This window comes from Oreochromis aureus, linkage group 13, assembly GCF_013358895.1.
Source record: "Oreochromis aureus strain Israel breed Guangdong linkage group 13, ZZ_aureus, whole genome shotgun sequence".
NCBI classification, from domain to species: domain Eukaryota; kingdom Metazoa; phylum Chordata; class Actinopteri; order Cichliformes; family Cichlidae; genus Oreochromis; species Oreochromis aureus.
The window spans coordinates 25,756,509-25,807,062 of record NC_052954.1 but is presented as its reverse complement, the minus strand read 5'-3'; the positions used below and the strand labels follow the sequence as shown (position 1 = coordinate 25,807,062).

At 41.9% G+C, this 50,554-nt stretch overlaps 4 pseudogenes; all 4 read right to left on the bottom strand.

The window, feature by feature from the left end:
- Positions 1–251: 251 nt before the first annotated feature.
- Positions 252–9,337, bottom strand: LOC120443287 (annotated as a pseudogene).
- An 815-nt stretch (positions 9,338–10,152) lies between these two features.
- Positions 10,153–25,454, bottom strand: LOC120443453 (annotated as a pseudogene).
- A 1,204-nt stretch (positions 25,455–26,658) lies between these two features.
- On the bottom strand, positions 26,659–31,944 carry LOC120443286 (annotated as a pseudogene).
- A 4,616-nt stretch (positions 31,945–36,560) lies between these two features.
- LOC116325753 overlaps positions 36,561–50,554 on the bottom strand; it is a 19,393-nt pseudogene continuing 5,399 nt past the window's right edge.

The window sequence follows — 50,554 nt, the reverse complement described above, 5'->3', positions numbered from 1 at the left end:
ATTCATACAGTAAACCATTAGTAAAGTTAGCTTTTTGAAAAAATTCAACACAATTTTAAAAAAAAGTAATTAAAATACATTTGATTTATTAATATTGCAAGACAATTCAAATATTTACACTGCACTGATTTAACATTGTACAGTTAAGCAGCAGAAAAAATTGCATACTGAATGCCCTTATGGCAGCACTTGCCCCACATCAAAAGAAAATCATACAATAAAATGTTTGATAGGATTTGGAGAGGTTCCTCTCAGACTACTTATTTCTGGGAACAAACTTGAGTTTTACAGGCTGAACTGGTTGAAACTTCCAGTCATACCGAAGTGGAATCTAGAAAAAGAAAAGAAATGGATGTAACATCAGGGACAGGACAGCAGAGTACCATGACACTTTGAATGTGGAGGAGTGTTGCTCTTACCATGGTCTCTTTGCATGTTTCCAAAGTGTACTTCTGCAAGAGACAGACAATAACCATCTTCATGACGAGGAGGGCGTAGCGCATCCCAATGCAGTTACGAGGGCCGAGTCCAAATGGCATGAACGCGTATGGGTTCACCTCTTCCATGCTGTCTTTACTGAACCTGCAGATACAGATCAAACAAACTTTAAAAATGTAGATATGTAAAATCAAATAATTCTCATTGTATTGAGCCATGATTTTTAGGCAGTCTGTAAACCTACAACATAAAGAGTAGGGGGCATAGGTCAGGGCAAAATATATCATTACTTCTAAAGCTTTGAGGGGTCTTCCTGCTAAACCATCTAATCAGGGATTAGGGACCCATTGGCCAGTCAGATCTTACAGCAGGGAAAAACCTATGATCAAAGCAGTACTTAGGTGGAAGCTATAAAGGATAAAACATCCAAAAGATCTACCAAAGATAAAGCAAAGCATAATGTCCCAGGTTTCACTAATTACTCTTTCTTGCAAAGGATAACAGAGTTCTTCATAACCTTGTGATGACACACCTACACGCACATTTACCTCTCTGGTCTAAAAAGCTCAGGTGAGTCCCAGTAGCGTGGATCTTTGTGCAACACCCACACGGAATTCTAATTGTGGTTCCTTCAGGGATGGTGAGTCCATTCACTTGCACAGTTTTTTTGCACACCCTGTTGAGGCGAGGGGCAGTGGGAATCAGTCGCATGGATTCAAGTATAACTTGCTCCAGGTACTGTAGACCGGTCAGCTCTTCATATGAAATGGGTGCCTAGGCAAAATATAAAGAAGAAGGCAAACATAAAAACAAAATATGCAAATGGCATCCACCACTGACTCAAGGATGGCAACAAATTATGTGATGAATTACTGTACATCTTTCTTCAGGTTAGCATCAATTTCTTTGTGTAAGGTCTGCAACGCATCAGGGTTGGTGGCCAGATTATAAAGGATGTTAGTTAGAGTGGTACTGGTGGTCTCGTAGCCTCCAAAGATGAAGACCAAGGCCTGGGAAAGGATCTCATGTTCAGTCAAACCTATGAAAAAAAAAAATTAATGATCTTATTTAAGCGTAATCAGTAGCTAGTACTTTCTTGCCCCTGTGGGCAGCTAGAGTTAGGGTTAGGGTTAAAGCTGGTGCTACTAATTCCTACAGGCGTTCTGACTTTTCTGGAGTCTTGGAACACACTGTGGTACCATATCCTCATGAGCATCAGTTGAATATGGTTGTACTGCAGAAAGTAGTGTGTTACTACAAAAATGGCAAGAAAAAGGCAATTAAGATGGAGGAGAGACAGACTAACATAACACTTACAGATGTAGGTCTTTCTTACAGAGAAATTGTAAACAAAGTCAGACCCAAAGAAACAACTGAATTCGAGGACAAGTTTCTGTGAGTTAACAGCTTGCATGATAGGCAGCTCACAGGACAACAGCTTAATAGTGGTCGTAGTTATTAGGAGTTGGGATGGTGTGTGTTGCTGTCCTGTCATTTCCCTTTTTCGGCGCAGGCAGGCAGGACTGTGATCCTCTGAATTCCCTGGCACACCTGTAGGGCATCAGGCATCATCAGCTGGGGCTATTTGAGGAGCAGCACAGCTGCTCTCTGGTGTCGGAGTATTGCCTCATGCACAAGTGGTAACGTGTTGGTTTCTTTCTGAATATTCGTCACCCTCGTCAGCCTGCGCCGTCACTAGCCCGCACTCTATTTGCCTCATCCACCAGCTCCTCACACCCCCTGGCCCAGCCTGTCACCAAACTTGTGGCAAGTAAGCTCTCCAACTCACTCACCTCACATAGTCCTCGTCTTCCTCTCACAGTGTCTATTCTCTAATCTCTGCTCCCTTGCCTTCCCATAGACTGTTTGAGTCCTCCACCACTTATAACGGCAATCCCAGAACTGTGTTATTGTTACTCTGTCACTGTAAATAAATCATTTACGCTGTAGCTTAAAGTGTCTGTGTGATCTGCTACCTGGGTCCACACGGGTTGACCCTAACAGCAGTAAGCAAGTCTCAGCTTCAAATGTACAGAGAAGACTTTGAGCTGCAGGCATGACAGGACGAGTTGAAGCAAGAAAGCCATCGGTAAGATGTTAGAATAAGCCATAAAACACTGCCATTGGACTATTGAAGACTGGAAGAAGGTATCGACTCATGAATCAAAATTTGAAAATTTGAAATCTTCATTTCATCATGCAGGACATTTGTACGCCATCAAGAAGGCAAATTTTTGGTTCCACAGTGTGTGGCATCAACTGTCAAACATGGAGGAGGAAGTGCACTGGTCTGGGGCTGTTTTGCTGGATCCAGGTTCGGTGACTTGTACAGAGGAGAGGCACCCTGAACCAAAACGACTACCACAACATTCTGCAGCGGCATGCAACACCCTCTGGTATGAACCTAGTTGGTCAGGGGTTCATCCTACAGCAACATAATGACCCAAAACATAATTCCAAGCTTTGCCAGACTACCTCAGGAAAAAAGAACAAGATGGTAACCTTGAAATCAGGGAGTGGCCAGCACAGTCTCCAGACTCAAACCTTTGGTTTGGGTTGGACTTAACAGAAGAGTGAAACCAAAGCAACATACAAGTGCCACTCATTTATGGGAACCTCTGCATCAGGTATGAGAAGAACTTTCTAAAAGAATATTTGATATTTTTGTTTTATTGTAGAATGAATCCCACGGGTGTCTTCAGCTGTTATATCTGTCAAAGGTGGCTGCTTTGATGGGTCAAAAGTTTAGAATACATTTTGGTTCATAAATTGATTCCATGATTTTTTTTTTAAACTCCAACTGCATATTTGTAATATTCATTCGTTTCATTTCAGAGTGCAATGAGACATTAAACTGCATCATTTTTAATAAAAAGATACAAGAACTGATTTCCCTGTTCTTGTATTATTTTTCTATGCTTTTAAGATTAATACTAAAACTTTCTGTGATGGAGTGTGGTTTGTGGCTCAGCTGCAGGGGGAAGGTGTAGCAGCAGGTTCAGGGTGTGGCGTCAGAGGCTGTACACACCTGAGCTCCATCATCCAGTCATGGCTCCCCGATAAAGGATGTGCTGGGACCTGAGGTTGGAAGTGTGTGTGCTACAGGGCAGCTGAAAAGTTGCTCAGTGAAACTGTACATTTAGTTAAGGGTATGCATTGGCACCAATGCATACCCTTAACCTCGATTCTTGTCTTCTGTAGTTTACATTCTGGCTGAAACTCTACATGTTGACCTGAGATCCAACTTGGTTAATGTAATTTTTATAGCCACATTATCAAAAATGTTACCATAGCTAGGGTGGCTCTATAAATATTTACAGGGATGTCATAGTGATGTGTAGAGCCCTTCAGCTGATTATCATCCAGCTCCTGGCTTATAATATATGATACTGACTGACTGGTCTTTTGAGACATTTGATCTCATGAGAAAAAAGTGTGTGTTAAACCCCTGATCCTGAGTTGTCTAAAGTAAATGTGACATAGGTGACTGGGTTATTCTGGATTACTTCTGTGGTAAACACATACCTTTACTTGGTTGTTCTTCATCATTCTTATACGTCTTTTCTGGGATCTCACTCTCAATCAACACCTGCAGGAAGTCTGCTCGAGCCTACATCAGAAAAGACAATATTCAAATGTGCTCACATGTGGATGATTGAGAGTCAATAGCAGAAGAAAAAAATATCAATAATGTTTGCGGTGTGCATAGACTGTATATAAAAGGTGGCAAATGATTCCAGGTATTGCCCTAAATTATTTTTTCCGTAGCTTACAGGGAGCGAGTGCTGTGGTTTCAAAGCTAGATGTATATGGAAAACAACCTTCTCTTGTCTCTCATGTCTATAAACATTTCTGATGAGCTGATGGCCTCTGTGACTAGTTTCATGTCCTTGTCGATTTAAAGCTTACAGATTTGTCTTCATGATGCTGGTTTTTAAATTTCTTGAGGAGGTTGTAGAAAAAGTCAACACTGTCCCTGGGTGTGATTTCCATGTTCAGGAACTTTGCCAGACGTCCACCAAAGGGAACTGCCACTGAAAGGAGACCAGACCGAACAAGCAAAATTTGACACCTGCAGATACCATTGAGTTTGCTTTCTGAAAACAACTCAATTAAATGAGTTTTTTAAAAGTCAAAAGAAGGACATACTTATGAATAAGAAAAGCCACATTTTGAATTTAAGGAACTTTTGGACTTGAACATTAACAGGATCATTTTGATTGTTTATGGAGTCTATCTCCACACTGAAAGAAGCACTGGTCACAGTGTCTAAACTGTAAGGAGCCACAAACCTATGAGAGTTGGAAAAGACAAGTGGTCAGTGCATTATTTATTTTAGGATGAACAATTTAATATGTTTGCATATTTCTGATTAACAACATACTGTTTGACAGTGATGGGTTCATCCAAATTCATTTCCTCAAGTTTTGCAACAAGTCGTTCTGCATAGCGAGCAACGAGGGGGAAAACCTTTTTTATATAATGGAGACAAAATAAGAAAATTATGTTATTAATATTCTGTATATGTTAAATGTCTGTCAGATATGTAGAAAGAAAACAGATCAAAACACACTGATGATGTTGGTACAATTTTTTTGTAAACTCGTTTTCTCTAGTTTAAGAACTTTAACAATGTTTGTACAGTAGCTGTGAAAAAAATAAGAACATATAATGGGAATTGCTGGCTTTTGTTTTTGTACTTCATTTTGTATATAGTTTAATCACATTAGTGGTTATGTCTTGATGCATGCTCAATCATCCAGGTATTGAAATCCAGAAAAGTTGATTCTGTTCTTCTGGACGTAGCGTTTTCAGTGGGGAAGTGTTTCACCACCTTTCACCCACTGAAACAAACTTTGGGATATAAGTGGTTAATGAACTTTAGATATGATATCAACCTGTTTCAGTCTTCCACTGGTGAAGCATGGAGACACGCTGTTGCTGGTCGTTTCCACCTTTCATCTTTGACTACTACAACAGCGTCTTCCATAGGTCCGGTGAAAAACCAGCATCCTGTGAAAAGGAAATAATAACTCTCAATGTTTGCTTACATCTCCAACATCAGTTTCCACGTATAATGTAATGTAGTTGGTATCTTCTCTTTGTTGGCTCTATGTTGATTATTCATATGGAACAATCTTTGGCTAGATCAACACACATGGCTACATGCAACAGTGGAAAGTAAACAAACAACAAATACCAACATCACCATACATAAGCACTACAGTGTAAAGAGGTTTGAGTAAAATGTAATCATTAACCCGTCCTCTTTCTCCAGGTTTGTTTGATAATATAGATGTGGGGAAATATCTGATATTTGTTAAAAATATCTTAACTACTACCACTGCTTAATGATGATTGATTAAATAAGCATATGTCAGAAAACTGTTTCAAAGTACACCACTCACTAGTACAATGCTGATAATTTATATTGATTATATATTATATAATATATTTATATATTGTTTCTGGGACAGAAACAATAATGTGATGATTTCAATTGGTTTAAATTAGGGCTGTCAAAATTAACACGTTAACATAAATTAATCTGCCATCGCGGTCAACGCGATTAAATTTTTTAATGCAATTAACGCATCTGGAGTGCAGAATGACTCAAAATCCCTGAAATATTTCTGTTAACACATTTTGGGCAGTTTGTCCAAGTAGAGTTACCTTCACACATGCACAAATGGGCAGTTGATCTGTTAATGACGGGCAGCTGAACCAATCAACTCAGTATGGAAGATGATAAACGCACATTGGCCCTCTCGATGGGAAATTTGAGTAGTAAAAGAATAAGACGGAACAGTCGACCGACAAAGTATTATGCACGCTGTGCAAGAATGAATTTTCTTTTCATCGAAGCACTTCCAGCTGAAAATATCACATTGACCCGAACCATACGTTAGCCAGGGGTGCTGCTAGCACTTTGGCCCAACTTGCGAGAAACCACTCACGGAGCATCGGGGACTCAGTAAGTCTGACTCGGAAATATTGACTGACACAGTTGCCAAGTGGATTGCAACAAACTGCAGACCTATTACTATCGTTTAGAAGACGCGCTTTACATAGCTTTGGTTCCTCATTTCAAGGACTTGAAGTGACTCCCAAGAGTGACAGAGAGAGTTGATAAAAGTTTACTGAGTTTTTTGTTAACATGAATGTTCAAGATGTTCAATAAACATGTTAGGTGCGTATAGTTTCCCTTTTTTCGCGAGTCTGTTTACTCATGCAAAATGAAATGGGATTAATATAGAATAAGAATGAATGATATTTAATCGTGATGAATCAAAATTAATCCACAGTAACCCTGTGTTGGATCAGATTAAACATTTTAATTGTTTGACAACACTAATATATATTATGTATTAGTGTATACTTAACTATTAGTATATAGGTTTTTTTTATAGTTGTATTTCACAGGAGAGAACCTGTGTTCAGAGACTGAAGGAAACTATTCAAATTCTCTTTGAATTTAAGCACACATTCTTTGTGTTTATTCTGCATTTACTTCATTATATTGCATAAATTTCAGTTACAAGCTTAACTAAAAGTTTTAAAGTAATTGACCAGGCTATTGATCAAGTCACTGTGATTAATGGTGATTAATTACAGAAAGTTGTGAGATTAATTAGTTAATTTTTAATCTATTGACAGCACTAGTTTAAATACATATACCCTTCCTACAATTAGCTTTGATTCTGTCATACAGAGTGAGATAGATGTTAAACATCTGTCTTTGTTCTGTAGTTTTTTTGTGAAACAGTGAAGTGTGTTTCCTGGTTTGCTTCATGTTCTTCAGCTGCTGTGTTGGCTGATGTAACCCTTGAGTAATATTACTTCTTTTACATTTCATGTGGTAACAGTCTTTCCCTGTAGTGCTGCTGACACTATAAACTGGAGAATTTCCTAAGTTGCTTTCAAAATCACTGCTAGCAATTTTGTTAATGTAAAAAAGTGAGAAAGTATTTGTATCCATGTTTTGCTAATATTTTACGTTCTATGGAGAGTGGCAGGACGTCCAGAGGTTTCATGAAATCTAATAAATGATGCAACTTAACAGATATCTGAGAGCAGATGTCAGCATTGTACTACATCTGATTTGCTGAATTTTCACTCTGGTATATGATGGAAAGAGGAGCTTCTTACCCTGCGGTTGGTGAACACAGAGTAGCACTCCTTCACCATCACAGTTTTAACAATCTCAGGGTCGGCCACCATTAACAACGGCGTTCGTCCATCGTACAACCTGCAAAAAAGAAAACAGCAGTTTACAATAACACAATTCATGGCTAATTGTTTAAGGCATTTTTTGTTTTAAACACCTTTTTTTTTTTTTTTGCTTTAGACCGCAGCATTATTGACAATGAATTCAGAATTGTTCTATTTTATTTTTTATTTTATTTATTCTTTTTTGGGGGGTGGGAGCTCACAAACATATTTTAACATGAGTGGACTTCCTGGTTGATGAAGTAAATACTCACCCCCAGACGTCCCCATACTTGGCATGGCACTCTAGGTCAAAACCAAGAATTCCCTGCAAAAAGTTATAGGAAAATGTGTTTTAGTGTCAATATGCCACTGAATAGGACATGTGCATTCAAAATACAGAGAAGTCAGGCAGGTCATTGATAGTGACGATTGATAAGGATATTAAATATTTCCTCCTCACTTCTCAAAGATCAAATCAGTCAGCTCCTCATATCTCAGTCTCTAAGGTGAGTTTGGTTTCTGTGCGTACCTTTCTTATGCCCAGCATCGTTCCAATATAAGGCAGGGGCCTCGGTCCAGGTATCCCCAGCTTTCTGAAGAACCGATATGGCCATAATCCGTACCTGTGTCACAAAACAGAGAAAATCTGAAATCGTCAGTTGGACATTAAAACAAAAGAAATACAGGAGAAACAAAATTCCACGACGAGTGGTTTGACCGCGACATAACATAAGGGCCCGATTGTCTTGCAAAACAGTAGTCGAGGAATACTCACAGTAAAATCAGCGTGAAAAGCAGGACCAGCAAAGTCCAGGTGGTTGCTGAAAACAGCGTGTGAAAAACATTGCGACTTCTTTCTGACAAAGCGCTACAGGTGATTCTATTTTTATGATGTTTGTGTGAAACTGTTACAGCTGCGCATGCTCAGCACTTTTGTGTAACCTTTCCCACAATAACACAGGAAGAGGAAGGAGATAAAAACGCTGGTGTAAAGTTAGTGATATTGGTCACATGTATCAGTGTGCCAAGGGCAACTGCTTAGTAAATGCACGACCTATTTGACACTGGATTTACTAGTACTTTTACACACCTGTGGTGTTTATTCACTGACAAAAATGCACAGAATTTAATGAAGTCGTTTATCTTAAAACTGTGGAATTGTAATTAGAATTTAAAATACAATTACACAAACATTCATCATTTGAGTATAAATGTTTCAATTTCTTGTCAGTTTTATGAAAACCAGATTTCAGGCAAATTCTTCTCTGTGATATTATTTGTGAGGTTTATTTTCACAAATCTTTGTAGGAAAATTTCCATCTTTACAAAAAGATAATTAATTTTATTTCCTCTCCTCACACCTTTATGGAAATGTGCTCACATTAATCCCTTCAGTACAGGTAGCTGCAGAGTTAGCTGGATCAATATGCCAACATTCACAATTCTAGGAAGCAGCACTGTTCTTCCTGTTACAGTCTATTCTTTTTGTTTTACTGGCGGATGCATATATTTAACAGTTTCAAATAATCAAGTCAATATATGTGAATCCCTACAACGCCTAATAGAGTTATTTCAGAAACAGCAGCTCCACCCACCTGCTGCTCAACTCTCGGCTTTGAGGGACAGCCAAGTAGAAGAAAGTTTGATAGGTGGAAGGTTTAGTATTATTGTTAGGATTTTCTTGCATTTAAGAATTCAATGAAAAGATCTCAAAGACAGCATTCAAATTTATCTTGTGATGCTTTGGTGTGTCTCTCTTTGGAGACTAAAGAATTGACTAGAAAACACCTGTACCTGTATAAATATTAGGTTATGTTAGACACTCCACACTGAGGGCATTTTTTAATAGCATCAGTAAACTTTGTGAGTACTGTTTCTTTATTTTTCTGCCTGAGAGCCAGAAAGGCTATCGGTCTACAAGACTCAAGACTGGATGCATGGGGAAATGGAGTATCCGCTCTGACTAGCCCACAAGACCCTATGCCTTTGGAAACCTGACTACCTGTGAGGTAAAACCAATAATAAGACTACAGCCATCAATGAGACGTGTATAGCTGCCAGCAGCTTATTTCATGGACTTAACTGTCCCAAGAGATATTCTGATAAGTCTCTAGATTTCAAATTGTAATTTTATTTATTCATTTGTATAAAGCTCATGCATGACGGAAAACAAGACAAAAATAACAAAGGCAAACCTAAAGATAAAGTGTCACAGAATAATATGTTTGCACAAATCAAAGATGGTTATCAGGAAATTCATACAGTAAACCATTAGTAAAGTTAGCTTTTTGAAAAAATTCAACACAATTTAAAAAAAAAAGTAATTAAAATACATTTGATTTATTAATATTGCAAGACAATTCAAATATTTACACTGCACTGATTTAACATTTTACAGTTAAGCAGCAGAAAAAATTGCATACTGAATGCCCTTATGGCAGCACTTGCCCCACATCAAAAGAAAATCATACAATAAAATGTTTGATAGGATTTGGAGAGGTTCCTCTCAGACTACTTATTTCTGGGAACAAACTTGAGTTTTACAGGCTGAACTGGTTGAAACTTCCAGTCATACCGAAGTGGAATCTAGAAAAAGAAAAGAAATGGATGTAACATCAGGGACAGGACAGCAGAGTACCATGACACTTTGAATGTGGAGGAGTGTTGCTCTTACCATGGTCTCTTTGCATGTTTCCAAAGTGTACTTCTGCAAGAGACAGACAATAACCATCTTCATGACGAGGAGGCGAGCGCATCCCAATGCAGTTACGAGGGCCGAGTCCAAATGGCATGAACGCGTATGGGTTCACCTCTTCCATGCTGTCTTTACTGAACCTGCAGATACAGATCAAACAAACTTTAAAAATGTAGATATGTAAAATCAAATAATTCTCATTGTATTGAGCCATGATTTTTAGGCAGTCTGTAAACCTACAACATAAAGAGTAGGGGGGCATAGGTCAGGGCAAAAATATATCATTACTTCTAAAGCTTTGAGGGGTCTTCCTGCTAAACCATCTAATCAGGGATTAGGGACCCATTGGCCAGTCAGATCTTACAGCAGGGAAAAACCTATGATCAAAGCAGTACTTAGGTGGAAGCTATAAAGGATAAAACATCCAAAAGATCTACCAAAGATAAAGCAAAGCATAATGTCCCAGGTTTCACTAATTACTCTTTCTTGCAAAGGATAACAGAGTTCTTCATAACCTTGTGATGACACACCTACACGCACATTTACCTCTCTGGTCTAAAAAGCTCAGGTGAGTCCCAGTAGCGTGGATCTTTGTGCAACACCCACACCGGAATTCTAATTGTGGTTCCTTCAGGGATGGTGAGTCCATTCACTTGCACAGTTTTTTTGCACACCCTGTTGAGGCGAGGGGCAGTGGGAATCAGTCGCATGGATTCAAGTATAACTTGCTCCAGGTACTGTAGACCGGTCAGCTCTTCATATGAAATGGGTGCCTAGGCAAAATATAAAGAAGAAGGCAAACATAAAAACAAAATATGCAAATGGCATCCACCACTGACTCAAGGATGGCAACAAATTATGTGATGAATTACTGTACATCTTTCTTCAGGTTAGCATCAATTTCTTTGTGTAAGGTCTGCAACGCATCAGGGTTGGTGGCCAGATTATAAAGGATGTTAGTTAGAGTGGTACTGGTGGTCTCGTAGCCTCCAAAGATGAAGACCAAGGCCTGGGAAAGGATCTCATGTTCAGTCAAACCTATGAAAAAAAAAAATTAATGATCTTATTTAAGCGTAATCAGTAGCTAGTACTTTCTTGCCCCTGTGGGCAGCTAGAGTTAGGGTTAGGATTAAAGCTGGTGCTACTAATTCCTACAGGCGTTCTGACTTTTCTGGAGTCTTGGAACACACTGTGGTACCATATCCTCATGAGCATCAGTTGAATATGGTTGTACTGCAGAAAGTAGTGTGTTACTACAAAAATGGCAAGAAAAAGGCAATTAAGATGGAGGAGAGACAGGCTAACATAACACTTACAGATGTAGGTCTTTCTTACAGAGAAATTGTAAACAAAGTCAGACCCAAAGAAACAACTGAATTCGAGGACAAGTTTCTGTGAGTTAACAGCTTGCATGATAGGCAGCTCACAGGACAACAGCTTAATAGTGGTCGTAGTTATTAGGAGTTGGGATGGTGTGTGTTGCTGTCCTGTCATTTCTCTTTTTCGGCGCAGGCAGGCAGGACTGTGATCCTCTGAATTCCCTGGCACACCTGTAGGGCATCAGGCATCATCAGCTGGGGCCATTTGAGGAGCAGCACAGCTGCTCTCTGGTGTCGGAGTATTGCCTCATGCACAAGTGGTAACGTGTTGGTTTCTTTCTGAATATTGGTCACCCTCGTCAGCCTGCGCCGTCACTAGCCCGCACTCTATTTGCCTCATCCACGAGCTCCTCACACCCCCTGGCCCAGCCTGTCACCAAACTTGTGGCAAGTAAGCTCTCCAACTCACTCACCTCACATAGTGCTCGTCTTCCTCTCACCGTGTCTATTCTCTAATCTCTGCTCCCTTGCCTTCCCATAGACTGTTTGAGTCCTCCACCACTTATAACGGCAATCCCAGAACTGTGTTATTGTTACTCTGTCACTGTAAATAAATCATTTACGCTGTAGCTTAAAGTGTCTGCGTGATCTGCTACCTGGGTCCACACGGGTTGACCCTAACAGCAGTAAGCAAGTCTCAGCTTCAAATGTACAGAGAAGACTTCGAGCTGCAGGCATGACAGGACGAGTTGAAGCAAGAAAGCCATCGGTAAGATGTTAGAATAAGCCATAAAACACTGCCATTGGACTATTGAAGACTGGAAGAAGGTATCGACTCATGAATCAAAATTTGAAAATTTGAAATCTTCATTTCATCATGCAGGACATTTGTACGCCATCAAGAAGGCAAATTTTTGGTTCCACAGTGTGTGGCATCAACTGTCAAACATGGAGGAGGAAGTGCACTGGTCTGGGGCTGTTTTGCTGGATCCAGGTTCGGTGACTTGTACAGAGGGAGAGGCACCCTGAACCAAAACGACTACCACAACATTCTGCAGCGGCATGCAACACCCTCTGGTATGAACCTAGTTGGTCAGGGGTTCATCCTACAGCAAGATAATGACCCAAAACATAATTCCAAGCTTTGCCAGACTACCTCAGGAAAAAAAGAACAAGATGGTAAGCTTGAAATCAGGGAGTGGCCAGCACAGTCTCCAGACTCAAACCTTTGGTTTGGGTTGGACTTGGCAGAAGAGTGAAACCAAAGCAACATACAAGTGCCACTCATTTATGGGAACCTCTGCATCAGGTATGAGAAGAACTTTCTAAAAGAATATTCGATATTTTTGTTTTATTGTAGAATGAATCCACGGGTGTCTTCAGCTGTTATATCTGTCAAAGGTGGCTGCTTTGATGGGTCAAAAGTTTAGAATACATTTTGGTTCATAAATTGATTCCATGATTTCTTTTTTTAAACTCCAACTGCATATTTGTAATATTCATTCGTTTCATTTCAGAGTGCAATGAGACATTAAACTGCATCATTTTTAATAAAAGATACAAGAACTGATTTCCCTGTTCTTGTATTATTTTTCTATGCTTTTAAGATTAATACTAAAACTTTCTGTGATGGAGTGTGGTTTGTGGCTCAGCTGCAGGGGAAGGGTGTAGCAGCAGGTTCAGGGTGTGGCGTCAGAGGCTGTACACACCTGAGCTCCATCATCCAGTCATGGCTCCCCGATAAAGGATGTGCTGGGACCTGAGGTTGGAAGTGTGTGTGCTACAGGGCAGCTGAAAAGTTGCTCAGTGAAACTGTACATTTAGTTAAGGGTATGCATTGGCACCAATGCATACCCTTAACCTCGATTCTTGTCTTCTGTAGTTTACATTCTGGCTGAAACTCTACATGTTGACCTGAGATCCAACTTGGTTAATGTAATTTTATAGCCACATTATCAAAAATGTTACCATAGCTAGGGTGGCTCTATAAATATTTACAGGGATGTCATAGTGATGTGTAGAGCCCTTCAGCTGATTATCATCCAGCTCCTGGCTTATAATATATGATACTGACTGACTGGTCTTTTGAGACATTTGATCTCATGAGAAAAGTGTGTGTGTTAAACCCCTGATCCTGAGTTGTCTAAAGTAAATGTGACATAGGTGACTGGGTTATTCTGGATTACTTCTGTGGTAAACACATACCTTTACTTGGTTGTTCTTCATCATTCTTATACGTCTTTTCTGGGATCTCACTCTCAATCAACACCTGCAGGAAGTCTGCTCGAGCCTACATCAGAAAAGACAATATTCAAATGTGCTCACATGTGGATGATTGAGAGTCAATAGCAGAAGAAAAATATCAATAATGTTTGCGGTGTGCATAGACTGTATATAAAAGGTGGCAAATGATTCCAGGTATTGCCCTAAATTATTTTCCCGTAGCTTACAGGGAGCGAGTGCTGTGGTTTCAAAGCTAGATGTATATGGAAAACAACCTTCTCTTGTCTCTCATGTCTATAAACATTTCTGATGAGCTGATGGCCTCTGTGACTAGTTTCATGTCCTTGTCGATTTAAAGCTTACAGATTTGTCTTCATGATGCTGGTTTTAAATTTCTTGAGGAGGTTGTAGAAAAAGTCAACACTGTCCCTGGGTGTGATTTCCATGTTCAGGAACTTTGCCAGACGTCCACCAAAGGGAACTGCCACTGAAAGGAGACCAGACCGAACAAGCAAAATTTGACACCTGCAGATACCATTGAGTTTGCTTTCTGAAAACAACTCAATTAAATGAGTTTTTAAAAGTCAAAAGAAGGACATACTTATGAATAAGAAAAGCCACATTTTGAATTTAAGGAACTTTTGGACTTGAACATTAACAGGATCATTTTGATTGTTTATGGAGTCTATCTCCACGCTGAAAGAAGCACTGGTCACAGTGTCTAAACTGTAAGGAGCCACAAACCTATGAGAGTTGGAAAAGACAAGTGGTCAGTGCATTATTTATTTTAGGATGAACAATTTAATATGTTTGCATATTTCTGAATAACAACATACTGTTTGACAGTGATGGGTTCATCCAAATTCATTTCCTCAAGTTTTGCAACAAGTCGTTCTGCATAGCGAGCAACGAGGGGGAAAACCTTTTTTATATAATGGAGACAAAATAAGAAAATTATGTTATTAATATTCTGTATATGTTAAATGTCTGTCAGATATGTAGAAAGAAAACAGATCAAAACACACTGATGATGTTGGTACATTTTTTTTGTAAACTCGTTTTCTCTATTTTAAGAACTTTAACAATGTTTGTACAGTAGCTGTGAAAAAAATAAGAACATATAATGGGAATTGCTGGCTTTTGTTTTTGTACTTCATTTTGTATATAGTTTAATCACATAAGTGGTTATGTCTTGATGCATGCTCAATCATCCAGGTATTGAAATCCAGAAAAGTTGATTCTGTTCTTCTGGACGTAGCGTTTTCAGTGGGGGAAATGTTTCACCACCTTTCACCCACTGAAACAAACTTTTGGGATATAAGTGGTTAATGAACTTTAGATATGATATCAACCTGTTTCAGTCTTCCACTGGTGAAGCATGGAGACACGCTGTTGTAATTCGTTTCCACCTTTCATCTTTGACTACTACAACAGCGTCTTCCATAGGTCCGGTGAAAAAACCAGCATCCTGTGAAAAGGAAATAATAACTCTCAATGTTTGCTTACATCTCCAACATCAGTTTCCACGTATAATGTAATGTAGTTGGTATCTTCTCTTTGTTGGCTCTATGTTGATTATTCATATGGAACAATCTTTGGCTAGATCAACACACATGGCTACATGCAACAGTGGAAAGTAAACAAACAACAAATACCAACATCACCATACATAAGCACTACAGTGCAAAGAGGTTTGAGTAAAATGTAATCATTAACCCGTCCTCTTTCTCCAGGTTTGTTTGATAATATAGATGTGGGGAAATATCTGATATTTGTTAAAAATATCTTAACTACTACCACTGCTTAATGATGATTGATTAAATAAGCATATGTCAGAAAACTGTTTCAAAGTACACCACTCACTAGTACAATGCTGATAATTTATATTGATTATATATTATATAATATATTTATATATTGTTTCTGGGACAGAAACAATAATGTGATGATTTCAATTGGTTTAAATTAGGGCTGTCAAAATTAACACGTTAAGCATAATTAATCTGCCATCGCGGTCAACGCGATTAAATTTTTAATGCAATTAACGCATCTGGAGTGGAGAATGACTCAAAATCCCTGAAATATTTCTGTTAATGCATTTTGGGCAGTTTGTCCAAGTAGAGTTACCTTCACACATGCACAAATGGGCAGTTGACCTGTTAATGACGGGCAGCTGAACCAATCAACTCAGTATGGAAGATGATAAGCGCACATTGGCCCTCTCGATGGGAAATTTGAGTAGTAAAAGAATAACAAGACGGAACAGTCGACCGACAAAGTATTATGCACGCTGTGCAAGAATGAATTTTCTTTTCATCGAAGCACTTCCAGCTGAAAATATCACATTGACCCGAACCCACGTTAGCCAGGGGTGCTGCTAGCACTTTGGCCCAACTTGCGACAAACCACTCACGGAGCATCGGGGACTCAGTAAGTCCACCTCTGAAATATTGACTGACACAGTTGCCAAGAGGATTGCAACAAACTGCAGACCTATTACTATCGTTTAGAAGACGCGCATAGCTTTGGTTCCTCATTTCAAGGACTTGAAGTGACTCTCAAGAGTGACAGAGAGAGTGGATAAAAGTTTACTGAGTTTTTGTTAACATGAATTTCAAGATGTTCAATAAACATGTTAGGTGTGTATATTTTCCTTTTTCATGCGAGTCTGTTTGCTCATGCCAAATGAAATGGGATTAATATAGAATAAGAATGAATGATATTTAGTCGTGATTAATCAAAATTAATCCACAGTAACCCTGTGTTGGATCAGATTAAACATTTTAATTGTTGACAGAACTAATATATATTATATATTAGTGTATACTTAACTATTAGTATATAGGTTTTTTTATAGTTGTATTTCACAGGAGAGAACCTGTGTTCAGAGACTGAAGGAAACTGTACAAAAGGGTTAGGTTTGTGTATGGGATTCCCTATGCCCCTGAATGCACCATGGGTGCGCATGTCCGCAGCTTTAGTTCAGAGACAAACGGCAGCCGAACAACGGGCAGTGTGTGCGTTCATAAGACCGTAAGTTAATGTTTTACTTCACTTTCGGTTACGTTGGGGTTCAGCCATGAGCGTATTTGATGACTTACCAGCAGTTTCTGCTTCTGTTTAAGTGATGTTATGTATCAGTGGCAGTTCGCTAGCATAACAGATTTGTTCGCTAATTAGCTGCTAGCAGGGAGATTCGTTGTTATCATGTTGTTGATTCTGTGCTCTGTGTAACAGATGATGAACCAATGTAAAGTTGCCTTCAGTGCATAGTTAAACCACACACACACACACAATACAAAGACTGAGAACTTTATTCCTGGACTCTGCCTGTTTGTTCTTCCCACATCTGAACATTTGCAAGTGTTCTGACCCGACACTCTGAAGTGATTGCTGCCAGCTCAGATTTCTTTCACCCTTCTAAACATTTGGTCCCTCGAGCCGGATGAGAGCAACTGCTTCAGCCTTATATGTTCAGGATGGAAGACCGATATCCATACAGAGAGTCTGACCGCCCATGCAGACATAGCAAGCTGCCATCATACCTCCAGAATTATGAAGTGGACGACTTCGCTAAGAACCGACTCTCTTATGATGATCAGGGCAAGCATTCTACTCATCCTGAAATTCTCCAATATATTCATCATATGAAAGAGGAACACAATCAGCTCCGACTAGATGTGCAACGCCTGACAGAACTGATCTCTAGCTCTCCTGTACTAGCTCCACAGCATGCCACGACACGGTCTGGACATTGTGAGGATGTGACATCAACCACACCTGCCCACACTAGTAAGCTGGTGCCAATCAGAGGGCAGAAGAGCCCACATCAGCCTGAAAGTGCTCCACAGGTGCCATTTGGGGATGAGCCTCAACATCCAAAGGACAGCCAGCAGGGCCTGATCGAGGAGCTCACGCACAGTCTAAATGAAGCAGATCTTGACAGGGAGTGCAGCGCACAGTCACCATCACCTTCGGTCGACTCATGCCCTGAATCTCAAGATTTTCTTCCACCAATGACACCAGGTGAGAGGCCCCCTTCACTTCAAGCTTCAGCAGCAAGGGGACGGTCACCGTATTATGCAGGACAAAGAAGGGTTGATGAGGTGTATGCTCGTCGCCACAGGAACTACAGTCAGCCTGCCACTTCTCCTAGATTGCCAAGGCTAGGGGCCGGCTATGAAGATGACCCATACTACAGACAAGATGACAGGTATCCTACCCTGGTCACCTAAGCTGCCCTGACAGTCACTATCGTTCTCCTTATGGATATGGGTATCAGGATTCGAGTCATCCGTACAGGCGCTGCGGTAACTACCCAGATGACCGCCGACAGTGTCCACCCGATCGTCTGCAACCAGGTGGGTGCCCTCAGACACCACTCTCTCTCAGCAGAGCCCAACCAATAGAGACTTATCGTGGACCTCAACCAACGATCCCTGACTTTGTGCACGAGGACCCACGTGAGTTTGCAAGATTAAAGTTAGCTCTAGATAACATACTTCCACTTGATGCTCCTGAACACTTCAAGTTCCAGATCTTGACAGATCACCTTAAGTGTGAAGATGCACTACTTGTAGCTGACTCATACAGTAACAGTCCATTCCCATTTGCTGACACCATGAGAGCACTTACAGAAATGTATGGGCAACCTCAACATCTGGCCTTAAAAGGATTACCAAACTGATGGATGGACCCAACATTAGGAGTGGTGACATCAGAGCCTTCAAGTCTTTTGCCCTCCAAGTCCGTGCGCTAGTGGGGATGCTACACCAGTTGGGAGAACAAGGTCGGACAGAGTTGAGGTGTGGCTCACATGTATCTCGCTTCTTAGCTAAGTTACCTTATGACCTAAGAGCAAATTTCCAGAGATTTGTTAATCCCCTCAACACTCCTATACCAACACTGCTTGATCTGGCTGAATGGCTCGAGTATGAGGTGCGTGTCCAGGTAATTGGAGACCAATACTGTGACCACTCCGATAGGGAGAGGCAAGTTTCACGGAAGGAGAGACGTCCTGAGCATAAGTTTCAGAAGGCTACCACCATTCTCCATGGTAGTGAGCCCAGGAGAAAGATGGAAGGTGACATGGCAGCGACACAAGAAAGGCCCAAGAAGTACTGCCCATTCTGTAATACGGTGCAGCATTACCTGAATCAGTGCAGTAACTTCAAACTCTTGTCGAAGGAGCAGAAGACAGAGTGGATTAAGGTGAATAAGAGGTGCTGGCGATGCGCCCGTGATCATCAAGCAGCTAAGTGTAACCTCAAAGCCAAGTGTAAACCATGTGGGCGGCGACATCTGGAAGTTCTTCATGATGTCAATACCAGCCCAGATGCTACAGCCTCTGATTCAACCAGTGCACCAGAGGAAAGCACGTGCTTAGTAAGCTCCACTTCTGAGACACGGCACGTGAGACCGGCAAACCAATAGCAGTCAGGTGCTACTCAAGCTAAGTCGTATCATCATTAGGAGCAGTACCAAGATGGTTGAAACCTATGCTATACTGGATGATGGTTCAGAGCGTACCATACTTCTGCATGAAGCAGCTGATCGCTTGGGGCTGCATGGGGAAGCTGAAGACCTAGCACTCCGCACTGTCCGTCAAGATAGCTGTACCATCCATGGTGCCGCTGTGTCATTCTCCATTTCTCCTGCCTCACAGCCTAACAAGTCCTTCCAGATCCACCGAGCCTTCACAGCAAAGGAACTTGGCCTAGCACGCCATAGTTACCCAATAAGAGCATTACAGGAGCGGTACCGTCACCTTAAGCACCTGCCACTGCCAGACATAAAGGAAGTACAGCCCTTCTGCTTATTGGGTCGGATAATCCACATCTTCTCACTCCTGTGGAGCCAGTACGTCTAGGCCCTCCAGGTGGACCAGCAGCTGTGCACACCCGACTTGGATGGACTTTGCAGGGTCCATCGAGATTCCTACGTCAGCGGCTAACCCCACAGCAGTGTCTCTTCACCTCTGGGGCCTCACCAGAAGCTGAGCTCTTCAGCCATGTTGAGAGACTCTGGAAGATGGATATCTTGCCATACCGGAGTGAACGACTCATTACCAGGTCCCGACAAGACGCTGAGGCCATTCAGAGACTTGAAGAACGGACAATTCGAGTAACAATTGATGGAGTAAACCGCTACGCCACCCCACTACTGTGGAAGAAGAATCTTCCCCCACTTTGTGCTACACCAGAGGCAGTTTTGGCCCAGCTTCGTGGTACAGAGAAACGACTTGCCAGAGAACCACAGAAGGCAGCTGCCTACTCTCTGGAAATCCAAAAACTGCTGCAGGCTGGCTTCGTCACAGCTGTTGCACCGGAAGAGGCCGCAGTGTGTAACTGTTCGTGGTTTATCCCCATCACATGGTGCACCACAACGGGAAGGACAGGATAGTGTTCAACTGTTCCTTCACCTACAAGGGTCAGAGCCTGAACGACTGCCTTCTTCCAGGGCCTACACTGGGAGCTAGCCTGTTGGGAGTCCTTCTCAGGTTCAGGGAACACCCAGTCGCCTTCAGCAGTGACATAAAGGGGATGTTCCATCAGGTCCGTCTGCTAGATGAGGACAAACGCTTTCTCTGTTTCCTGTGGCGAGACATGGAGGTGAGCGAAAACCCCACCATCTACCAGTGGCAGGTGCTTCCCTTTGGGACTACATGCAGTCCATGCTGCGCTACCTTTGCACTTCAACACCATGTCCACAAACACACTGAGCCAGGGGAGGATGCTCGTCTGTCCATAGAACGTAATTTCTATGTTGACAACTGTTTGCAGAGCCTCCCATCAGAAGGCCAAGCCAAGAAGTTGGTGGATCGCCTGCAGTCTCTCCTCTTGGAGGGTGGATTTGAACTACGACAATGGGCTAGCAATGTCCACACGGTCATCAGCCACCTACCAGTTGAGTCCCAGTCAGAGGGTAGCGTTCTCTGGCTCTCCCAGGAGTCAGCCGATCCTCAAGAGCGCACTCTAGGGCTCGTATGGCACTGTAAGACTGATGCACTCCGGTACAAGCATCAGCAGGCGTCAGTTCAGAGCCAACAATGCGCAACATTTATCGGCTGCTCGCCCAGCAGTATGATCCTCTCGGGTTTCTTATTCCATATACAACCAGAGCAAAGGTCATCGTGCAACACCTCTGGGACAAGAAAAGAGGATGGGATGATCCTCACTTACCTGAGAATCTGCTCCATGCCTGGCGTTTGTGGGAAAGTGAACTTGGCCAGCTCTCACAGATAACACTGCCGAGATGCTACACTGACCCACACTCGGATTGTAGTAAGAGCCATCGAAGCCTTCATGTGTTCTGTGATGCCTCTGAGCGTGCCTATGGGTCTGTGGCATATCTACGCACCGACCAAGGGAAGGAAAGGTCCAGGTGGCTTTTTGGCTGCAAGGTCGAGAGTTGCACCCAAGAAGCAACTCTCAATTCCAAGGCTAGAGTTGTGTGGAGCCCTTACAGGAGCACAGCTGGCTTCTGTTCTGAAGAAAGAACTGACCCTTGACATCCAAGATGTGGTGTTCTGGACAGACTCGACTACAGTGCTTAACTGGCTCCATTCAGATTCATGCAGATATAAAGTCTTTGTGGGAACCAGAGTTGCAGAGGTACAAGAACTCTCTGCTGGAGCCTCTTGGCGATGCGTGGACTCAGGAACCAATCCAGCAGGCGATATCACGAGAGGGAAAACTGTGGCTCAGCTTGCTGGTGAGAATCGATGGAGCCGGGGGCCACCATTTCTTCAGCTGCCACCCAGCCTTTGGCCACAAGCACTGGTGGGAGAAGCTAAGGAGGAAGTGGATGAGCTGAAGAAGCCAGTGTTCTGTGGTCTGCTTACTGGATCCGCTAGTCCAGCGATACCTGACGTCAAACAGTTCAGCACGTATGAGGAACTTCTGAAAGCCACTGCTCAATTGATGCACGGGGCGGCTACGGACACCAGTCACCCTGATGCTGATGATTTTCGAAGGGCAGAGCTGGCCCTACTTAGACATTCTCAGATGGAGAGCTTCCGAAAGAATTTCACATTGCTTAAATCAGAGAAGCTGATTCCATCCAGTAGCAGGCTAATTACCCTCGCTCCTGAGTATGACAAGGCTTCTGACTTGATTAGAGTTGGAGGTCGACTCCGCAGATGTGAAGGCCTGAGCCCTGAGGTACTACACCCTGTACTTCTAGAGCCCGCTCACCCAGTTACGAAGCTTCTAATCCAGCGATGTGACAATAAGCTCAACCACCCGGGAGCTGAACGTGTTTTCGCTGAGTTGCGCCGGAAATACTGGATCTTAAGGGGGAGAGAGGCAGTCAGAAGACATCAGCATTACTGTCCCGAATGCAAGAAGTGGAGAGGTCAACCAGAAGTCCCGAAAATGGCAGATTTGCCGCCCTCAAGTTTGAGGCTCTTCCGACCTGCTTTCTATTCAACTGGAATGGACTGTTTCGGCCCTATGCTCATTAAAGTGGGTCGGCGCACAGAAAAAAGGTGGGGCATCCTTTTCAAGTGTCTTACTACTCGAGCAGTTCACCTGGATCTGCTGGTAAACATGGATGTTGACTCCTTCTTGATGTCACTCAGACGGTTCATAGCCCGTAGAGGGAAGCCGTTTGAACTCCTTTCAGACCAGGGTACCAACTTTCGAGGTGCAAGTAAGGAACTACAAGAAGCATTCACTGCCCTCACACCAGATCTTAGACAGCAACTGGCGGCAGAACAGATCCGATTCTCTTTCAATCCCCCTAGTGCTCCACACTTTGGTGGGTCTTGGGAGAGAGAGGTGCGATCTGTGAAAACCGCCCTGCGCACCACGTTGGGAGCGCAGATAGTGTCAGAGGAAGTGCTGAGGACTGTCCTGCTTGAGGTGGAGAGTATACTCAACTCCAGGCCTTTGGGTTATGTTTCTTCAGACATCGCAGACCCAGATCCCATCACGCCCTACTCTTTGTTGATGGGGCGGCCAGATTGCTCTCTACCCCAAGTGTTCTATCCAGAATCCGAGCTGCTCAGTCGTAAGAGGTGGAGACACACTCAAGTCCTGGCTGACCAATTCTGGAAGCACTTCATACGGCATTTTATGCCCACCTTGCAACCACGGCAGAAATGGCACAAGGAAACAGACAACATTGCAGTTGGATCTGTGGTTCTCATTGTTGATCAGCAGACCCCACGAGCGCTCTGGCAAATAGGAACCGTGAAAACTATCTTACCAGGGGCTGATGATCGTGTCAGAGCTGCAGTCGTTCAAGTAAAGGACCGAACTTACACTCGCCCAGTGGCACGGCTCATCAGGTTGCCTGTTCTACCCCAGGATTCTGCTTAGGTGCAGAGGACATTCCACCAAGGTCAAATTTGTACACCAAATTTGGGCGGCTGTACAAAAGGGTTAGGTTTGTGTATGGGATTCCCTATGCCCCCTGAATGCACCATGGGTGCGCATGTCCGCAGCTTTAGTTCAGAGACAAACGGCAGCCGAACAACGGGCAGTGTGTGCGTTCATAAGACCGTAAGTTAATGTTTTACTTCACTCGGTTACGTTGGGGTTCAGCCATGAGCGTATTTGATGACTTACCAGCAGTTTCTGCTTCTGTTTAAGTGATGTTATGTATCAGTGGCAGTTCGCTAGCATAACAGATTTGTTCGCTAATTAGCTGCTAGCAGGGAGATTCGTTGTTATCATGTTGTTGATTCTGTGCTCTGTGTAACAGATGATGAACCAATGTAAAGTTGCCTTCAGTGCATAGTTAAACCACACACACACACACAATACAAAGACTGAGAACTTTATTCCTGGACTCTGCCTGTTTGTTCTTCCCACATCTGAACATTTGCAAGTGTTCTGACCCGACACTCTGAAGTGATTGCTGCCAGCTCAGATTTCTTTCACCCTTCTAAACAGAAACTATTCAAATTCTCTTTGAATTTAAGCACACATTCTTTGTGTTTATTCTGCATTTACTTCATTATATTGCATAAATTTCAGTTACAAGCTTAACTAAAAGTTTTAAAGTAATTGACCAGGCTATTGATCAAGTCACTGTGATTAATGGTGATTAATTACAGAAAGTTGTGAGATTAATTAGTTAATTTTTAATCTATTGACAGCACTAGTTTAAATACATAAACCCTTCCTACAATTAGCTTTGATTCTGTCATACAGAGTGAGATAGATGTTAAACATCTGTCTTTGTTCTGTAGTTTTTTTGTGAAACAGTGAAGTGTGTTTCCTGGTTTGCTTCATGTTCTTCAGCTGCTGTGTTGGCTGATGTAACCCTTGAGTAATATTACTTCATTTACATTTCATCTGGTAACAGTCTTTCCCTGTAGTGCTGCTGACACTATAAACTGGAGAATTTCCTAAGTTGCTTTCAAAATCACTGCTAGCAATTTTGTTAATGTAAAAAAGTGAGAAAGTATTTGTATCCATGTTTTGCTAATATTTTACGTTCTATGGAGAGTGGCAGGACGTCCAGAGGTTTCATGAAATCTAATAAATGATGCAACTTAACAGAAATCTGAGAGCAGATGTCAGCATTGTACTACATCTGATTTGCTGAATTTTCACTCTGGTATATGATGGAAAGAGGAGCTTCTTACCCTGCGGTTGGTGAACACAGAGTAGCACTCCTTCACCATCACAGTTTTAACAATCTCAGGGTCGGCCACCATTAACAACGGCATTAGTCCATCGTACAACCTGCAAAAAGAAAACAGCTGTTTACAATAACACAATTCATGGCTAATTGTTTAAGGCATTTTTTGTTTTAAACACCTTTTTTTTTTTTTTTGCTTTAGACCGCAGCATTATTGACAATGAATTCAGAATTGTTCTATTTTATTTTTTATTTTATTTATTCTTTTTTTGGGGGGTTGGGGGCTCACAAACATATTTTAACATGAGTGGACTTCCTGGTTGATGAAGTAAATACTCACCCCCAGACGTCCCCATACTTGGCATGGCACTCTAGGTCAAAACCAAGAATTCCCTGCAAAAAGTTATAGGAAAATGTGTTTTAGTGTCAATATGCCACTGAATAGGACATGTGCATTCAAAATACAGAGAAGTCAGGCAGGTCATTGATAGTGACGATTGATAAGGATATTAAATATTTCCTCCTCACTTCTCAAAGATCAAATCAGTCAGCTCCTCATATCTCAGTCTCTAAGGTGAGTTTGGTTTCTGTGCGTACCTTTCTTATGCCCAGCATCGTTCCAATATAAGGCAGGGGCCTCGGTCCAGGTATCCCCAGCTTTCTGAAGAACCGATATGGCCATAATCCGTACCTGTGTCACAAAACAGAGAAAATCTGAAATCGTCAGTTGGACATTAAAACAAAAGGAATACAGGAGAAACAAAATTCCACGACGGGTGGTTTGACCGCGACATAACATAAGGGCCCGATTGTCTTGCAAAACAGTAGTCGAGGAATACTCACAGTAAAATCAGCGTGAAAAGCAGGACCAGCAAAGTCCAGGTGGTTGCTGAAAACAGCGTGAAAAACATTGCGACTTCTTTCTGACAAAGCGCTACAGGTGATTCTATTTTTTATGATGTTTGTGTGAAACTGTTACAGCTGCGCATGCTCAGCACTTTTGTGTAACCTTTCCCACAATAACAGGAAGAGCAAGGAGATAAAAACGCTGGTGTAAAGTTAGTGATATTGGTCACATGTATCAGTGTGCCAAGGGCAACTGCTTAGTAAATGCACGACCTATTTGACACTGGATTTACTAGTACTTTTACACACCTGTGGTGTTTATTCACTGACAAAAATGCACAGAATTTAATGAAGTCGTTTATCTTAAAACTGTGGAATTGTAATTAGAATTTAAAATACAATTACACAAACATTCATCATTTGAGTATAAATGTTTCAATTTCTTGTCAGTTTTATGAAAACCAGATTTCAGGCAAATTCTTCTCTGTGATATTATTTGTGAGGTTTATTTTCACAAATCTTTGTAGGAAAATTTCCATCTTTACAAAAAAGATAATTAATTTTATTTCCTCTCCTCACACCTTTATGGAAATGTGCTCACATTAATCCCTTCAGTACAGGTAGCTGCAGAGTTAGCTGGATCAATATGCCAACATTCACAATTCTAGGAAGCAGCACTGTTCTTCCTGTTACAGTCTATTCTTAATGTTTTACTGATGGATGGATATATTTAACAGTTGCAAATAATCAAGTCAATATATGTGAATCCCTACAACGCCTAATAGAGTTATTTCAGAATCAGCAGCTCCACCCACCTGCTGTTCAACTCTCGGCTTTGAGGGACAGCCAAGTAGAAGAAAGTTTGATAGGTGGAAGGTTTAGTATTATTGTTAGGATTTTCTTGCATTTAAGAATTCAATCAAAAGATCTCAAAGACAGCATTCACATTTATCTTGTGATGCTTTGGTGTGTCTCTATTTGGAGACTAAAGAATTGACTAGAAAACACCTGTACCTGTATAAATATTAGGTTATGTTAGACACTCCACACTGAGGGCATTTTTTAATAGCATCAGTAAACTTTGTGAGTACTGTTTCTTTATTTTTCTGCCTGAGAGCCAGAAAGGCTATCGGTCTACAAGACTCAAGACTGGATGCATGGGGGAAATGGAGTATCCGCTCTGACTAGCCCACAAGACCCTATGCCTTTGGAAACCTGACTACCTGTGAGGTAAAACCAATAATAAGACTACAGCCATCAATGAGACGTGTATAGCTGCCAGCAGCTTATTTCATGGACTTAACTGTCCCAAGAGATATTCTGATAAGTCTCTAGATTTCAAATTGTAATTTTATTTATTCATTTGTATAAAGCTCATGCATGACGGAAAACAAGACAAAAATAACAAAGGCAAACCTAAAGATAAAGTGTCACAGAATAATATGTTTGCACAAATCAAAGATGGTTATCAGGAAATTCATACAGTAAACCATTAGTAAAGTTAGCTTTTTGAAAAATTCAACACAATTTTAAAAAAAAAAGTAATTAAAATACATTTGATTTATTAATATTGCAAGACAATTCAAATATTTACACTGCACTGATTTAACATTGTACAGTTAAGCAGCAGAAAAAAATTGCATACTGAATGCCCTTACGGCAGCACTTGCCCCACATCAAAAGAAAATCATACAATAAAATGTTTGATAGGATTTGGAGAGGTTCCCTCTCAGACTACTTATTTCTGGGAACAAACTTGAGTTTTACAGGCTGAACTGGTTGAAACTTCCAGTCATACCGAAGTGGAATCTAGAAAAAGAAAAGAAATGGATGTAACATCAGGGACAGGACAGCAGAGTACCATGACACTTTGAATGTGGAGGAGTGTTGCTCTTACCATGGTCTCTTTGCATGTTTCCAAAGTGTACTTCTGCAAGAGACAGACAATAACCATCTTCATGACGAGGAGGGCGAGCGCATCCCAATGCAGTTACGAGGGCCGAGTCCAAATGGCATGAACGCGTATGGGTTCACCTCTTCCATGCTGTCTTTACTGAACCTGCAGATACAGATCAAACAAACTTTAAAAATGTAGATATGTAAAATCAAATAATTCTCATTGTATTGAGCCATGATTTTTAGGCAGTCTGTAAACCTACAACATAAAGAGTAGGGGGGCATAGGTCAGGGCAAAATATATCATTACTTCTAAAGCTTTGAGGGTCTTCCTGCTAAACCATCTAATCAGGGATTAGGGACCCATTGGCCAGTCAGATCTTACAGCAGGGAAAAACCTATGATCAAAGCAGTACTTAGGTGGAAGCTATAAAGGATAAAACATCCAAAAGATCTACCAAAGATAAAGCAAAGCATAATGTCCCAGGTTTCACTAATTACTCTTTCTTGCAAAGGATAACAGAGTTCTTCATAACCTTGTGATGACACACCCACACGCACATTTACCTCTCTGGTCTAAAAAGCTCAGGTGAGTCCCAGTAGCGTGGATCTTTGTGCAACACCCACACCGGAATTCTAATTGTGGTTCCTTCAGGGATGGTGAGTCCATTCACTTGCACAGTTTTTTTTTGCACACCCTGTTGAGGCGAGGGCAGTGGGAATCAGTCGCATGGATTCAAGTATAACTTGCTCCAGGTACTGTAGACCGGTCAGCTCTTCATATGAAATGGGTGCCTAGGCAAAATATAAAGAAGAAGGCAAACATAAAAACAAAATATGCAAATGGCATCCACCACTGACTCAAGGATGGCAACAAATTATGTGATGAATTACTGTACATCTTTCTTCAGGTTAGCATCAATCTCTTTGTGTAAGGTCTGCAACGCATCAGGGTTGGTGGCCAGATTATAAAGGATGTTAGTTAGAGTGGTACTGGTGGTCTCGTAGCCTCCAAAGATGAAGACCAAGGCCTGGGAAAGGATCTCATGTTCAGTCAAACCTATGAAAAAAAAAAAAAATTAATGATCTTATTTAAGCGTAATCAGTAGCTAGTACTTTCTGCCCCTGTGGGCAGCTAGAGTTAGGGTTAGGGTTAAAGCTGGTGCTACTAATTCCTACAGGCGTTCTGACTTTTCTGGAGTCTTGGAACACACTGTGGTACCATATCCTCATGAGCATCAGTTGAATATGGTTGTACTGCAGAAAGTAGTGTGTTACTACAAAATGGCAGAAAAAGGCAATTAAGATGGAGGAGAGACAGGCTATCATAACACTTACAGATGTAGGTCTTTCTTACAGAGAAATTGTAAACAAAGTCAGACCCAAAGAAACAACTGAATTCGAGGACAAGTTTCTGTGAGTTAACAGCTTGCATGATAGGCAGCTCACAGGACAACAGCTTAATAGTGGTCGTAGTTATTAGGAGTTGGGATGGTGTGTGTTGCTGTCCTGTCATTTCCCTTTTTCGGCGCAGGCAGGCAGGACTGTGATCCTCTGAATTCCCTGGCACACCTGTAGGGCATCAGGCATCATCAGCTGGGGCCATTTGAGGAGCAGCACAGCTGCTCTCTGGTGTCGGAGTATTGCCTCATGCACAAGTGGTAACGTGTTGGTTTCTTTCTGAATATTGGTCACCCTCGTCAGCCTGCGCCCGTCACTAGCCCGCACTCTATTTGCCTCATCCACCAGCTCCTCACACCCCTGGCCCAGCCTGTCACCAAACTTGTGGCAAGTAAGCTCTCCAACTCACTCACCTCACATAGTCCTCGTCTTCCTCTCACCGTGTCTATTCTCTAATCTCTGCTCCCTTGCCTTCCCATAGACTGTTTGAGTCCTCCACCACTTATAACGGCAATCCCAGAACTGTGTTATTGTTACTCTGTCACTGTAAATAAATCATTTACGCTGTAGCTTAAAGTGTCTGTGTGATCTGCTACCTGGGTCCACACGGGTTGACCCTAACAGCAGTAAGCAAGTCTCAGCTTCAAATGTACAGAGAAGACTTGAGCTGCAGGCATGACAGGACGAGTTGAAGCAAGAAAGCCATCGGTAAGATGTTAGAATAAGCCATAAAACACTGCCATTGGACTATTGAAGACTGGAAGAAGGTATCAACTCATGAATCAAAATTTGAAAATTTGAAATCTTCATTTCATCATGCAGGACATTTGTACGCCATCAAGAAGGCAAATTTTTGGTTCCACAGTGTGTGGCATCAACTGTCAAACATGGAGGAGGAAGTGCACTGGTCTGGGGCTGTTTTGCTGGATCCAGGTTCGGTGACTTGTACAGAGGAGAGGCACCCTGAACCAAAACGACTACCACAACATTCTGCAGCGGCATGCAACACCCTCTGGTATGAACCTAGTTGGTCAGGGGTTCATCCTACAGCAACATAATGACCCAAAACATAATTCCAAGCTTTGCCAGACTACCTCAGCCAGACAAAAAAGAACAAGATGGTAACCTTGAAATCAGGGAGTGGCCAGCACAGTCTCCAGACTCAAACCTTTGGTTTGGGTTGGACTTGGCAGAAGAGTGAAACCAAAGCAACATACAAGTGCCACTCATTTATGGGAACCTCTGCATCAGGTATGAGAAGAACTTTCTAAAAGAATATTTGATATTTTTGTTTTATTGTAGAATGAATCCCACGGGTGTCTTCAGCTGTTATATCTGTCAAAGGTGGCTGCTTTGATGGGTCAAAAGTTTAGAATACATTTTGGTTCATAAATTGATTCCATGATTTCTTTTTTTTAAACTCCAACTGCATATTTGTAATATTCATTCGTTTCATTTCAGAGTGCAATGAGACATTAAACTGCATCATTTTTAATAAAAAGATACAAGAACTGATTTCCCTGTTCTTGTATTATTTTTCTATGCTTTTAAGATTAATACTAAAACTTTCTGTGATGGAGTGTGGTTTGTGGCTCAGCTGCAGGGGAAGGTGTAGCAGCAGGTTCAGGGTGTGGCGTCAGAGGCTGTACACACCTGAGCTCCATCATCCAGTCATGGCTCCCCGATAAAGGATGTGCTGGGACCTGAGGTTGGAAGTGTGTGTGCTACAGGGCAGCTGAAAAGTTGCTCAGTGAAACTGTACATTTAGTTAAGGGTATGCATTGGCACCAATGCATACCCTTAACCTCGATTCTTGTCTTCTGTAGTTTACATTCTGGCTGAAACTCTACATGTTGACCTGAGATCCAACTTGGTTAATGTAATTTTTATAGCCACATTATCAAAAATGTTACCATAGCTAGGGTGGCTCTATAAATATTTACAGGGATGTCATAGTGATGTGTAGAGCCCTTCAGCTGATTATCATCCAGCTCCTGGCTTATAATATATGATACTGACTGACTGGTCTTTTGAGACATTTGATCTCATGAGAAAAGTGTGTGTGTTAAACCCCTGATCCTGAGTTGTCTAAAGTAAATGTGACATAGGTGACTGGGTTATTCTGGATTACTTCTGTGGTAAACACATACCTTTACTTGGTTGTTCTTCATCATTCTTATACGTCTTTTCTGGGATCTCACTCTCAATCAACACCTGCAGGAAGTCTGCTCGAGCCTACATCAGAAAAGACAATATTCAAATGTGCTCACATGTGGATGATTGAGAGTCAATAGCAGAAGAAAAATATCAATAATGTTTGCAGTGTGCATAGACTGTATATAAAAGGTGGCAAATGATTCCAGGTATTGCCCTAAATTATTTTCCCGTAGCTTACAGGGAGCGAGTGCTGTGGTTTCAAAGCTAGATGTATATGGAAAACAACCTTCTCTTGTCTCTCATGTCTATAAACATTTCTGATGAGCTGATGGCCTCTGTGACTAGTTTCATGTCCTTGTCGATTTAAAGCTTACAGATTTGTCTTCATGATGCTGGTTTTAAATTTCTTGAGGAGGTTGTAGAAAAAGTCAACACTGTCCCTGGGTGTGATTTCCATGTTCAGGAACTTTGCCAGACGTCCACCAAAGGGAACTGCCACTGAAAGGAGACCAGACCGAACAAGCAAAATTTGACACCTGCAGATACCATTGAGTTTGCTTTCTGAAAACAACTCAATTAAATGAGTTTTTAAAAGTCAAAAGAAGGACATACTTATGAATAAGAAAAGCCACATTTTGAATTTAAGGAACTTTTGGACTTGAACATTAACAGGATCATTTTGATTGTTTATGGAGTCTATCTCCACACTGAAAGAAGCACTGGTCACAGTGTCTAAACTGTAAGGAGCCACAAACCTATGAGAGTTGGAAAAGACAAGTGGTCAGTGCATTATTTATTTTAGGATGAACAATTTAATATGTTTGCATATTTCTGAATAACAACATACTGTTTGACAGTGATGGGTTCATCCAAATTCATTTCCTCAAGTTTTGCAACAAGTCGTTCTGCATAGCGAGCAACGAGGGGAAAACCTTTTTATATAATGGAGACAAAATAAGAAAATTATGTTATTAATATTCTGTATATGTTAAATGTCTGTCAGATATGTAGAAAGAAAACAGATCAAAACACACTGATGATGTTGGTACATTTTTTTGTAAACTCGTTTTCTCTAGTTTAAGAACTTTAACAATGTTTGTACAGTAGCTGTGAAAAAATAAGAACATATAATGGGAATTGCTGGCTTTTGTTTTTGTACTTCATTTTGTATATAGTTTAATCACATTAGTGGTTATGTCTTGATGCATGCTCAATCATCCAGGTATTGAAATCCAGAAAAGTTGATTCTGTTCTTCTGGACGAAGCGTTTTCAGTGGGGAAATGTTTCACCACCTTTCCCCACTGAAACAAACTTTTTGGGATATAAGTGGTTAATGAACTTTAGATATGATATCAACCTGTTTCAGTCTTCCACTGGTGAAGCATGGAGACACGCTGTTGCTAATTCGTTTCCACCTTTCATCTTTGACTACTACAACAGCGTCTTCCATAGGTCCAGTGAAAAAACCAGCATCCTGTGAAAAGGAAATAATAACTCTCAATGTTTGCTTACATCTCCAACATCAGTTTCCACGTATAATGTAATGTAGTTGGTATCTTCTCTTTGTTGGCTCTATGTTGATTATTCATATGGAACAATCTTTGGCTAGATCAACACACATGGCTACATGCAACAGTGGAAAGTAAACAAACAACAAATACCAACATCACCATACATAAGCACTACAGTGTAAAGAGGTTTGAGTAAAATGTAATCATTAACCCGTCCTCTTTCTCCAGGTTTGTTTGATAATATAGATGTGGGGAAATATCTGATATTTGTTAAAAATATCTTAACTACTACCACTGCTTAATGATGATTGATTAAATAAGCATATGTCAGAAAACTGTTTCAAAGTACACCACTCACTAGTACAATGCTGATAATTTATATTGATTATATATTATATAATATATTTATATATTGTTTCTGGGACAGAAACAATAATGTGATGATTTCAATTGGTTTAAATTAGGGCTGTCAAAATTAACACGTTAACATAAATTAATCTGCCATCGCGCGGTCAACGCGATTAAATTTTTTAACGCAATTAACGCATCTGGAGTGGAGAATGACTCAAAATCCCTGAAATATTTCTGTTAACACATTTTGGGCAGTTTGTCCAAGTAGAGTTACCTTCACACATGCACAAATGGGCAGTTGATCTGTTAATGACGGGCAGCTGAACCAATCAACTCAGTATGGAAGATGATAAACGCACATTGGCCCTCTCGATGGGAAATTTGAGTAGTAAAAGAATAACAAGACGGAACAGTCGACCGACAAAGTATTATGCACGCTGTGCAAGAATGAATTTTCTTTTCATCGAAGCACTTCCAGCTGAAAATATCACATTGACCCGAACCATACGTTAGCCAGGGGTGCTGCTAGCACTTTGGCCCAACTTGCGACAAACCACTCACGGAGCATCGGGGACTCAGTAAGTCCACCTCTGAAATATTGACTGACACAGTTGCCAAGAGGATTGCAACAAACTGCAGACCTATTACTATCGTTTAGAAGACGCGCATAGCTTTGGTTCCTCATTTCAAGGACTTGAAGTGACTCTCAAGAGTGACAGAGAGTGGATAAAAGTTTACTGAGTTTTTGTTAACATGAATTTCAAGATGTTCAATAAACATGTTAGGTGTGTATATTTTCCTTTTTTCGCGAGTCTGTTTGCTCATGCAAAATGAAATGGGATTAATATAGAATAAGAATGAATGATATTTAGTCGTGATTAATCAAAATTAATCCACAGTAACCCTGTGTTGGATCAGATTAAACATTTTAATTGTTGACAGAACTAATATATATTATATATTAGTGTATACTTAACTATTAGTATATAGGTTTTTTTTTATAGTTGTATTTCACAGGAGAGAACCTGTGTTCAGAGACTGAAGGAAACTATTCAAATTCTCTTTGAATTTAAGCACACATTCTTTGTGTTTATTCTGCATTTACTTCATTATATTGCATAAATTTCAGTTACAAGCTTAACTAAAAGTTTTAAAGTAATTGACCAGGCTATTGATCAAGTCACTGTGATTAATGGTGATTAATTACAGAAAGTTGTGAGATTAATTAGTTAATTTTTAATCTATTGACAGCACTAGTTTAAATACATAAACCCTTCCTACAATTAGCTTTGATTCTGTCATACAGAGTGAGATAGATGTTAAACATCTGTCTTTGTTCTGTATTTTTTTGTGAAACAGTGAAGTGTGTTTCCTGGTTTGCTTCATGTTCTTCAGCTGCTGTGTTGGCTGATGTAACCCTTGAGTAATATTACTTACTTTTTACATTTCATGTGGTAACAGTCTTTCCTGTAGTGCTGCTGACACTATAAACTGGAGAATTTCCTAAGTTGCTTTCAAAATCACTGCTAGCAATTTTGTTAATGTAAAAAGTGAGAAAGTATTTGTATCCATGTTTTGCTAATATTTTACTGCGTTCTATGGAGAGTGGCAGGACGTCCAGAGGTTTCATGAAATCTAATAAATGATGCAACTTAACAGATATCTGAGAGCAGATGTCAGCATTGTACTACATCTGATTTGCTGAATTTTCACTCTGGTATATGATGGAAGAGAGCTTCTTACCCTGCGGTTGGTGAACACAGAGTAGCACTCCTTCACCATCACAGTTTTAACAATCTCAGGGTCGGCCACCATTAACAACGGCGCGTCAGTCCATCGTACAACCTGCAAAAAGAAAACAGCAGTTTACAATAACACAATTCATGGCTAATTGTTTAAGGCATTTTTGTTTTAAACCTTTTTTTTTTTTTTTTTTTTTTTTAGACCGCAGCATTATTGACAATGAATTCAGAATTGTTCTATTTTATTTTTATTTTATTTATTCTTTTTGGGGGTGGGGGCTCACAAACATATTTTAACATGAGTGGACTTCCTGGTTGATGAAGTAAATACTCACCCCAGACGTCCCCCATACTTGGCATGGCACTCTAGGTCAAAACCAAGAATTCCCTGCAAAAAGTTATAGGAAAATGTGTTTTAGTGTCAATATGCCACTGAATAGGACATGTGCATTCAAAATACAGAGAAGTCAGGCAGGTCATTGATAGTGACGATTGATAAGGATATTAAATATTTCCTCCTCACTTCTCAAAGATCAAATTAGTCAGCTCCTCATATCTCAGTCTCTAAGGTGAGTTTGGTTTCTGTGCGTACCTTTCTTATGCCCAGCATCGTTCCAATATAAGGCAGGGGCCTCGGTCCAGGTATCCCCAGCTTTTGAAGAACCGATATGGCCATAATCCGTACCTGTGTCACAAAACAGAGAAAATCTGAAATCGTCAGTTGGACATTAAAACAAAAGAAATACAGGAGAAACAAAATTCCACGACGAGTGGTTTGACCGCGACATAACATAAGGGCCCGATTGTCTTGCAAAACAGTAGTCGAGGAATACTCACAGTAAAATCAGCGTGAAAAGCAGGACCAGCAAAGTCCAGGTGGTTGCTGAAAACAGCGTGAAAAACATTGCGACTTCTTTCTGACAAAGCGCTACAGGTGATTCTATTTTTTATGATGTTTGTGTGAAACTGTTACAGCTGCGCATGCTCAGCACTTTTGTGTAACCTTTCCCACAATAACACAGGAAGAGGAAGGAGATAAAAACGCTGGTGTAAAGTTAGTGATATTGGTCACATGTATCAGTGTGCCAAGGGCAACTGCTTAGTAAATGCACGACCTATTTGACACTGGATTTACTAGTACTTTTACACACCTGTGGTGTTTATTCACTGACAAAAATGCACAGAATTTAATGAAGTCGTTTATCTTAAAACTGTGGAATTGTAATTAGAATTTAAAATACAATTACACAAACATTCATCATTTGAGTATAAATGTTTCAATTTCTTGTCAGTTTTATGAAAACCAGATTTCAGGCAAATTCTTCTCTGTGATATTATTTGTGAGGTTTATTTTCACAAATCTTTGTAGGAAAATTTCCATCTTTACAAAAAGATAATTAATTTTATTTCCTCTCCTCACACCTTTATGGAAATGTGCTCACATTAATCCCTTCAGTACAGGTAGCTGCAGAGTTAGCTGGATCAATATGCCAACATTCACAATTCTAGGAAGCAGCACTGTTCTTCCTGTTACAGTCTATTCTTTTTGTTTTACTGGCGGATGCATATATTTAACAGTTTCAAATAATCAAGTCAATATATGTGAATCCCTACAACGCCTAATAGAGTTATTTCAGAAACAGCAGCTCCACCCACCTGCTGTTCAACTCTCGGCTTTGAGGGACAGCCAAGTAGAAGAAAGTTTGATAGGTGGAAGGTTTAGTATTATTGTTAGGATTTTCTTGCATTTAAGAATTCAATGAAAAGATCTCAAAGACAGCATTCAAATTTATCTTGTGATGCTTTGGTGTGTCTCTCTTTGGAGACTAAAGAATTGACTAGAAAACACCTGTACCTGTATAAATATTAGGTTATGTTAGACACTCCACACTGAGGGCATTTTTTTAATAGCATCAGTAAACTTTGTGAGTACTGTTTCTTTATTTTTCTGCCTGAGAGCCAGAAAGGCTATCGGTCTACAAGACTCAAGACTGGATGCATGGGGGGAAATGGAGTATCCGCTCTGACTAGCCCACAAGACCCTATGCCTTTGGAAACCTGACTACCTGTGAGGTAAAACCAATAATAAGACTACAGCCATCAATGAGACGTGTATAGCTGCCAGCAGCTTATTTCATGGACTTAACTGTCCCAAGAGATATTCTGATAAGTCTCTAGATTTCAAATTGTAATTTTATTTATTCATTTGTATAAAGCTCATGCATGACGGAAAACAAGACAAAAATAACAAAGGCAAACCTAAAGATAAAGTGTCACAGAATAATATGTTTGCACAAATCAAAGATGGTTATCAGGAAATTCATACAGTAAACCATTAGTAAAGTTAGCTTTTTGAAAAAATTCAACACAATTTTAAAAAAAAAGTAATTAAAATACATTTGATTTATTAATATTGCAAGACAATTCAAATATTTACACTGCACTGATTTAACATTTTACAGTTAAGCAGCAGAAAAAAATTGCATACTGAATGCCCTTATGGCAGCACTTGCCCCACATCAAAAGAAAATCATACAATAAAATGTTTGATAGGATTTGGAGAGGTTCCCTCTCAGACTACTTATTTCTGGGAACAAACTTGAGTTTTACAGGCTGAACTGGTTGAAACTTCCAGTCATACCGAAGTGGAATCTAGAAAAAAGAAAAGAAATGGATGTAACATCAGGGACAGGACAGCAGAGTACCATGACACTTTGAATGTGGAGGAGTGTTGCTCTTACCATGGTCTCTTTGCATGTTTCCAAAGTGTACTTCTGCAAGAGACAGACAATAACCATCTTCATGACGAGGAGGGCGTAGCGCATCCCAATGCAGTTACGAGGGCCGAGTCCAAATGGCATGAACGCGTATGGGTTCACCTCTTCCATGCTGTCTTTACTGAACCTGCAGATACAGATCAAACAAACTTTAAAAATGTAGATATGTAAAATCAAATAATTCTCATTGTATTGAGCCATGATTTTTAGGCAGTCTGTAAACCTACAACATAAAGAGTAGGGGGGCATAGGTCAGGGCAAAAATATATCATTACTTCTAAAGCTTTGAGGGGTCTTCCTGCTAAACCATCTAATCAGGGATTAGGGACCCATTGGCCAGTCAGATCTTACAGCAGGGAAAAACCTATGATCAAAGCAGTACTTAGGTGGAAGCTATAAAGGATAAAACATCCAAAAGATCTACCAAAGATAAAGCAAAGCATAATGTCCCAGGTTTCACTAATTACTCTTTCTTGCAAAGGATAACAGAGTTCTTCATAACCTTGTGATGACACACCTACACGCACATTTACCTCTCTGGTCTAAAAAGCTCAGGTGAGTCCCAGTAGCGTGGATCTTTGTGCAACACCCACACCGAATTCTAATTGTGGTTCCTTCAGGGATGGTGAGTCCATTCACTTGCACAGTTTTTTTTGCACACCCTGTTGAGGCGAGGGGCAGTGGGAATCAGTCGCATGGATTCAAGTATAACTTGCTCCAGGTACTGTAGACCGGTCAGCTCTTCATATGAAATGGGTGCCTAGGCAAAATATAAAGAAGGCAAACATAAAAACAAAATATGCAAATGGCATCCACCACTGACTCAAGGATGGCAACAAATTATGTGATGAATTACTGTACATCTTTCTTCAGGTTAGCATCAATCTCTTTGTGTAAGGTCTGCAACGCATCAGGGTTGGTGGCCAGATTATAAAGGATGTTAGTTAGAGTGGTACTGGTGGTCTCGTAGCCTCCAAAGATGAAGACCAAGGCCTGGGAAAGGATCTCATGTTCAGTCAAACCTATGAAAAAAAAAAAAAAAAATTAATGATCTTATTTAAGCGTAATCAGTAGCTAGTACTTTCTTGCCCCTGTGGGCAGCTAGAGTTAGGGTTAGGGTTAAAGCTGGTGCTACTAATTCCTACAGGCGTTCTGACTTTTCTGGAGTCTTGAACACACTGTGGTACCATATCCTCATGAGCATCAGTTGAATATGGTTGTACTGCAGAAAGTAGTGTGTTACTACAAAAATGGCAAGAAAAAGGCAATTAAGATGGAGGAGAGACAGGCTATCATAACACTTACAGATGTAGGTCTTTCTTACAGAGAAATTGTAAACAAAGTCAGACCCAAAGAAACAACTGAATTCGAGGACAAGTTTCTGTGAGTTAACAGCTTGCATGATAGGCAGCTCACAGGACAACAGCTTAATAGTGGTCGTAGTTATTAGGAGTTGGGATGGTGTGTGTTGCTGTCCTGTCATTTCCCTCTTTCGGCGCAGGCAGGCAGGACTGTGATCCTCTGAATTCCCTGGCACACCTGTAGGGCATCAGGCATCATCAGCTGGGGCCATTTGAGGAGCAGCACAGCTGCTCTCTGGTGTCGGAGTATTGCCTCATGCACAAGTGGTAACGTGTTGGTTTCTTTCTGAATATTGGTCACCCTCGTCAGCCTGCGCCCGTCACTAGCCCGCACTCTATTTGCCTCATCCACCAGCTCCTCACACCCCCTGGCCCAGCCTGTCACCAAACTTGTGGCAAGTAAGCTCTCCAACTCACTCACCTCACATAGTCCTCGTCTTCCTCTCACCGTGTCTATTCTCTAATCTCTGCTCCCTTGCCTTCCCATAGACTGTTTGAGTCCTCCACCACTTATAACGGCAATCCCAGAACTGTGTTATTGTTACTCTGTCACTGTAAATAAATCATTTACGCTGTAGCTTAAAGTGTCTGTGTGATCTGCTACCTGGGTCCACACGGGTTGACCCTAACAGCAGTAAGCAAGTCTCAGCTTCAAATGTACAGAGAAGACTTCGAGCTGCAGGCATGACAGGACGAGTTGAAGCAAGAAAGCCATCGGTAAGATGTTAGGATAAGCCATAAAACACTGCCATTGGACTATTGAAGACTGGAAGAAGGTATCAACTCATGAATCAAAATTTGAAAATTTGAAATCTTCATTTCATCATGCAGGACATTTGTACGCCATCAAGAAGGCAAATTTTGGTTCCACAGTGTGTGGCATCAACTGTCAAACATGGAGGAGGAAGTGCACTGGTCTGGGGCTGTTTTGCTGGATCCAGGTTCGGTGACTTGTACAGAGGGAGAGGCACCCTGAACCAAAACGACTACCACAACATTCTGCAGCGGCATGCAACACCCTCTGGTATGAACCTAGTTGGTCAGGGGTTCATCCTACAGCAACATAATGACCCAAAACATAATTCCAAGCTTTGCCAGACTACCTCAGGAAAAAAAGAACAAGATGGTAACCTTGAAATCAGGGAGTGGCCAGCACAGTCTCCAGACTCAAACCTTTGGTTTGGGTTGGACTTGGCAGAAGAGTGAAACCAAAGCAACATACAAGTGCCACTCATTTATGGGAACCTCTGCATCAGGTATGAGAAGAACTTTCTAAAAGAATATTTGATATTTTTTGTTTTATTGTAGAATGAATCCCACGGGTGTCTTCAGCTGTTATATCTGTCAAAGGTGGCTGCTTTGATGGGTCAAAAGTTTAGAATACATTTTGGTTCATAAATTGATTCCATGATTTCTTTTTTTTAAACTCCAACTGCATATTTGTAATATTCATTCGTTTCATTTCAGAGTGCAATGAGACATTAAACTGCATCATTTTTAATAAAAAGATACAAGAACTGATTTCCCTGTTCTTGTATTATTTTTCTATGCTTTTAAGATTAATACTAAAACTTTCTGTGATGGAGTGTGGTTTGTGGCTCAGCTGCAGGGGAAGGGTGTAGCAGCAGGTTCAGGGTGTGGCGTCAGAGGCTGTACACACCTGAGCTCCATCATCCAGTCATGGCTCCCCGATAAAGGATGTGCTGGGACCTGAGGTTGGAAGTGTGTGTGCTACAGGGCAGCTGAAAAGTTGCTCAGTGAAACTGTACATTTAGTTAAGGGTATGCATTGGCACCAATGCATACCCTTAACCTCGATTCTTGTCTTCTGTAGTTTACATTCTGGCTGAAACTCTACATGTTGACCTGAGATCCAACTTGGTTAATGTAATTTTTATAGCCACATTATCAAAATGTTACCATAGCTAGGGTGGCTCTATAAATATTTACAGGGATGTCATAGTGATGTGTAGAGCCCTTCAGCTGATTATCATCCAGCTCCTGGCTTATAATATATGATACTGACTGACTGGTCTTTTGAGACATTTGATCTCATGAGAAAAGTGTGTGTGTTAAACCCTGATCCTGAGTTGTCTAAAGTAAATGTGACATAGGTGACTGGGTTATTCTGGATTACTTCTGTGGTAAACACATACCTTTACTTGGTTGTTCTTCATCATTCTTATACGTCTTTTCTGGGATCTCACTCTCAATCAACACCTGCAGGAAGTCTGCTCGAGCCTACATCAGAAAAGACAATATTCAAATGTGCTCACATGTGGATGATTGAGAGTCAATAGCAGAAGAAAAATATCAATAATGTTTTGCGGTGTGCATAGACTGTATATAAAAGGTGGCAAATGATTCCAGGTATTGCCCTAAATTATTTTCCCGTAGCTTACAGGGAGCGAGTGCTGTGGTTTCAAAGCTAGATGTATATGGAAAACAACCTTCTCTTGTCTCTCATGTCTGTAAACATTTCTGATGAGCTGATGGCCTCTGTGACTAGTTTCATGTCCTTGTCGATTTAAAGCTTACAGATTTGTCTTCATGATGCTGGTTTTAAATTTCTTGAGGAGGTTGTAGAAAAGTCAACACTGTCCCTGGGTGTGATTTCCATGTTCAGGAACTTTGCCAGACGTCCACCAAAGGGAACTGCCACTGAAAGGAGACCAGACCGAATAAGCAAAATTTGACACCTGCAGATACCATTGAGTTTGCTTTCTGAAAACAACTCAATTAAATGAGTTTTTAAAAGTCAAAAGAAGGACATACTTATGAATAAGAAAAGCCACATTTTGAATTTAAGGAACTTTTGGACTTGAACATTAACAGGATCATTTTGATTGTTTATGGAGTCTATCTCCACACTGAAAGAAGCACTGGTCACAGTGTCTAAACTGTAAGGAGCCACAAACCTATGAGAGTTGGAAAAGACAAGTGGTCAGTGCATTATTTATTTTAGGATGAACAATTTAATATGTTTGCATATTTCTGAATAACAACATACTGTTTGACAGTGATGGGTTCATCCAAATTCATTTCCTCAAGTTTTGCAACAAGTCGTTCTGCATAGCGAGCAACGAGGGGAAAACCTTTTTATATAATGGAGACAAAATAAGAAAATTATGTTATTAATATTCTGTATATGTTAAATGTCTGTCAGATATGTAGAAAGAAAACAGATCAAAACACACTGATGATGTTGGTACATTTTTTTGTAAACTCGTTTTTCTAGTTTAAGAACTTTAACAATGTTTGTACAGTAGCTGTGAAAAAATAAGAACATATAATGGGAATTGCTGGCTTTTTGTTTTGTACTTCATCTTGTATATAGTTTAATCACATTAGTGGTTATGTCTTGGTGCATGCTCAATCATCCAGGTATTGAAATCCAGAAAAGTTGATTCTGTTCTTCTGGACGTAGCGTTTTCAGTGGGGGAAATGTTTCACCACCTTTCACCCACTGAAACAAACTTTTTGGGATATAAGTGGTTAATGAACTTTAGATATGATATCAACCTGTTTCAGTCTTCCACTGGTGAAGCATGGAGACACGCTGTTGCGAATTCGTTTCCACCTTTCATCTTTGACTACTACAACAGCGTCTTCCATAGGTCCGGTGAAAAAACCAGCATCCTGTGAAAAGGAAATAATAACTCTCAATGTTTGCTTACATCTCCAACATCAGTTTCCACGTATAATGTAATGTAGTTGGTATCTTCTCTTTGTTGGCTCTATGTTGATTATTCATATGGAACAATCTTTGGCTAGATCAACACACATGGCTACATGCAACAGTGGAAAGTAAACAAACAACAAATACCAACATCACCATACATAAGCACTACAGTGTAAAGAGGTTTGAGTAAAATGTAATCATTAACCCGTCCTCTTTCTCCAGGTTTGTTTGAAAATATAGATGTGGGGAAATATCTGATATTTGTTAAAAATATCTTAACTACTACCACTGCTTAATGATGATTGATTAAATAAGCATATGTCAGAAAACTGTTTCAAAGTACACCACTCACTAGTACAATGCTGATAATTTATATTGATTATATATTATATAATATATTTATATATTGTTTCTGGGACAGAAACAATAATGTGATGATTTCAATTGGTTTAAATTAGGGCTGTCAAAATTAACACGTTAACGCAAATTAATCTGCCATCGCGGTCAACGCGATTAAATTTTTTAACGCAATTAACGCATCTGGAGTGGAGAATGACTCAAAATCCCTGAAATATTTCTGTTAATGCATTTTGGGCAGTTTGTCCAAGTAGAGTTACCTTCACACATGCACAAATGGGCAGTTGACCTGTTAATGACGGGCAGCTGAACCAATCAACTCAGTATGGAAGATGATAAACGCACATTGGCCCTCTCGATGGGAAATTTGAGTAGTAAAAGAATAACAAGACGGAACAGTCGACCGACAAAGTATTATGCACGCTGTGCAAGAATGAATTTTCTTTTCATCGAAGCACTTCCAGCTGAAAATATCACATTGACCGAACCATACGTTAGCCAGGGTGCTGCTAGCACTTTGGCCCAACTTACGACAAACCACTCACGGAGCATCGGGGACTCAGTAAGTCCACCTCTGAAATATTGACTGACACAGTTGCCAAGAGGATTGCAACAAACTGCAGACCTATTACTATCGTTTAGAAGACGCGCATAGCTTTGGTTCCTCATTTCAAGGACTTGAAGTGACTCTCAAGAGTGACAGAGAGAGTGGATAAAAGTTTACTGAGTTTTTTGTTAACATGAATTTCAAGATGTTCAATAAACATGTTAGGTGTGTATATTTTCCTTTTTTCGCGAGTCTGTTTGCTCATGCCAAATGAAATGGGATTAATATAGAATAAGAATGAATGATATTTAGTCGTGATTAATCAAAATTAATCCACAGTAACCCTGTGTTGGATCAGATTAAACATTTTAATTGTTGACAGAACTAATATATATTATATATTAGTGTATACTTAACTATTAGTATATAGGTTTTTTTTATAGTTGTATTTCACAGGAGAGAACCTGTGTTCAGAGACTGAAGGAAACTGTACAAAAGGGTTAGGTTTGTGTATGGGATTCCCTATGCCCCCTGAATGCACCATGGGTGCGCATGTCCGCAGCTTTAGTTCAGAGACAAACGGCAGCCGAACAACGGGCAGTGTGTGCGTTCATAAGACCGTAAGTTAATGTTTTACTTCACTCGGTTACGTTGGGGTTCAGCCATGAGCGTATTTGATGACTTACCAGCAGTTTCTGCTTCTGTTTAAGTGATGTTATGTATCAGTGGCAGTTCGCTAGCATAACAGATTTGTTCGCTAATTAGCTGCTAGCAGGGAGATTCGTTGTTATCATGTTGTTGATTCTGTGCTCTGTGTAACAGATGATGAACCAATGTAAAGTTGCCTTCAGTGCATAGTTAAACCACACACACACACACAATACAAAGACTGAGAACTTTATTCCTGGACTCTGCCTGTTTGTTCTTCCCACATCTGAACATTTGCAAGTGTTCTGACCCGACACTCTGAAGTGATTGCTGCCAGCTCAGATTTCTTTCACCCTTCTAAACATTTGGTCCTTCGAGCCGGATGAGAGCAACTGCTTCAGCCTTATATGTTCAGGATGGAAGACCGATATCCATACAGAGAGTGTGACCGCCCACGCAGACATAGCAAGCTGCCATCATACCTCCAGAATTATGAAGTGGACGACTTCGCTAAGAACCGACTCTCTTATGATGATCAGGGCAAGCATTCTACTCATCCTGAAATTCTCCAATATATTCATCATATGAAAGAGGAACACAATCAGCTCCGACTAGATGTGCAACGCCTGACAGAACTGATCTCTAGCTCTCCTGTACTAGCTCCACAGCATGCCACGACACGGTCTGGACATTGTGAGGATGTGACATCAACCACACCTGCCCACACTAGTAAGCTGGTGCCAATCAGAGGGCAGAAGAGCCCACATCAGCCTGAAAGTGCTCCACAGGTGCCATTTGGGGATGAGCCTCAACATCCAAGGACAGCCAGCAGGGCCTGATCGAGGAGCTCACGCACAGTCTAAATGAAGCAGATCTTGACAGGGAGTGCAGCGCACAGTCACCATCACCTTCGGCCGACTCATGCCCTGAATCTCAAGATTTTCTTCCACCAATGACACCAGGTGAGAGGCCCCTTCACTTCAAGCTTCAGCAGCAGGGGACGGTCACCGTATTATGCAGGACAAAGAAGGGTTGATGAGGTGTATGCTCGTCGCCACAGGAACTACAGTCAGCCTGCCACTTCTCCTAGATTGCCAAGGCTAGGGGCCGGCTATGAAGATGACCCATACTACAGACAAGATGACAGGTATCCTACCCCTGGTCACCCAAGCTGCCCTGACAGTCACTATCGTTCTCCTTATGGATATGGGTATCAGGATTCGAGTCATCCGTACAGGCGCTGCGGTAACTACCCAGATGACCGCCGACAGTGTCCACCCGATCGTCTGCAACCAGGTGGGTGCCCTCAGACACCACTCTCTCAGCAGAGCCCAACCAATAGAGACTTATCGTGGACCTCAACCAACCGATCCCTGACTTTGTGCACGAGGACCCACGTGAGTTTGCAAGATTAAAGTTAGCTCTAGATAACATACTTCCACTTGATGCTCCTGAACACTTCAAGTTCCAGATCTTGACAGATCACCTTAAGTGTGAAGATGCACTACTTGTAGCTGACTCATACAGTAACAGTCCATTCCCATTTGCTGACACCATGAGAGCACTTACAGAAATGTATGGGCAACCTCAACATCTGGCCTTAAAAGGATTACCAAACTGATGGATGGACCCAACATTAGGAGTGGTGACATCAGAGCCTTCAAGTCTTTTGCCCTCCAAGTCCGTGCGCTAGTGGGGATGCTACACCAGTTGGGAGAACAAGGTCGGACAGAGTTGAGGTGTGGCTCACATGTATCTCGCCTCTTAGCTAAGTTACCTTATGACCTAAGAGCAAATTTCCAGAGATTTGTTAATCCCCTCAACACTCCTATACCAACACTGCTTGATCTGGCTGAATGGCTCGAGTATGAGGTGCGTGTCCAGGTAATTGGAGACCAATACTGTGACCACTCCGATAGGGAGAGGCAAGTTTCACGGAAGGAGAGACGTCCTGAGCATAAGTTTCAGAAGGCTACCACCATTCTCCATGGTAGTGAGCCCAGGAGAAAGATGGAAGGTGACATGGCAGCGACACAAGAAAGGCCCAAGAAGTACTGCCCATTCTGTAACACGGTGCAGCATTACCTGAATCAGTGCAGTAACTTCAAACTCTTGTCGAAGGAGCAGAAGACAGAGTGGATTAAGGTGAATAAGAGGTGCTGGCGATGCGCCCGTGATCATCAAGCAGCTAAGTGTAACCTCAAAGCCAAGTGTAAACCATGTGGGCGGCGACATCTGGAAGTTCTTCATGATGTCAATACCAGCCCAGATGCTACAGCCTCTGATTCAACCAGTGCACCAGAGGAAAGCACGTGCTTAGTAAGCTCCACTTCTGAGACACGGCACGAGACCGGCAAACCGATAGCAGTCAGGTGCTACTCAAGCTAAGTCGTGTCATCATTAGAGCAGTACCAAGATGGTTGAAACCTATGCTATACTGGATGATGGTTCAGAGCGTACCATACTTCTGCATGAAGCAGCTGATCGCTTGGGGCTGCATGGGAAGCTGAAGACCTAGCACTCCGCACTGTCCGTCAAGATAGCTGTACCATCCATGGTGCCGCTGTGTCATTCTCCATTTCTCCTGCCTCACAGCCTAACAAGTCCTTCCAGATCCACCGAGCCTTCACAGCAAAGGAACTTGGCCTAGCACGCCATAGTTACCCAATAAGAGCATTACAGGAGCGGTACCGTCACCTTAAGCACCTGCCACTGCCAGACATAAAGGAAGTACAGCCCCTTCTGCTTATTGGGTCGGATAATCCACATCTTCTCACTCCTGTGGAGCCAGTACGTCTAGGCCCTCCAGGTGGACCAGCAGCTGTGCACACCGACTTGGATGGACTTTGCAGGGTCCATCGAGATTCCTACGCCAGCGGCTAACCCCACAGCAGTGTCTCTTCACCTCTGGGGCCTCACCAGAAGCTGAGCTCTTCAGCCATGTTGAGAGACTCTGGAAGATGGATATCTTGCCATACCGGAGTGAACGACTCATTACCAGGTCCCGACAAGACGCTGAGGCCATTCAGAGACTTGAAGAACGGACAATTCGAGTAACAATTGATGGAGTAAACCGCCACGCCACCCCACTACTGTGGAAGAAGAATCTTCCCCACTTTGTGCTACACCAGAGGCAGTTTTGGCCCAGCTTCGTGGTACAGAGAAACGACTTGCCAGAGAACCACAGAAGGCAGCTGCCTACTCTCTGAAATCCAAAAACTGCTGCAGGCTGGCTTCGTCACAGCTGTTGCACGGAAGAGGCCGCAGTGTGTAACTGTTCGTGGTTTATCCCCATCACATGGTGCACCACAACGGGAAGGACAGGATAGTGTTCAACTGTTCCTTCACCTACAAGGGTCAGAGCCTGAATGACTGCCTTCTTCCAGGGCCTACACTGGGAGCTAGCCTGTTGGGAGTCCTTCTCAGGTTCAGGGAACACCCAGTCGCCTTCAGCAGTGACATAAAGGGGATGTTCCATCAGGTCCGTCTGCTAGATGAGGACAAACGCTTTTCTGTTTCCTGTGGCGAGACATGGAGGTAGACGAAAACCCCACCATCTACCAGTGGCAGGTGCTTCCCTTTGGGACTACATGCAGTCCATGCTGCGCTACCTTGCACTTCAACACCATGTCCACAAACACACTGAGCCAGGGGAGGATGCTCGTCTGTCCATAGAACGTAATTTCTATGTTGACAACTGTTTGCAGAGCCTCCCATCAGAAGGCCAAGCCAAGAAGTTGGTGGATCGCCTGCAGTCTCTCCTCTTGGAGGGTGGATTTGAACTACGACAATGGGCTAGCAATGTCCACACGGTCATCAGCCACCTACCAGTTGAGTCCCAGTCAGAGGTAGCGTTCTCTGGCTCTCCCAGGAGTCAGCCGATCCTCAAGAGCGCACTCTAGGGCTCGTATGGCACTGTAAGACTGATGCACTCCGGCACAAGCATCAGCAGAGCGTCAGTTCAGAGCCAACAATGCGCAACATTTATCGGCTGCTCGCCCAGCAGTATGATCCTCTCGGGTTTCTTATTCCATATACAACCAGAGCAAAGGTCATCGTGCAACACCTCTGGGACAAGAAAAGAGGATGGGATGATCCTCACTTACCTGAGAATCTGCTCCATGCCTGGCGTTTGTGGGAAAGTGAACTTGGCCAGCTCTCACAGATAACACTGCCGAGATGCTACACTGACCCACACTCGGATTGTAGTAAGAGCCATCGAAGCCTTCATGTGTTCTGTGATGCCTCTGAGCGTGCCTATGGGTCTGTGGCATATCTACGCACCGACCAAGGGGAAGGAAAGGTCCAGGTGGCTTTTTTGGCTGCAAGGTCGAGAGTTGCACCCAAGAAGCAACTCTCAATTCCAAGGCTAGAGTTGTGTGGAGCCCTTACAGGAGCACAGCTGGCTTCTGTTCTGAAGAAAGAACTGACCCTTGACATCCAAGATGTGGTGTTCTGGACAGACTCGACTACAGTGCTTAACTGGCTCCATTCAGATTCATGCAGATATAAAGTCTTTGTGGGAACCAGAGTTGCAGAGGTACAAGAACTCTCTGCTGGAGCCTCTTGGCGATGCACGTGGACTCAGGAACCAATCCAGCAGACGATATCACGAGAGGGAAAACTGTGGCTCAGCTTGCTGGTGAGAATCGATGGAGCTGGGGCCACCATTTCTTCAGCTGCCACCCAGCCTTTGGCCACAAGCACCGGTGGGAGAAGCTAAGGAGGAAGTGGATGAGCTGAAGAAGCCAGTGTTCTGTGGTCTGCTTACTGGATCCGCTAGTCCAGCGATACCTGACGCCAAACAGTTCAGCACGTATGAGGAACTTCTGAAAGCCACTGCTCAATTGATGCACGGGCGGCTACGGACACCAGTCACCCTGATGCTGATGATTTTTCAAGGGCAGAGCTGGCCCTACTTAGACATTCTCAGATGAGAGCTTCCGAAAGAATTCACATTGCTTAAATCAGAGAAGTTGATTCCATCCAGTAGCAGGCTAATTACCCTCGCTCCTGAGTATGACAAGGCTTCTGATTTGATTAGAGTTGGAGGTCGACTCCGCAGATGTGAAGGCCTGAGCCCTGAGGTACTACACCCTGTACTTCTAGAGCCCGCTCACCCAGTTACGAAGCTTCTAATCCAGCGATGTGACAATAAGCTCAACCACCCGGGAGCTGAACGTGTTTTCGCTGAGTTGCGCCCGGAAATACTGGATCTTAAGGGGAGAGAGGCAGTCAGAAGACATCAGCATTACTGTCCCGAATGCAAGAAGTGGAGAGGTCAACCAGAAGTCCCGAAAATGGCAGATTTGCCGCCCTCAAGTTTGAGGCTCTTCCGACCTGCTTTCTATTCAACTGGAATGGACTGTTTCGCCCCTATGCTCATTAAAGTGGGGGGCGCACAGAAAAAGGTGGGGCATCCTTTTCAAGTGTCTTACTACTCGAGCAGTTCACCTGGATCTGCTGGTAAACATGGATGTTGACTCCTTCTTGATGTCACTCAGACGGTTCATAGCCCGTAGAGGGAAGCCGCTTGAACTCCTTTCAGACCAGGGTACCAACTTTCGAGGTGCAAGTAAGGAACTACAAGAAGCATTCACTGCCTCACACCAGATCTTAGACAGCAACTGGCGGCAGAACAGATCCGATTCTCTTTCAATCCCCTAGTGCTCCACACTTTGGTGGGTCTTGGGAGAGAGGTGCGATCTCAGAAAACCGCCCTGCGCACTAATGCTGGGAGCGCAGATAGTGTCAGAGGAAGTGCTGAGGACTGTCCTGCTTGAGGTGGAGAGTATACTCAACTCCAGGCCTTTGGGTTATGTTTCTTCAGACATCGCAGACCCAGATCCCATCACGCCCTACTCTTTGTTGATGGGGCGGCCAGATTGCTCTCACCCCAAGTGTTCTATCCAGAATCCGAGCTGCTCAGTCGAAGAGGTGGAGACACACTCAAGTCCTGGCTGACCAATTCTGGAAGCACTTCATACGGCATTTTATGCCCACCTTGCAACCACGGCAGAAATGGCACAAGGAAACAGACAACATTGCAGTTGGATCTGTGGTTCTCATTGTTGATCAGCAGACCCCACCAGCGCTCTGGCAAATAGGAACCGTGAAAACTATCTTACCAGGGGCTGATGATCGTGTCAGAGCTGCAGTCGCTCAAGTAAAGGACCGAACTTACACTCGCCCAGTGGCACGGCTCATCAGGTTGCCTGTTCTACCCCAGGATTCTGCTTAGGTGCAGAGGACATTCCACAAGGTCAAATTTGTACACCAAATTTGGGGCGGCTGTACAAAAGGGTTAGGTTTGTGTATGGGATTCCCTATGCCCCTGAATGCACCATGGGTGCGCATGTCCGCAGCTTTAGTTCAGAGACAAACGGCAGCACAACAACGGGCAGTGTGTGCGTTCATAAGACCGTAAGTTAATGTTTTACTTCACTCGGTTACGCTAGTTCAGCCATGAGTTTATTTGATGACTTACCAGCAGTTTCTGCTTCTGTTTAAGTGATGTTATGTATCAGTGGCAGTTCGCTAGCATAACAGATTTGTTCGCTAATTAGCTGCTAGCAGGGAGATTCGTTGTTATCATGTTGTTGATTCTGTGCTCTGTGTAACAGATGATGAACCAATGTAAAGTTGCCTTCAGTGCATAGTTAAACCACACACCACACACAATACAAAGACACAATACAAAGACTGAGAACTTTATTCCTGGACTCTGCCTGTTTGTTCTTCCCACATCTGAACATTTGCAAGTGTTCTGACCCGACACTCTGAAGTGATTGCTGCCAG